This window comes from Manacus candei, unplaced genomic scaffold, assembly GCF_025592945.1.
Source record: "Manacus candei isolate 608988 ecotype Guabito, Panama unplaced genomic scaffold, ASM2559294v1 h1tg000003l, whole genome shotgun sequence".
Taxonomy (NCBI): Eukaryota; Metazoa; Chordata; class Aves; order Passeriformes; family Pipridae; genus Manacus; species Manacus candei.
This window is the reverse complement of record NW_026138051.1, coordinates 16,464,518-16,527,266: the sequence shown is the minus strand read 5'-3', so window position 1 is coordinate 16,527,266 and position 62,749 is coordinate 16,464,518. Positions and strand designations below refer to the sequence as shown.

General features: G+C 42.6%; 1 protein-coding gene and 1 long non-coding RNA gene across 6 annotated transcripts; both read right to left on the bottom strand.

Annotated features, from left to right (window-relative positions):
• Positions 1 to 22,515: 22,515 nt before the first annotated feature.
• Positions 22,516 to 54,313, bottom strand: RPS6KA6 (ribosomal protein S6 kinase A6). 4 transcript variants are annotated; one of them, XM_051786026.1, is made up of 22 exons: positions 54,154 to 54,313; positions 46,404 to 46,463; positions 42,621 to 42,737; positions 40,231 to 40,312; positions 39,380 to 39,460; positions 38,753 to 38,832; positions 35,862 to 35,968; positions 35,553 to 35,590; positions 34,455 to 34,597; positions 33,628 to 33,698; positions 32,282 to 32,370; positions 31,823 to 31,887; positions 30,170 to 30,272; positions 29,016 to 29,140; positions 28,593 to 28,718; positions 28,047 to 28,136; positions 27,274 to 27,432; positions 26,679 to 26,840; positions 26,204 to 26,280; positions 25,395 to 25,512; positions 23,867 to 24,007; positions 22,516 to 22,980 (listed from the first exon to the last, which is right to left on the bottom strand). In XM_051786026.1, the coding sequence occupies exons 1-22, from the start codon at positions 54,226 to 54,228 to the stop codon at positions 22,855 to 22,857; spliced, it is 2,235 nt and encodes a 744-aa protein (XP_051641986.1). In that variant the 5' UTR covers positions 54,229 to 54,313; the 3' UTR covers positions 22,516 to 22,854. The 4 variants fall into 4 exon arrangements, with proteins under 4 accessions (XP_051641986.1, XP_051641993.1, XP_051642000.1 ...); XM_051786033.1 differs by having other exon boundaries at positions 28,593 to 28,715; XM_051786040.1 differs by having other exon boundaries at positions 54,173 to 54,256.
• A 2,905-nt stretch (positions 54,314 to 57,218) lies between these two features.
• On the bottom strand, positions 57,219 to 61,638 carry LOC127470885 (uncharacterized). Of its 2 annotated transcripts, none has more exons than XR_007904445.1 (3): positions 61,563 to 61,638; positions 60,140 to 60,389; positions 57,219 to 58,141 (listed from the first exon to the last, which is right to left on the bottom strand). It is a non-coding gene; the product is annotated as an uncharacterized LOC127470885 (long non-coding RNA). The 2 variants fall into 2 exon arrangements; XR_007904446.1 differs by having other exon boundaries at positions 57,219 to 58,114.
• Positions 61,639 to 62,749: the final 1,111 nt, after the last annotated feature.

Here is a 62,749-nt window from a genome sequence, read left to right as displayed (position 1 = left end):
AGGACAATATTGAATCATAAGGTCTCTGAGGTTGGAAAAGCCCTCTAAGATCATCCAGTCAAATCATTAACCCAGCACTGCCCAGGCTACCACTAACCCATGTCCCCAAGTGCCACATCCACAGGGCTTTTAAATCCCTCCAGGGATGGGACTCCAGCAGTGCCCTGGGCAGCTGTGCCAGGGCTGGACAGCCCTTCCAGGGAAAAATATAGGGACAACATAAGGCAATGTATGGGCACAAGCTCCCTCACCACCAAAGAGCTCACCTGTGCCACTGCAGGGGGGAAGAAGCTTTGGGAAAACACCTGGAGTTGATTGGAATGCACCCATTAATTTCAGTCTGCGTCAGAGCAACTTTCTAATTGCTGCCGTGGATTTCAGATGGGACACACAGATTATTTCTACATGCACCAAAGAACACTTTGTTTTGACAGAACTATCACGGCTGTGAAAACTTAAACAACTGAAAGTCATCCTGCAAAGGACGAGATCAAAGTTTCTTCCCAATATCCCATCTAACCCTGCCCTCTGCCAGCAGGAAGCCATTCCCCCTTGTCCTGTCTCCAGGCCCTTGTCCAAAGTCCCCCTCCACTCTCTTGGAGCCCCTTTAGGTGCTGGAAGGGGCTCTAAGGCCTAATAGAAGGTGTAATTAATTCCCTGGATGAATGCTCCAGCATTCCCAGGGGAAGCTGGGGGGCTCCTGTCCCCTCCTCCCCACCCACCTGTGCCCCAAGAGAGCCCCGACCTCCCGTGCCTTGTCAGGGCAGGAACTGAGAACTCAGTGCCTGAGAGCTTGAAATGCTCCTCTGCAACAGTCCTTTTTGTCATTCCTGCTGAGCTCCTTCATAATCCCCTTTGATCCCATGCCAAGTGCCAAGTCATCCCAAACAAGCTCCTTGTAAACAACAACAACACGAGTGTTCCCTCCTCGCCTCTCCCCTCGTTCCTTTTGGGGCCAGGATCTCCAGGGAAGCTGCAGCTCCTGGATGATTCATTTATCCTGACTCTGACTTTCAAGTTTATCAGCTGCTTTTCAGTCCCTGAACCGCCTCAATCAACACAGATCCCAATTCCCACAGGGAGAAACCTCTGCCCCACCCGTGAGTCCAGGGCCCCTCCTACACCACTGAACCATTTCTGGCAGTGACATCTTCAAGACATGGTGAGCTGGGGATTTTTGGGGCTGGCATCCCCCTCAGAGCAGAGCCAGACAAGAGCCTCCCATACATTCTTCACACACTGCAAGGCACAGGGGAAAAAAATCCCCTGGAAAGCAGCTGTGATAGAACCAGACATTCCCTGACTCCAACACCCCAAGAGATTCCCTATTTCAGAGCTATCAGCCACTTTTAGTAATAAAGGTAAAAGACAAAGGTATTAATAAATGGGAAGAGATCTGGAAATGAATAACCCCTCTGCCACTTATGGAACTAAAATATAGCTCTGAGTGATTAAGCAGCTTTTAAACATTGCCTTAAGCAAAACAGTAAGTCAGAAGGGTTTAGTAATACCATGTTTCTTGATACAGGCTTCCTTCAAAAGCTTTCACCCAGGAAGGGTGGAAAATTGTGTCAAGCATTACCTTTGGGATAATTTTAGATAATTACATGATCATTCAGATGTGGGCCAAAACCAGTTGACACCACTTAGAATCTTGAGATAGTTTGGATCGGAAGGGACCTTAAAGCTCATCTTGTTACACTCCCTGCCATGGGCAGGAACACCTTCCACTAGCCCAGGTTGCTCCAAGCCCCGTCCAACCTGGCCTTGGGTAATTCCAGGGGTTTAAAAGGATGAAAAGCTTTTTCCTCTATAAAAACCCAGCAGAGCCCCTTGACCCCAAAGCAACATCCTCGAGGTGGAGAGAAGGGATGTGGTGAGGTTTTGTTGTGGTCCATCCTCTTCTCCATCCTCAAAGCATTTTTAGAGCAGTTTCTCTCCAACCTCACCTGTGCAACGATTTTGATTCAGCCACCACCAGTACAACCCTGGAAAATCATCAGGACTTAACCAGGGAAAATTAATTACAGGAATAAAACTTCCTCATCAGTATTTAAGTATAATGACTATTTATTAGTCAGTGTAATGGACAACAGAGCTGAAAGGGTGCAGGTTTCTGGTAGTCACTGTACATACACTTAATGAGAATTCAAAAGACATAATGAATTAGGATTCCCCTGTTGGGCACTGAGTATTTCTTCATTAAATTCTAATGAACTGGGAAGAGTATCAGGTTTGCTCATGCAGTGTATTTTTCCCCCTTTTTATGGTTATGTTTACATGCATTTAGTTAATCCTCATCATCCTTATGACAAAGAAGTGCTGAAGAAACATGTTTGTTAGGAATGGAAGGAAGATAAATATGCAAAGACAGAAGAGTCAGCAGCACCAATTATGTGAAATAATAGAATTTGTGCTATACTCCACAGAACCCACAGTGCCCAACCAGTCATTGTTTTTCTCTTCAGAAATCAGAGGCTAAGACACAACCTCATTTAGCAATAAGATTGTGGCACACAGGGATGTGACTTCACTTGATTGCCACCTTTAGGAAAGGACTAAGTCCTGAGAACAGCACATGAGGGGGGTCAGTGCAGATAAATCCAGATTGCTCATCACAACGGATGGCAAGGGTGTAACTGCCAAAAACAGCACAGAAAAAAAACATCTACCTGAATAACTACTGCAAATGTGACCAGGATGCCACTGGAATAGTGCCCTGGAACAGGAGGTGGCTGGGCTGTGTGAGGGCAACAAACCCCAGGAGTTACAGGGAGCCTCTGTGTTTGGGGGCTCTTCTGAAGGGCATCAAGAGGAGCTCCTGTGCCTTTGGAATCTGGGATCTCTCCAGCCTCAGTTACCATAAGTAATTTCCTATAGGTACATGGTTGTTACATGTACTTATAAACAGAAACATAAAAGCATAAAAAGAAACATAAAAATAATAATCTGGGCTGCCATTAAGTCAAAAAATGTTTTCAAAAGGACAGCAAAAGGGTTTGAAAGAGAGTATGGAAGCAGCTGCAGGAATCCCAGGACGTCCTGGTACTTCTCCCCAGAATTATGGCAGAGTGGAAATTAAACTGCAGAGCAGTTGTGGTCACTGTACTCACGTTGTGGGCAGAGCCTCTGCCCCCCTGTGATCCCCTGGCCAGTGCCATGGGGCTGCCCCAGCTCTGCTCCTCCAGGAGGAATGTGCCCAGGAACGGGCCAGGTCCCAGTGTGGTGGCACTGCCTGTGCAGACCCCACAGTGTCCCCTCCATCTCTGCCTCCCACGTGGAAATCGGGGGGATTAGAGCACTTCATCTCCTCACTGGCTCTTGGCAAGACAAGCAAAGCAATTAGGTCGTTATGGCAATTTTATGGTGCTTATAAAATTAATTAGCCGCTTATTAATTAAAATTTGTCATTAATAATATTATTATTATCTTTTCTTCTAATTCCTTCTCTTCTCAAGCTCTGTTTGCTGAGGTTTTTCTGGGTTTTGTTATTTTTTTTCTCCTCCTCTTGCTTTGCATTTCTTATTTGCTTCCCAGGACAGACACATCCCATCTCATACAGAGGCCCTGGATGGGGAGAGCCAGTTTCCCCAGCTCAGCTTTGCTGTCCAGGATGAGCCTGGAGTCCATGGAGCCCCATGGCATCCAAGACAGTGGACACAACCCTGACAGAATTTTTAGATCAGTGTTTTAGATCAAGGGGAAAATTCCCTTTTTTCAGAGACCTGGGATGTCTCCTGTTTTGTTTTTTTTTAAACCAGAGGATGCAGATAAAGCCTGGTGATGTGGAGTCTTCCCAAAGAGGCAACTCCTGGAGGGTAGTGTCATCCAGAGGTTAGGAACCACAGCACTTGTTCTTTGTGGACACCAGCCAGGGATTTTTTTGGGGGGGGGTGGGGTTGTTTGCTTGTTTGTTTTTTATCTCCACGTTGGGAATAATCTCCGAGAGGCAGTTTCATAAAATTTTACATGAATTTAAGACCGAAGTGTATTTTATCTGTACACTTGCCAGGATTTTGAAGTCTCCCTCCCAGGCTCCTGTCCTCTTTTCCAGCGTCTCCGGAGACTCCTTTGATGCTCCTTGCGTGAGAGATCCCACCACCCCACAACGCCAGAGATTGTCTGAGTTGGAAACTTTCCCAGAACAAGTTTGCTGGTTAAAGGGCCCTATTTGCTATGAAATATGGCTCAGTGCACAGGGTCTTACCTTCAGTCCCCTCAGACTGTTGTCTCAGATGATGTTACCCAGCACCACACTCAATGTGCTCCCCTCTCCTGCAAGAGACACCAAAGAACTTTGTTATTGTCCATAAAATCCCTCCTGGGGCTCGGCGTGGCTTTGCCTGCTTTGTCCTGGGTTTTCATGGAGTTTTACAGCCCCAGATTTAAGGCCAGATGGTGCCATAGACGTGCCCTGAGTGACCACAACCTGGTGCTGCACTGTGTGGGGCCTCTGGGGCACCTCCTGCCACCGGGGTGGGTGAGGGCACAGACCTGAGGGGGAGCAGCAGCATCACAGTAAAAACACGTGGGCATGGAGTTACTGCCAACCACGTCCTGGGCTCATCCCCAGCGTGGGCAGCAGGTCAGGGAGGGGATCCTGCTCCTCTGCCCTGCTCAGGTGAGACCCCACCTGCAGAGCTGCCTCCAGCTCTGGGCATCCCAATATAAAGGGTGTGGAGCTGCTGGAGCGAGCCCACCAAGGTGCTCCAAGGGCTGGAATCCCTCTGCTCTGGAGCCAGGCTGGGAGAGCTGGGGGGGTCACCTGGAGAAGAGAAGGCTCCAGGGAGACCTGAGAGCCCCTTGCAGGGCCTAAAGGGGCTCCAGGAGAGCTGGACAGGGACTGGGGACAAGGGATGGAGGGACAGGACAAGGGGGAATGGCTTCCCACTGACACAGGGCTGGATTAGCTTGGACACACCAGAGCCTGGGGTCTGTAACCACCCCCAGCTCTCGGGATAAACCATGGGGAGCAGAGCCCTGTGTGAGCTGCAGCCGCGGCAGGACGGGGGGCACAGCAGTGCCGGGGTGCAGGATCAGTGCCGGGGTGCGGGATCGGTGCCGGGGTGCGGGATCGGTGCCGGGGTGCAGGATCAATGCTGGGGTGCAAGATCGGTGCTGGGGCTCAGTGGTTTTGGGGTGCAGGATCAGTGCTGGGGTGCAGGATCGGTGTTGGGATGCAGGATCGGTGTTGGGATGCAGGATCAATGCTGGGGTGCAGGATCAGTGCTGAGGTGCAGGATCAGTGCTGGGGTGCTAGATCGGTGCTGGGGCTCAGTGGTTTTGGGGTGCAGGATCAGTGCTGGGGTACAGGATCGGTGTTGGGATGCAGAATCGGTGCTGGGGTGCAGGATCGGTGCTGGGGCTCAGTGGTTTTGGGGTGCAGGATCAGTGCTGGGGTGCAGGATCGGTGCTGGGGTGCAGGATCAGTGCTGGGGTGCAGGATCGGTGCCGGGGCCCAGGATCAGTGTTGGGATGCAGGATCAGTGCCGTGCCCCGGCAGCCTCTCCCAGCGCCGGTGGAGCATTGCCATCTACAGCCTTGCAGCAGCACTGCACAGTTTTCCATCCGCTCCCCATCCCTCAGCCCGGAATTCCATGGAATAATACAACCCTTTTTTAGCCCTGTTTGCTGAAGTGCTGCACAGGAACCCGCTGGGATTTTCCCCAGGCTGTGGGAACCTCCAAACCAACTTTCCTGCAATCCATGACCACCAACAACCCCATTATGAATCTGTCCTGGAAGTGTTTTCCTGGGATCTGAGAGGCTCTGTGTTGCCTGTGCTGCAGCCATCGTGGGGCCAAAGCCAATGGACTCAGAGCAGCCTCACACTGTGTCAGGGACAAGGCAGAAATTCAAACATTAGAGCATAAATTCAAACATTAAAGTATAAATTCGAACATTAAAGTATAAATTCAAATATTAAAACATTCTATGTGTCAAAATCAGCTTCAAACCCCAACCAACATTTGGGCCCTGTGATATTATAATTCAATATTATCACTGGTAACATTTAACAAATTACTGTTACATGTCATTTATGGGCGAGTGGAGGGACTGTAAGGCTGTTAAAGCATTAAAACGTTTAACTTGCTGCTTACCAAAGCCATCCTTTTGACTGAAGTCACTCTAATACAGCATTGTTAACTTAAAACTAATTTGCCTTTGCAAAGTTTTCTTTTCTAATTAAGTCTTTAAAGTTTCTAACCTTCTTTCTGCAAGTCCAAAGCTTCATTGTACTTAAATAACAAAGTCTGCCAAATGTTCCTGCCTCCACACTTGGCCCTGTGTTGGGACTTTTCCAGTCTATAGTATTTGATAAATAAAATTTAGAGCCCAAACTGAGATGGGGAGTGACTGAACTGAGATGGTGCAGCCGATCAGCATCCAAAGGCACTGGGAAATCCATGGAAAGGGAGTCCTGGGGACAGCCCTGGTGCCAGGGACCATCTGAGCCAGGCTCATCCAGGGGGAATGCCCTGCCTGCCGTCATTTTCCTCCTTCATTCTGCAACACTGAATTGCACCAAAGGTAGTAATAAAACAAACCTTCACCCTCGTAGCAGAAAAATTAAATTTGCCATTATTATTCCTCCACACAAATCCTCGTGGAAGAGTCGGGTCTATTTGCATGAAGCAACCGTGTTTCATATTGCTCTGGTTCCTCCCAATGTCTTTGGAGGTCATCAGGCTCAACAGTTAAAAAAATTAATCTGAGAATTTACAGCAGTTAAATACAGCTAAATAATTAATGACGAGGAAATTGAACTTCCCGTTGAGATTGGATTAGGAGCCAATGTGGGACACCACTGCTGTAGAGCATGTTTCCCTGGGGAACCCCCCAGCAAAAATCAGCCTCTTTATTGCTTTCCATATCACTAATAAAATATGAAAGGAGAGAATACAATAATATTTTCATATCATATTAATGACCTTCGGAATGCAATCAGAGCAGCAGCTCTCACTGAGCAATTTGCTAACATAATATAAAATTGTTAATGTGATATGAAGGTCACCGAGACGGGAGAAAAATTGAGTGTAATGGCACAGACTGACCTGGGCTTTTTAGCAACAAGAACAATTAACTTCCAACTTCATTTTTGCAGGGTGCTGCTGCAGCCCAGGCTGGCTCTTCACAGGCTTTACCACACCTTTCTCCCTCTGGAAAAATAGCTCTGAGAGGTCCTGTCATCCTAACCAGGTGCCTTGAGCTCCTTGGAGGGACATCACTGAGTCATGGAAAGCAGATTTCTCAAGGAGAGGGAAACCTCTGGAAGATCCAGCAAGAAAAGCTTTGATTCGAGGAGATTTCTTGGAAAGAAAAGAACAATAATATTTTTAGTGGAGCCACGTATTTAAAAATGAAAATATTTCAAAATTACACGAATTATTTTGCTCCTGAATAAAACTGATACGTTTAGGTTTGGTAGTTTAAACATAAGAATGTCCAACAGAAGAGTTCTGAACAACTTTAAAATCAAGGGGTTTTAAATTCTTTAAAAGAAAGCCCTATTCTGAAGCAGGATAACTTGCTTTTCACCATGTAAGCAATGTTCCTGAAGTACTACAGAGCATGGAGAACAGTGAGCACGTTAAAGTCATTTTTCTAAAGTCTCCTAAAGAAACAGATCTAGTTAGAAGAGAAATTAACTCTGCCCTTGATCCCCTGTGCAAATTTTAAGCCTCTTGCTTCAAGTCTCCCCATCTGGCCTCACATTAAAGGGGGCACAAACTCCAGATATCTTTGTGAAATGTCCCACTGAGTTCCAAAATGTTCCCTTGTGGGAAAACAGAAAGGAGGGGGGGGGAATAAAAATCACATGTTGTTTCTCTGCCATTGGAATCCTCTTCCAGACCCTCCAAAACTCCTCCCTGGAGCTCACCTAAATCTCAGCATTAACATTATCCCACAGCAGGGCCCTCTACAGCTTAACAAGTTGTTCCATGAAAAGTCATCTTGTTTTATTAACTTTGGACAGTCTGGTTTCGTTTGATGCCTCTATAAGGGACTTCTCAAAAATGTTTGGAAAAATTCTTTAAAAAAAAAAAGTTATTCTTCCATCAATTAGAGTTTTTTTCTAATTACACCAACATCATCACAACAAAATGAAGATCTGATTGAAACCAATGCAAAAGTGAAATTTCTTCTAAACAGCAGGAATGGGTCAGACCATGGCTTTGTTTCCATAAACACGGGTTTTCTCCAGGGACTTTAATATTCTGAATGGCAAATACAGCAGGGAAAAGCATGTGGGAAGCCATTCTTGAGCTGCAAGAGGGAATCTCCTCCTGGAGACTCATTTTGCTGTCTGAGTGAAAGCCCCTTTATATGTATTTTATACAGGAATTGATTGGTATTTAATTAACCTCCACTTTATGCCATAGTCAATCTTTAATTAAATGCATCCTTAAGCGCAGGATTTAGAGCGTTACCAGAACGAGTGTAAGTGCAGAGAGTGATTTTATGGTTCCCCCATAAACAACAAACAAGGAATGAAGGAAAGAGCTGCCTGGAAGAAAGAAACTCTTCAGCAAACACAAAACTCTGGGCAGGAGCCTTCCACCCAGAGAAGGAGACATCCAAAAATTCCCCATTGGATGTGGGGATTTATGGAGGGTTAACCCAAAGCAGCAGCAAGGCTTGGAAGGAAGGAGACCCTCCAACTTCCATGAGTTCTTTGAAGCTCAAAGCTTTGAAAAACAAGCTCCAGGAAAAAAAAAATAAAAAAAAAAAAAAAAAAGAGAAAAAAAAAGAAAGGAAAAAACTCAAAGGTATTATGGAAAACTTTCTAATGTAAACTGCAGTGATGAATTTTAATATCTTAAGTAGCTAAATATTGTTTAAATAAGTATTTTCACTGAGCAGTGAAAATAACATCATCATTATTTTATAATTTGCAACAAAAGCCTCTTTCCTTGCCAGCCTGTGTCTGCATTCTCTGCAAAATCCTGAGCCTTCTCACACAAGAATGCTGAACACAACAAAGTTTAGAGCCAACTTCTTTTCCATTGCCTTGTAACACTCACCCTCCTCTCATTACCTTGCCTGTACTCCCCAAACACAGACAGGTTCCTCCCTGTGTGGGTTAGAGCTGCCTGACCAACAGCAGCTCTGGTTTATCCTCAGGATGTGGAGAAAAGACACATATCAAGCCTAAGAGGCAAAATAAAGATTTTGAAAGAAGATACCCATGAGAGGAACTTGCCAAGACAAGGCTCACTGGAGTGGGAATCCCCCGAATCCCCCCTCCCAGGGGAGAGCCCCCCCTGACCCCAGGTGGGCTTCCACACACAGGACCCACTTCAAGGTGCTCAGCCTACAAATAACACCAAAATTTTCAAAAAGTGTTACCCCTTTACTCCCTCACCCTCTGATTTGAAGCAGAAGTTGTCCATTTTTCCCACCTGCCATTCATTTCAACCTGCTGGGATTTGCTAAGGGGAAAGTGGCTTTTCCCTCAGAACAGCCAGTTCAGTGTCTCCCGTTTATAAGCACTGGGACAGTGCCCTCTGGAGTCACCTCTCCCATAGACAAGCAAATCTAAATAATTTTCCTCCAAATGCTGTCCTATTTAGAGGCCAAGAGTCCCCCCACAGGTTTGGAGTCGTTATTTACCAACCTACCAATATCAATGGGATGATTTCGGAGGAATTAACATTCTGGTTGATTTACAGGAGTATATGTTCTTACCTACAACCCCAAGCAAGGCAACTTCCAACCACTTCTAAAGAAGAAAAATCACATTGTCCCCCCAGAAAAGCCCCTCCTCTGCAGGGCAGTGTATTTCCTCCATTTTCATACAGATTTCCTTAAGAAGACATTTCTCAGACATCCCATGGGCAACTGTTCAAGGCTTTCCCTGGCTGCAGCCTCGCATACAAATCAAATCAGTCCCAGCAGAGAGTCCTGCTTGGTTTGCCTGAGAGCAGAGGGGGTTTAGCACCGTGCCAGGGTGAGAATGAGGGCAACTTGTGCCCACTTCTCCTTCCTTTCTATCAGTGAACAACAAATTAATGGGTAGAAACTTAACATATGGCATCAGGTCATGGTTAAGTAATATATCTACTTATATCACCTGTTGCCTGTGCTATGTAATATGGATAAGTGAACTTTGTGGGTTAATCCTGCCAGGTTAACAAAATTGGGAAGGGTTGGAAGGGACCTTAAGGATCATTAAGTTCCAATCCCTCTGCTGTGGGCAGGGACACCACGATGTGTGGTTTTGAGATGCTGCCCTTCTTTATTAAAAAAAATAAATGGAAAAAAGGAAGGTAAAAAAACCAGGTTTGGGACAAACCAGGAATTATTGAGTGTTGTAAATGAGAAGGAGGAATATTGTTTAATGGAAACATATCATCCACCCACTGATGCCCACAGTTCAATCTATGGCAACACCTTTTTTTTCCTATACGTGTCAAGAACTGGGGAAGGAAGGGGAGGGAAGCAAAAAAAGGGAAATTCCCAGCTCAGGAAGGAAGAATCACTGGGTTTCAAGCAGTCTGGGATCCTGAACTACCAGAAGTAAACTAAGAGATACTCACATTTAAAGTTCCATCTGGGGTGTCCTGTGCAGGGCCAGGAGCTGGACTCGCTAATCCTGATGAGTCCCTTCCAACTGAGCACATTCTGTGCTTCTGTGGAGTGATGATGCACATCAGGCAAGATTTCATCTCCATGGGTGCAGAAATGCCCTTGGGGCTGGTGGCCACGTGTTTTGGTGGAGTTGGGACCCGGGGATTTCCAGGATTGCTCCCCAGATGGGAGGCCACCAAACCCAGCTCTCACACAGAGGATTTTTCACCCTGTTTTTCTCCCAGTATTAAAAGAATATTTGTTTTACTTTCAAAAAGGCTAATTGTACACAGAGCTCACCTCACCCAAATTAAAAATAAGAAGATGGAATATTTTCCCTCTAATCCCCCAAAAGCTCAGGCACCCCAGCTGACTTCCACACTTGGTTTGAAAGGAAAAAGAAACCCATGTGTCCTGGCAGATCTGGGCTGAAATCTCGCCTCATTGTAGCTCCAGATGGAGGGATTTTTCCAAGGAAAGCATCTCGAGTACAACCATCTCTTTTCAAAGCCTTGACATACATTTCTATGGCTCCTGACTTACAGTGGTGGAAGGTCACGGGCTCCCCTCACACTCTTTGGGTCCCTTTTCCGTCGACGAAAGGTCTCACTGAGCAACTCAGTTTGGAGACAATGATCCATGAAGAGACTCATGGCTTTCCTAGAAAATGAAGTCTGTCTAAATCATTTAAGCAGGATAACGCCTTCTTCCTTCGTGGCAAAAAAGTGTCTTTCACTGCCTGTCTTATCTTTGTTATGAAAAAAAAAAATGCCTTTCATTCAACTTGCAGCACAATGATCTCGTCCCACCAGTACCAGACATTCCCTCTGCCCGAGCCCATGTCTCCTAGCATTGGGTCCCCAGCATGAATAATTGCTCTGCACAGGCCTGGCAGTGGGCACAGCACAGGTTTTCTTGACATCTCTGCACCCAGCCAGCCTCCCCTCAGCCCCCTGGCTCTGCTCCCCCCGGGCGGGCGGGACACAGAGCACCGGGCGGGTGGGATGGGGCGAGCAGAGACGGCTGGTCCAGGGGCATGTGATCCTACAGAAAACACCTCTGGAGCATCCCACAGCAAAGAGGCTCCAAAACACCCCCACAGCTGCCCAAAATCTGGGCGCTGTCCCATCTGTCACACCTGTGGCTGCCTCCATAAACTGGCAAGAACGGGGTGTGCCCGGACCAGGCGCCGGCTGTACCCTCTCCATGGCTGCACACAGCTCCTCCTCCATCCCAAAAGGAACTCATCTGCTCGACTTTATGTCCCTCCTCCAAGATTAGCCTGAAAGAGGAGCCATTTTTTGGGGCAGAGTTACTTAAAAGGAGGATGAAAAGGCTGGTTAAAGGCAAGAAATAATCAAATGAACTTTTGGCCAGTTGTGATGAGCTTGTGCAGTTCCTGGTATCAAACAGCCCAGAGAGAAATGGGAATCTTTCTAAGGCATAAAGAAATGTACCAACAAACAACAAGCAGGATCCTTGGTATTCTGACATTTGAAGTGTTTAACGTGAAGAGAATTGATGTGCAAGTTTAAGCAGAAATCAGCACTTGCCACAGCAGACACAACTGAATTCAGTATCATCTGGACAACTGTTCACCCCTCTGGCCTTGAAGTACATCAAATGCAAGTCTGACATCATCAAGACACTACAAAAAGAGGTTTTTCCCAGTGAACCAACAACCTGCATTCCATCCTGGCAACATTCAGCCCTTTTTCAGGGTGAAATTGCTGCGAAACAAAAACTTTCTGCCTGCCTAAAACAAACCCCCTGGGTGAGTGTCTGCCTCTGCTCCATTCTCCACCTCTGCTATACCCAGTAATTTGCTTTGTTTTCATGATATTTAGGATTAAGTTATTACACTTCCAGATATTTCCCTGTAGACATTTTCTTAAATAGCTCACGTTGCAATAGTAATAATCCTTTGGATGGTCCAGCTGATTGTTCACCTGATTTCTTTTCACCAGGGTAGGGCTGTAAATTAGATCTCTTCTTCTCCAAAATTTTCTTGGATGAATGGTTTCATTAATAAGAAAAGAAACAGAAATCGATTCAAGCCTTCAAAAGGCTCTGAAGAAAAATAATTTCAAAGTAAAGAGAATTTAGGAAATTTCAAAGCCCAGAGAAGAAATAAAAACAAAGGACTTTATCTCACTTCTATAAATCCTACCTTAAAAAGTAAAGTGAAAATACAGCAGGTTAAAGAAACTTGCCAAGAAATGCAAAACATCACAGGTAGAGATTTTTTAGTGTTTCTTTCCTGGTGATGCCTTTTACAATAACTTTAAAATAAAGCATCAAGAAAATTTCTTAATGGCTTAGAGGATAAATTTCCCTTTTTGCTTTCATCCAAGCACTAAATTGCACAAGGCAATCCCTGCATCCCAAAAATTACTTCTCCTGATCTCACCCCTTTGTCCAACAGCAGGGACACCTGGGCCACACCTCACCCTGCTGAGCATCGACCTCACATTTGCCCACACTCAGAAAAAGGAAAATTTGGAGGGAATTGGGGTTTTATTGATGAGCAGGAGCTTCCTCCAGCAAGAGCTGCAAGCAAACACTTCTGCTGAACAGTCCACCAAGTGTCACAGGCAGCAAATCATCCTGTTCTGAGCCCTGGAGGATTTGTAAGGACATTTGAAGGCATGTGCTGGGGCATAAATCAGCGGCGGCGCACAATTGATTCATGTGGAACTTCAGTTGGTTCACTCTGAACTCCAAACAATTACCACCGGGGGGAATCTCAGAAAATGTCTCTTCCCCTGGGATGAAAGCACCTAAATCAAGCTCAGTTTCAAGGCACAAAAAATTAATGGTGGGTTTTCTCATCTCAACGTGCAGGAAGCTCTGCTCATAAATCCCCACAGAGCTCAGGCTCAGATAATTCTGAGCATCACACAAGCCCCAATGTAAAATTTATATTAAAAGCTCACCTAACCTGTGAAAACCTCTTCATCCTCACTATTTTGTTTTCACTTGAGAAAACCCCTAAAAATATTAAATATATTATACTAATATATTTTAATATATTATTATAATATATAAAGATACATATTAAAATATTCAGAAAACCATGAGCTTGTAGAATCAAGAATCCTTGATGTTGTTTGATCCCAGGAAAAGTTTAGATACACTAATTTTTAAACAAGGTAAAGTGCTGTTCATCCAGATAGCTGGGGTTCAGAGCAAGGTGGTCTCCACGTGTCACCACCCTGACTAAAGGACATAAAAAATGGATTGGGGTTACATGGAAGAAAATATTGCCACAGCAAAGGAAAAACAATTTCTGATTTAGTAAATTAATCAAAACTTCAGTTCATCCACTTTGTATTTTCTTCATCTTTACTTTCCAACAATTTAGGGCATTTTTTTTTAAATTAAATACAAAGGCCTCCCCGCGTTTCAGAAAATTAATTACTCTTGGCATTTATTAGCTATTCATTTCTGTTTAAAACATGCTTTATAATTCATTAAAGTACCTCAAAAATTAAATTCTTAACAGCCCTAGGCCCAAATTATATTTAAGTAAGAAAATTAAGCACAGTAATAAATAGTGAAGAATTCTGAAATATTAATTTGGCCTGTAGCATTTCAAATGTTTATTTGCAATAATTACTTTGAGACCAAGTTTACATTGCCTTTGTCAGGAGTTTGCTGGGATCTTTTGAGTTACTAATTTCCTCAAATCTGCCCTTATTCCCTCCCTGACAACCATTGCCAGAGCATTTAAATCAACTCTTTCAGCTGTTTTTGAGTTTGATCATTTTCCATGGGGCACAGGGAATGAGCAATCCCACTAATTCCTGGGCTGGAGCTCTTAAGTAACATGAGGTTCATTTTCTGCTCCCCTGTCTCCACCAGGAGCCTGAACAGCACAAGGAAATCCCTTATTTTGGGGTTTTTTTTTAAAGCCCATCTCATCCAGCCCCTTGCCCTGGGCAGGGACACCCTTAACTGGATCATAAGGTGCTTTTCTAACTTAGCAAGGCAAGCCCTTAAATAACTTTTATTCCTAAATTCTTGTCATATCATCAGAATTTATGGAGAGTTTTTTTTATCATAGAGTTTACTCCAGCTGCTGAACCCTGGAGTATCAGAGCATATTAAATTGCAATGAATTTCCTCAGCAAAACAGTAAACATGTACAAAGCTGTATTCAAAGCATACAGGTGTTTATGTCACCTTTGCTTCAGTTCCATAGCTTTGAAAAGTCACCAAAAATACACACCTGGTCTCTATTTGGATCCAAAATGTTTCTATTTACCTTGTAAATCTGCATTTTGAGGGTTTTGCTCCAGATCAGAAGTATCCAAATCCTCCTCTTGCTGTTGTTTCCAAATCAGGAGCTTTTGTGCTTGGCTGCACAAATTCTGTGTGCTGAGGAGGAGCAGATGAATTATTGCAAGAGGGGAGTTCCACACCCAGGCACTGCCCAGACATTCCCATGCCAGGTGCCCAGGTGGATCCGTTTGCCATCCTGCCCACTCCACAATTCATCCTCCTGGAGGGCACAGGCTCCCCAGGGCAGTGGGCACAGCCCCAAGGCTGCCAGAGCTCCAGGAGGGTTTGGACAACACTCCCAGAGATGGGGGGGAGTGTTGGGGTGTCCTGGGCAGGGCCAGCAGTTGGATGGATGATCCCTGTGGGTCCCTCCCAACTCGGGATTGTCCGTGATTTTATGATTCCTACTCTACTTTTTCCCCAGTGTTGCTGTTATTAGAAAATCCTTGCCAGGGTTTAAACTCTGGGTTCTGGGAGATGCTTCAAGGTTGGTCCTGAACAGTGAGCAGGAGCCGCTGGGGCTGCTTCTCTGCTCTTCAGCCAGAACAGATCATCGACCGGCAGACCTGAAGCTGTTCCAGAAAATTTTCTGGGATATGAACACGAAGGGGATCCCACAGGACCCCACCACCACACCCCACAGGCAGGAAAACGAGAGAACGAGCAGAACAAGGTGTTCTCGACAAGGAAAAATAAAAGCCAACTCCAGCATCCTCCAGCCGGGGAGGTTTCCCCGCGGGATAACTGGGTGGGAATGCCGGGGAGCGGCGGGTCGCTGCCTCCATCTCCCGGGAGCTGCGGGGAGCGCAGGGCGGCGGCGGCTCCCGGCGTTCCCGGGGATCCGCGGGACCAGCCCGGCCTCGGGCATGGAAAAGGGAAGGCTGCGACCCCCGGACCGCCCGCAGGTCCCCCGGGACGGGCTCGGCCAGCGGGAAGCGCCGCAAAGGGCCCCGCGATGGGACCGACCCGGCCCGGCACTGCTCGGCACCGACCCCCCGAGCCTGGCGCTGGTACCCCGAGCCTGGCACCCACATTTGCCGTGGTTTTGGGCTCGCTGTGACTCTGTACTCACCTGGAGGTTCCTTCCATGTCCCTTCTCCTTGCCTGCACCCCAAGCATCAGGATTTCCCTTCCGATCCCCAAGGAGAAACCCTCCCCGAGGGGTCACCCGGTTCCCCCGGCAGGACCCACCGAGGCTGTGCTGAAGGTACATTTTCTCGCTCCGGTGTCTGACAGCCCAGCTGAAGTGATAACAACTTCCAAGGCTCGATGTCCCCAGGATCCGCTACTCCATCCCACCCTCGGCAACACTGAGATCCAAACAGTTTTGGGTTTAGGCTCTCAAGAGAAAGGCAGTGAAGAATTGCATCCCCTCTGTGCAGCAGCCCCCGGGGCTGTGCTTCACCCCTGCTACTCGCTGCTTCCTCCCCCCTGACACGACTGAATTCACCCCAAAACAAGTGGAAGATGACAAAATACCTGTTCTTGGGGGAAACTGCTAAACAAAAATTAAAATAAATACAGTTAAATCCTTATTTTGGCCACACTTCCAGCAGACATCTGCTCCCTCTTCCTGCTACGTGCCAGTGCTGGGGCAAAGGTAGGAGCATTTTCTTTACCTTAAAACATTGTACCCCCCTGCAAAAGCACAAAAGAGATGTGGGAAGGTGCCTCTTAACAATCATAAAGCTTCAGAGATGAATCATGGGGAAAACAGCTCCTGAGAACCAAGGAGAGCAGGATGTGATTAAGGCACATTCTGGAGTCCCTTTTTTAACACTTGGCTTGTCCCTGGTGCTTGGTTTCTGAAAACCTTCAGTAAGGTTGGTTTTTTTATCCATGCCTTGTCTCTTCTCCCACCAGCAACATCTTCACCAAGCCTACAGGAACCCACTTAGACTTTGGGGTTTTCAGGGCTATTAAAAGTATTTTAGAGTAACATTTTTGGCCAATGTGGTTAGTTTTTTCCTGCCTACCTTCAATGAAATCAAGAAAATCATCACCATCTTGGAATCTTTTTTACCTGTTGCCTCCTATATGGTTCCAGTCACTCACCAGACAGGCTCTAAAGTGCTTTTCTGTGAGCAAACATCACTCAAGAGATGGACTTGAGGCAACTGTGGGAAAACCCTTCTGTGCCTTGGGAATGATGGGAAAAAAAATATCCACAAGTCATTTTGAATACAAACAGCACCAGGAGTTACCAAATACCCCTCAGGAGTGATTTAAAACCCAGATATTGCAATTTAACCCCAATGCCATTATATTGCAATCTCATTTTCCTGTGCCATGACGGGGATTATCCTGAGCTGTTCCATTCTCTGGCAGTGAGAACATCATCAACATTTGGCTTTGCTGCAACAGTTCATGTTTAGGACAGAAGAGTCCAATAATCTGCAATGATTTACCATCATAACCCTGCTCAGGTGTCTATGGAGGGCAGTTATTAATGTGATTCCTGGCACTTGTAATCCAAGTTTCTATTTTCAAAGGACCAGATCTTTGCAGGAAAATTATTTCCTCTTAATGCATTAACTCAAATTTAATAGATACCTGAAAAACACACAGAAGGTAGATCATCCCACCCTAACACATCAATCCTACCAGTGAATGTCTGTTTTATTACAAGTGTGGCATGAAACACTTGACTGAGGATAAATTCATAAATAGCTCTTGATGTATGTGAGATTTTTGGCAAGGTTTACCAAGTAATACAGTTTATATTTAATTTAGGAATGCTTGCTCACCCATTAAAAGGAAAAAAAAAAAAAAGAGTTGGTGAACTGCCAAATCATAAGTGATGGATTTCTGTCAATTATAAAACGTTATGATTTTGCAACTTTTCTATTCTAGTGCTCAAGGAACTGCCAGCTATTTAAAACTGTACCTTTAGGATTATTCACAAAGTTTAACAGAAATAAATACCATTTTGAGGTTGTTTTGGCATGTTGTAATTTGGCAGCAGCGCCAAGAAAACCACCACAGCACACCCTGCACTGCCAGACTCAGCCTTGCAAGAAGAGGAGAACGTAGTACAATGCAAACTTTAATGTCAATATATACAGAGCTTTAAAGAAAACATTTCTTTTAAAATTAAATGAAATAAATACAGTATGATACAAAATCCACAATATGCTTTAAGAGAGAGAGAAAATGACAGTTACAATATCTGAGAACGGGGACCTTTTGGATAGTTCCACCTTTGAAGTACCTCAGAGAGCACGGAATTCATTGCCCTGCTCGCAGTTAATGCCCTTTCTGGAGATTTGTCACTGCTCCCGGGCCAGGGGAGCTTCAGCTCTGCCCAGGGGATCAGGGCAAGATGCCACAGTGCCTGGGACATGGTGACAGTGCAACTCATGGACAACACTGCTCCAAAGCCCAAGGCAAAACACCCAAACCTGAACCCCTGGTCCTGCAAAGGAGACTCACCCCCAGCATCTTCAGCTGTCACAGAAAAACCCCCAAAGAGGATTCAGTGTTATTCAAACTCGCTATTGGTAATGAGCTGTTGCCCAAATATCGAGATATAATCAAACCAATGTCTTCTAAAGCTTTCAGAGAAAGTTTGCTTTCATTACACAGGAAAAAGCTCGAGAAAAACCAGCTGCTGATGATTTTATGGGGGCTTCTAACTGTATGAATTATTATAATGCTCAAGTCAGCTTTAGCTACACACTCAGGGTGGGGTTTTGCCAGATTTGTATTTTCTTCTATTCCCAAAGGAACAACATAAACTGGGGGAGCAAACATTTAAGACCTACACTGAAGCAGAGACAACCAGTATTCAGAATGTGCTGAAGCAGAGGATGTCAATGCAGAAGGATGGTACAGTGTGAACGTGGAGGGTGTTACCAACAGGTACCAGCACACACCCAACAAGGTTTCTGAATTAACTTCCAAGGAGAACTGTATGTTTTTTAACCTCACAGGATTATATAAGGGCTCTATTATCATCACAGCTTCAGGAGCCTTCTGAAAACTTGTGAGAAAGAAAAATTTGCTCCTCTCTTCCCCTCCCACAAATATTTGCAAACTTTTAATTCTGGACAGGACTGAAAAAGCTTAAGTGCTACAGAAGTCCATAAACCCCCAAGTCTGCACTGATGTTTTAGCCTAATTTCACTGATACAAATCAGGAAAATTATTATAGCCTTGTGTAATTCATTTAACTCAGTCCTACAGACCAGTTTGTAACCATTGCAAGGAACTTCCAACTGCTGAAGTTTGCTTGAGGTTATTTTAACCACTGGACAAATGAAGATCAGCTCTGAAAAATGAACTGAAACAGGGAAGACAGAATTCAAGCTCGACATGACTGACTTGGGAGAGGTTTTGGATTCCCTCTCTGGACACAGGGACATTTAAACCACACTACAGTGAACAGCACACTTGGAGCACCTGCACCTCAGCTCTTGGTGTGGTCAAGAATTCACTGGTTTTAAGGAAAACAGGAAAAAGAGCCAAACCCACACAACAGTGAGACTACAGCAGCCACAGAACAGTGGCCTGACTGAACCCCCCCAGGCAAAGCTGTCAGTGTGGGCACTCTGTGTCACCCACCACTGGCTCATACCAATGCCACTGCAGAGTTTGGATATGTAACAGGAATACAACAGTCCCTCACTTTTTATCAAAAGCATAACTGAAGATGGAAATGGTGATATCTGAGGGGTGACAGAACAGCAGAGCATATCCTGAGCCTGCTCCAGCTGATGTCTGTGGGATCTGCTCTCTGTGCACCACAGACCTGGAGCTTATTGATAATTATCACCAAACATCAGAGCAGGAGCTTTGCTGGCAGTAACAGAAGCCACTGCCAAAACATTGTATCATTTAAGTTTTAGTCCTGTGGGAACTCCTCTAGCCTGAATGCCTGTTTCTGTGTAATTATGAGCCTTTGTAAAAATCTGACTTACTTTTTCCCCAAACTCAGTAAAGCAATTTGTAAACTTCAGCTATGCCCAGATGATACAAAAGTGAAACCCTTTGCACTGACCTTTCACTCCAGGAAGAACACGTTCCAGTTACCTGTTCTTCCCTTCCAAACATTTAACTGACAGCCCATGAGCAGCCCATGCTACTTTTATACCACAAAACCTAAGCTGGGAAAAGAAGGGATGAGAAATATGGAAGAAATTCCAAAAGGAGCATCTCAAGGATGATCATTACATACAGAAAGAGCAAACTGCACGTGAACTCTTCTGTATTCCTGCACATCCAAAAACATTTCAGAGATTGATATGCTGAAATAGTCATAGCAAGGGAACTTTGCCCCTCAAATTAAGGATTACAATTGGCATACCAGGGTACACTGGCCTGTCAGATATAATATATCCATATGTTTTCCTCATGATAAGACAACTTTGTCATGTTGCAGTCACTGAAACTTTGCTTTTACCCCAGGAGTACCATTTTTCCTAAAGGCCAGGAGTGATATGAAACCAGCAGGGATAACTTTAGAGATGTTTTACTCTGCTAAGAATCAGAACATCCACCCTGTTTGTGTTCTTTGCCTTGTCTGTGTACTTCTCCTCTCATCACCTTTGTGCTGCACATCAAGAACAACTTCAGTACCTTCAGCTGCTTCCAACTGCTCTTGTGCAAAATGCTTTTAAGGTGCTTATAATGTGGTGCTTCTACAAGCTAAAAGAAAATACCAATAGAAACACTGTTAAATGATTCATGGGTAAAGCCATTAAAGACCAGCTGCTGCCTTACAGGAAAGCTGAAGACAATGCAAGTTTGACATTTCCATTGTGTTCCAGGCCTTGCATTTACCTCTCATCCCCACCACAGCTTTTACTGCTACATTTCAACCCACATCACAGCTTGACCTTGGCTCAGGGAGCTTCGTTTCCACCACTTTGCTTTTTTTTTTCTTGAGTGAATTCAAATTCTTCTGTGAATTAACATCAGAATTATCCTGACAGAGTGTGGACAAGAGGTTTACAGGCATTCTTGCTGGCAAAGGTCTCCAGAGTAAGGAAAAGGAAGATGAACCAGCTGCAAAAGGGGCAGATTTTGTCCTAAACAAGAAGCTTTTCCAGGAAGCAGTTGTGTTCTTTGAGAAGCTTTCAAGCATTTCAAACAGGCACCTCTCAAGCATTTCAAACAGGCACCTCTCAAGCATTTCAAACAGGCACCTCTAAACTAGGCACATATGGCCCCTAAAGCTTCCAACACCTATCAACATTCCAGAAATTCCACATGGGGTATGTTCTGCATGATACAAAGAGCACACCTATGTTTGCTATACTCAGGAAGTCTCAAACCTAGATATATTCAGACCTAACTATTTGGTCAGGTAATTCCCATCTTCCCCCACCACAACAGAAGAAAGCAGCTTATCTAACAGAACTTCCAACACCCCCAAGTACTTCACAGGTACAGACAAAACCCAGCCAACACCCTCTTGTAAGATCTGAGTTACTACCACCACTGCTGGTAGTCAGGCCAGAATTCTCTTGGAAAGTTTTTTTCCCTGCCTCAAAATGCCAAGTTCTGCCATCACTGGCATCCTGTAATTTGAAATTCAATGATGACAAATCAGATTTGATTTTTGGTCACTTGGATTTTCTACCTCTTCACAGTCTAATACCACTAATTTACTTAATATTTAAAATGTGTGTCATCCTGCTACAAAACTACAACTCCTCAGAGTCTACAACTTTGGAAAACACTTTTATCTCTGCATGCATTAGTTCCCAGTCTACCAGCAGTTAGCAAAGGTTCTGAGGCAGAAAACTCCAAGATAATTCTGGTCCTGCAATTAATTTCCTCTTCATCACAGCATTTAGGAACAGCTCAAGTCCTAAAATCAGACAGAGAGGGCAAGGGAGTGTTGGCAATAGGAATTTGTCCAAAACTGTGACATTCCTTGGTCAGAATTCCCTTATCTGGGCACACTGCAAGGCTTATTTATTTCCCCAAGCTACCCCTACAGTTAGGCAAAGAGAATTTTGCATTTCTGTTCTGTAATATTTGTACATGCAGCAAGAGGTTCAGAGAGAAGCAACAACGTTCTATTAAAAAAAAATAAATCAAATAAATAAAAATCCACGTGCCAAGTTTGTTATAATAAAGTGTCAGTTTGTGTCATATGCCAAACAAACCTCATATTCAATGGAAAGACTGCTGAGGGAAATAACACAGTAGTTTTACTAATGGATGGCAAACAGAAACAACAAAGGATTGAGCTGCATGATGTTGTCTCAAATGTTTTGAGATCTTACTCAATTTTGACAGTTTATGCATATTTTAACTTTTTCCAGCTCAGTGCAGGACACAATTTACGGTAAAAACTAGAAATGTTCATTTTCCTGTAAGAGGCCACAACCAGCACTTCTTTTGGGTCACAAGTGATCAAATTAAGTTGATGGGTCAAGTGCAGAATCTTCCACATCCCTTTGTTTGTATTTTCACATGAATTTATCAGTTACTGGCACCATGCAAACACACACCTCCCAAATCAACACTAATGAACTGAACACTGGCACAAGACATGAGTCAACTCTGCATAATAGTCAAGGACAAGTGAAATGAATCAAGTTGAATGAAATAAGTGCCCAATTACAAAATTAATTTGTCCTTCACAACGGGGTCTAAAGGTGTGAAGAAAAGAAAACTCCCACTGACACTTTATGTACAACTTGGTCATTGGCAACGGTCCCCTAAACCACTTTTTTCTTTTTTTAACTGAACCCAGCAAAACTATACAGAATGTGAAAGAATATTTGCAACAGATCTCAAAGGACAGTGTAGAGAAGTTCATTATGGTGTACCTGATGTTTAAATTAATTTAACAGATACAGCCTGTAAAACAAACACAGTATGAACCTGTGGATTTTTTTTTTTTTCTTTTTAAAAAAAGGACTTTTACAGAATTCAAGTAGTGTAGCAGGAAACCATAGATGCCTTTTGATCACAGGTCAGGCAAAACAGAGCCACTTGTTGAGTTTCCCCCTTGCTTCTGTGTGCTCAGGTGTCCCAGTGGATCTATAAGTCTGTGGATGTGAGCTTTTTCATGCTCCGTCGCTGAGCTAAACTGGAGGCTGCAACAGGCTCTAACACTGGCTGAAATGTCTTGTGATTCAGTGCAGAATATGTAGCAGCCATGGCTCCCTAGGGGAAAAAAATATAAAATAATAATACATACACATATATAAATATTTTTATCAGAAAATAAAGCAATTCAAAATGAAGTTCTCGATTAACTCAGTTAAACCTAAATTACTTATGGCAGGTCATGGGCACCTCTGAAGTTTGCTTGGAAAAATACATTTATTGCTGAATCCTTCCAATTTCTAAGCATGGGTGACATCTGACATGTCCTTTTCTTTCCTGTGTATTCCTTTTGTATACCTTAGATGTAGGAGTCACCTTCTAATGTAGGGCAGAATTAGTACCTTCCAAGCAAGATCAGCACCAATTTACCAAATACAGCAGGTTCAGTGGCTCTTCAGATCCTGACTCATGAGACAACTCAATATTAACTACCTTCATCTTTGAAAACACCCAGAAAAACCTCTTCCTTTGAACATAAGCTAAAAAAAATATTATTTATCAATAATTTCGAGAGGGACTTTATACAAGGGTGTGTAGTTATGGAACAAGGGGGAATGGTTTCCCACTGCCAGAGGGCAGGCTTAGATGGGATACTGGGAAGGAATCCTTCCCTGTGAGGGCAGTGAGGCCCTGGCACAGGTTGCCCAGGGAAGCTGTGGTTGCCTCTGGATCCCTGGAAGTGTCCAAGGCCAGGTTGGATGGGACCTGGGACAGTGGGAGGTGTCCCTGCCCATGGCAGGGGGTGGCACTGGATGAACCTTAAGGGCCCTTCCAACCTAAAGCATTCTATGAATATCTCCTGTAGTTAAATCTGCAGGTTCTAGGGAAAACAAAAGAAAGTGAATTCCTGTTCTAAAGAACAGAAGAGAGTTCTGTCTGTAGCTCTGAACCAACCCAACCCACTGCACACCCACCACCCTGAGCACAATGCAGGGTGTTTTACCTTTACTAGATGAGGGGCATCTTGCCTGTTGAGCTGATAATGGGGCAGCTGGTCCCTGCAGGCAATCCAGGAATGCTTCAGCACCTGCTCTGCCGTGTACCTCTGGTGGGGATCCACGTGCAGCATGTGGGAGAGCAAGTCCTGCAGGAAAATCAAACACATTGGTCACTTCAAATCATCTTTAAAGCAGCACTGATGGCAGCAACGAGCAAAGTACCCACTGTGGCAAGGGATTAACACAATGCACACACACACACACACACACACACACACACCCCCCCAGATCAGGAGACAAATTGGATCTTTCTGTGCCTTGACACTGCAGAAGGCTCAAAACAATGTGTTGTACTATTGCAGCAGTTCAACAGAGCAAGCCTTTATTGCAAAGGAACTTACTGTGGTGCCTTTCATGTTTATTACTAACAGAATCTTTAAAAGACTAGAAATCCTATTAAAATTTAGCAGACAGAACTTATGAAGGAAAGCTGTTATTTGCAAACATCTCTCCTTGTTCATTCTACATGTTTGGGGTCTGATTACACATTACAGTTGAATTAATTGATAGTGAAACACCAGCAATGAACTTTTCCTTCAAGGAACCACATAAAGAATAAATCCAAGAGCAATGGACACTTGGTTTTGCCTGTTAGAAGCATCAGCAATAAGCTACTAATTACAATGTTGGTCAAAAGCAGAGTTGGCTGGGAAGGGCACAGAACAGAGACAGGAATAGTTTGAATTAAAAACAAAATATGGACAAGCTGACAGAATGTTCCCTTTGTTGGAGGTACAAAATGTTAAGCATTCTTAAATAGACAGAAGTGAGTTTCTTGTGCTAAGACAGCAGCATTCTGAATCACTCCTACTGAACTGAACAAACAGTGCAGTTCCAAAGGATCAGGAAAAGATATTTTAATACTAGTAATTATTATTAATATTAATGTCAGTCTTTAGAAAAGGTAACACTGGTGATTAAGATACCTACACACCAGGTCAACACCAACCCCAGAGAATTGAGCAAGAGATGGAGTATTTTTAAATAAAAAGGGACAGCTGCATAATGAAGATTTTTGGCAAGATATGCAGATCTAACTGGTTGTTAAAGTACTAACAAAGACAAGACACTTGATGACTTCAACAAAGAAATGGCACTATAAAAAAATTCAACTTCATGGCAGACTGAGTAGTTACTAGAACTGACAGATAACTGTAAAAATCATCCTTCCACTGAAGGAACCCCACAAACACCTGATTTGGATTCGATTATAGCAGCCAAGCACTGGTAAAAAACTGCCCAGGCAAACTGTTCAGTGCCCAACCCTTCTAAAGGCAGACTGAATAAAGCCCTGAGCCTGGTGAGACCTCACAGTTGGCCCTGCCTTGAGTAGGAGGCTGCACCACGTGTCCTCCTCTGCAATAAAATTTATAGGTAATAATAACAAACTGCCCTGACAGATCTGTCTAGTTAAAAAGTTGAGTAACATTCATTTGAATTCTACAAAATTATAAAAACAGAACACATTTCCACCTTTGCTGCATCTGAAACAGTGTCCCAGTTGCCTCCACTTAGGGAGAATTTTCCACTGCCTATCCGTACCAGGATCTCCTCAGGAGTATCATTGGGACCATTGGCAAAGGGAGTGTAGCTGTTGAGAGACAAAAAACAAAACACCTTGTTAAGGGTAAAAAGCTGCAAGGAATTGGGAAAAATCTCATGAATCAGTCAGTATTCCACTGCCAACAGAAACCTATCACAGAATATATAGATATTATTAAATACTATTAATACTTCTCATATTACATCAGAAGTACCAATTTATGAAGAGAATAATTTCCAATTATTTAGCCATAAGACAAGAAAGCCTGCTAGTTTTCTGTTGGAGCAAAACTCATAAAACCTTTTCTCATTTGGCCACTAGATGCTTCCTAGAGCTGCCATCAGTCTGGATGAGTTAGAAAACTGCAGAGATTTTAAAAAACAGTGTGTTCTACAACAGGGTCAGGAGATACAAGAAGGTGACTCCAAGGGTGTAGGGTGGGGAGGACAAGAGGCTGGAGGGTAAAAAGAAAACCACCAGGTACTTTCACAGGCTAAATTCTCTGAGGAAACTGGAGAAAGTCCTTGGCATCCCCCAGTCATGTCCTATGGAAAAGAGAAGCCTTAAACCTCCTTGTAAGATGAGGTTGGTTTATGTGTTTGCTTATCTACTTACAGCTCCCTGTTCTACCTGAGTGTGTCATTCCATGAGGTAATACCTCACCATTGGAAGGGAAGCAGGAATTCATGCAGCATGCTGGAATTTTAGGTAAACAAAACAGCTCAGAAATCTTTCTCACCCTGCCAACATGGTGTAAAGAAGAACACCCAAGCTCCATATGTCACAAGCAGCATCATATCCCTGTCTCATGAGCACCTGTGAAACAAAGAGAGTGTTAAAGACTTTTCATGGATCACAAACCACCCCAAACCAACACCACTACCCAGCCCAAAGAAAGGGTAAGTCAATCCCTGGATCATGTCACAGGTTTGACTATTGATTTTTCAATATTGTAGTAAATACCAACAATATTTCTTGTTCCCAGAACATCATCTCTTAAGATTTTCAACAGGCTTACATCTTATTTTTGAGGGTGGACTCTGCTATTTTAAAGCAGGTTTATAATAAACACATGCACCAGTGTTTGTAAAGGATGTGTGACTATATTTAAGGAAAACTAGCAGAATTTTTCTTTTTTTCAAGCATTGCTAAAAAGTTTAAGTATCTGATGCATCAAAAACAGCATAAAGAAAACACAGAGCAGTTTAAAATACCTCTGGTGCCACAAAGTTTGCAGTGTAGCATGGGGTTAGGAGGAGTCCATTTTCTCCTCGAAGCTGTTTTGCAAATCCAAAATCACAAATCCTGATGGAATCAGCATTATTGGAGTCATCTGTATATAAAATATTACTGGGTTTGAGGTCTCGATGCACCACCTTTAAACCAAGAAATTTGAAAAGGCACCATTTAGAAGGAGCATGTACATTTGTTTGTATGTTAGTTGCAATTTATAAAAACTGTTCTCTAGATGAATATAATTATTAACAGTTCTAAGTAATTATATTAATTTATAGTAATGGAAAATTCTAGTTCAAGTAAGGTAATAAAAAGCTCATAATGTAACTGGAACTGACACCACCATTTGCCAACAAGCACAAGAGAATAAACATCTGCTGTTTCATAAACTGTAGAGTCAAAAGGCTTTGCCAGAATAACAGGACGAGTTGTTGATACTATTCACCTTTGTAATAAAATACAAAACCTTTCTCCCTTCTGCCATAAGAACAAGCCAAGCAAGAAGGCACATAGCACAAGGGATTAGTAACTCTAAGAGGTGTGGGAGAGGCTGTGCCTGGCAGGAACCCTCACCCCCTGGCAGTGCAGGTAGTCCACAGTCTTGGCGATGGTGAAGAGCACAGCGCTGGCCTCGCGCTCCGAGAAGAACTTCTGCCTCAGGATCCGGTCCAGCAGCTCCCCCCCCTTCATCAGCTCAGTCACCAGGTAGATGAACCTGCCGTCATCATACACCTGAGGAGATGTTTAACAAGTGTATTTGTGTAAATGTATCTATTAAAAGCAAATCTCTCCCATTACACACCCCAATAAACTGAAGTTGCCCACTGGACTATTCCCCGGCTCCCACAGGAACGTGGAGCACAAACAGCAGGCCCTGGCACAGCACGGAGTGTGAGGCAGCTCATGTGTCAATCAGGAGTTGATTCACGACTCTGAAATTGTATTTTTCAGTCCCAGAACTTCTGTTCCAAGAGGAAAGCAGCCCTACCACTCCCTAGTGCTCTTTCCTTCTGCAGGTAACTTTTAGCTGCTGGCAGTTGGCATACACAGGACAACGTGAGCAGCCTTCTCAGATCACCAACACATTAGTACTCATTTAATATAAGAAATATGGCATTTCTAACCTTTACAGCATTTCTCACTTCAGCTTCATTAAACAGCCTTTAGAAAAAAATTACTCTCAGGACAACATTGTATTTTGAAGTACTCCCTTTACTGTTAGCTACTGCTCTCACAATACATTTTACCATGTAAAAGAAATTTAATGAATCCCAATAAACTCCCTGCATCTGTACTTGTTTTTTGATTACTGTGTAGTAAGAGGTAGCAGAGAAAGAGGTACATACATCCTTTAGAGTGATAATATTTGGATGCTGTCCATAACGCATGAGAATCTCGATTTCTTCTGAGGGATCCCTCTTGCTTTTATCAATTATCTGCCAAATATAACAGCAAAAACAACTTGGATAAACAAAGTCTGCTTAATAAAGACATTTTTTTTCTATTTACATCCTTGCTTCAACAACAGAACAAAAAAATTCCAGAGTTAATTACTTCTTATTAATCATGATTAATTCATGTTCCAGCTTCACATCCCACAGTTTATTCATTTCTTGCTCTATCCTTGTTAAGATTCTATCATTAATGCAGCCTATCCTGCTCCAGTGGGCAAGGAAATGCAATGGACTGTCTGAAGCATCACTAATTCCCTCTGCAGCCCAGTTCCACCCTTGTGAATCTCACTTTATTTCTGGCATTCTCATAATTGCACAGTATTTTCAGGCTTCAGACTTACAAAACCAGCTACAGTGGTTGGAAAATTCATAAATTTAAATTTATAAATCTGCTACACAATAATTTCTGAACTGTAACAATGAAATTTATTCCAATACCTTCACAGCAAACTCCATGTTTGTGGCTATGTGTATACACCTCTTGCAAACAGAGTAGGAACCAACACCAATATCTTCCTTCAGTTCATAGACATCAGTGAACTGGGCACTGTTTCCATGAAGCTGCTTCAAAAAAAAAAAAATACAAATTCAAATTGTCATCTAAACCAACAAGATGCTCTTTGCCATGACAGTTTCCAACAGCAGAAGTTTCTCCTGCTTGCCCATGATTTCTCTTTTGAATTCTGCCTCCAGAAAACCTGCAGCTGACTTTTTAGAATTCAAAAATATCCCAGGGAAGTATTTTAATAAGGTACATTTTATAATGGTCTCCCCCCCCAAAAAAAAAGAACAGGCTGTGAATACTAAATATTGCTCAGTCTCTGACATGTTAAAAAAGTTTCCCAAAAACCCAAGTGTTACCTGTACTATGGGCAGGATGTTGGTGAGAGGGGATATTTTATGGTCTTCTGCAGTAGTAGTTGCAACAAAACTAAATCCTTTGAAGAGCTGATGGGCATTTGCACTCGGTGGGACTCCTGGAGAATCTGGTGGCAGACACATGTGATTAGTGTGGACAAATCCCAGCAAAATAAGGCTATTTTTATACATTTAAGAGAGTTACCCTACAAGAAACATTCTGAGGAAAGGAAGGGAAGCAAACAAGAATAACACCAGATAAGACTTCTAGTTTTTTATCTGTCTGCTCTTACTTCTGTAACAAACACAAAGCAAGTGTTCCTGGGTCTTGTCTGAACTGGAAAACACTCCAGGAATTAGTGTGTGAACATATGTTTTTAGGGAGAAATTTACTGCAACACAACTTTACTTATGAAAAAGAAATAAAGATCGTGGTCTTGTGTTCAACAACTTCATAACACAGAAGAGCAACCAGATTGTGCTGCTTCAGTGGTGCATGTGCTGCTGGCAAGGCACAAGTGAGGCAGTGCAAGAATATTTAATTAGTGATATTACTGAATAATTAGAACCCAGTTTTCCCCAGATTATATTATGTGCACCTCTAAATTCACTGTGAAGCCTCACACAGAGCACAGCTTGATAATATTGTGTGGCCTGTTAAAACCACAGACCTTCCCAAACAACAGCAAGTGGTTTTAAAAGCTGGATGCACCAGGAAAGGAAATAAAAAAATCACAAAAGAAAACCTGAAGTGAAACTTGAAGCAGACTAAGCAACAGTAATTACAATCATTACTTAAAGCAAGTCCTTCTAAGTGAAGTGACCCTAAAAATAATCACTGCTGCTATCAAATTTGGTTTACTTTTAGTATTAATTCCCCCCAAACAGTGCGTGTCTGACTTTAAATCATAACTAGAAACCACAATTCAGCTGTTAACATTTCATTTGATTTTTTTTTCTGTAGGAATCAAAGTTTAGCAGAATATTTCAAAGACCAGGAACCCTGTGAGGAGAAAACACTCCTTCAAAGCACTGGAACCCTGTTGCATCATCTCCTTTTAACTCTGTCACTGGCTTTTTTGCTTGTTGTTTTAATGTGAATTTGACCCTCTTTTCCCACAAACCTCACCAATTTACAGTCATGCACAATTAATTACCCTTTGGTGTTTTTGCTGTGAATTCTGGATCAAAACAAAAGGTGTCTTCTGGCTTTCCAGAAGCAGGTTTAAATGGAGGCTGGATTTCTCTTCTGAACAGTTTCTGAGAAGAAGGAAAAATTCAGTTAATCAAGAGTCATTGAGCCTTCCATGGGTGCTGTGATTTTGCCAAGGTAAAGGCACGTCCTCCCAGGCTGGAACTGCCCATTCTCAAACCTCTAGTCCAGGTTTTCCCTAATCCACCAAACTAAATCAGGGAAAGCAGAACAATGGCTCTGCTTTTTCCCCCCCTCTTTTACTCAACATGCTTTAGAGAAATGCAGTGCCCAAGTGATCTCAAAGCTGCAATAAGTCCCATTTACTGTTAAGGAAGAGAAAATTTCATGTTAAATGATGTCAAAGCCCCATGCAAAGGTCAGGAAGTTCTGAGAGCATTTTCTTGCTATTCCTCTTCTCCTTTCAGACCTATTTTTTGCAGGGTTTGTTTTTTTTTTTCTCATTTAATCTTCCTGCACATGAACACAGAATATAACTCAATTTAAAAAAGAAAAAGCAAACCAAACATCACAAAAGTCACCAAGGAAGAGGGACCTAAATTAATCCCAAGGAGATAATGAAATAAATGAAATAAAACACAGAAGTGGTCATCAACATCACCAGAATGAAATAAATACAAGTTACTTTCAACTTTTAAAAAAAATTATGAAGAAAAAAGAAAGCTAGAACTGCAGATCTTTCAAACTTCATTGCTGGTATTTATTTCAACATCAGTCCCTTAAGATAAAAGTAAGTAGATATTCAAGCCAAAACAAGACAACAATTTATAAAGTGTATTCACAGAAACCAGTGAAGTTTTGCTGTTACTGAAAATTCTTGTTGGTGGATTCTGCATAAACACAGTTCTTCAGAAATAAAACCACCTTTTCAGAAATAAATCCAAGAGAAAAAGAGATGGATAAGAAATAGGTGAGCACAGCATTGGCCTGATAGTCCTGCCAGCACAGCAACATCTTATTTATTCCATCTACCCTTCTGCAGGAATTACAGCAAAGAAGGGTTTTCAGAGGGGATTTATTTGATATGGAGCATCTTGCTTTTGAGAATGTTTCTGGGAAACACATCTCAAAAGATGGGAGAACCAAGGAGGAAAATCATAAGGTGTTTGTTAAAAATTTAAGCAAGAGTTGTGATCTCGCACAGACTTTGGGTCATCTCAGAGCACCAGAGTCAATATTCCAGCTGGGAATGGGATCTGACTGATAAAACAGGGATGTGCTGTGGCAACTGGAGAGAAATCCAAGAGAATTACAGGGAGCTGTGCCCTACAGGGAAGCACCAGGCAGACACTGCAGAGGAAGATTCCTGCCCAGAGGGAACACCAGCATCCTCTCCCAGCTACAAATGCTCTAACTTCAGCTTTAGAAAGCTGCAACTCTTAATTATTTAAAAATTAAATGCCCAATTCATAATTAATAGTCTCTGTACCGTAAATACACCAGCTCCAGATGCCAAGGAAGATGAGAGCAGCAGCCAGGATGTGACAGTCAGCACTGCTGCACTTTGTTGGGCCCTATTCACATGCAAATACTGACAATGCTACAACACACAGGAAAATTAACAAGGGCTTTAGCATTCAGATCATTTTGTACTTACATTCCAGTCAACAGTAGAAAAAAAAGGATGTCTCTTGATTTCTTCCACTCCATCTGAACCAGCTCCTGAACAGAGAAAATACTGTATTTAACACACTTTCGGGTAAATCTTTGAAGATTGCACTAAAAATTGGTTCATTTCTAAAAAATCTGCACAGATGTGGTTATCTGAATGAATTGTAAATACAGAAATATCCCAAGGAGGGGATTTAGTAGAGTACACCTCATCAGGGAGGCACAACACAAGAACCTCACAAACACTGAGTAAATATTCTTTGCTCTGACACTGCCAAAGCTCACCAAGAGTCACTGATCCAAGCTCTGATCATTCATTACCAAACCCAGAAGTCACGATCCAAGCTAAGAAATGGGATCTAAACCCAAATATTACTGATCACCCAGAGCCTGAAATGAAAGTAGTTGGGTTGAGTTAGTTAAAGATCCAAATAAATGAACCAACCTAATCTATTTGATGGGTTCCTTTTAAACAACATCCTCAGAAGACTCTGTGCTTCGGGGCTGAGGAACTGAGGCATCCCAAGCTTTGCTCTAAAAAGAACCAGAGAACAAGTAAGAGAAAGAAATATATTTTACTAAAACCTGTCTACACAGATTTTAACTGAACAGTTTGATGTATCAAGGATCTACTCTTAAGTCTTGTAGAGTGCATCTATTTAACTCATCAACTTTTAAGTTTCACATTATATGTGTGGTTTAAAAGAAACAATAAAGAGAGAACATATCAGACCAAAACCACTGAGCCCCCCAAGCAAGCTTTAAGCTAAAGCAGAGTCAAAGAATTATTTCAGGAATACCTAAATATTTTCAAAGATACTTTCATATCACCAGAATCAACACCAGAAGAGTGTCACCAAATCCCAGTTACTTCCCCCGAAGTGAGTGTTACTATTCCTCTTAAAGCAAAGGGCCTCAAGTAGCTCATTGAGTCATCATATAAAAGCTCCCTGACTTTACCATTTATTTTATTTCATGAAAACTATTATGCTAAGGCAAGAAATTCCTCTGCACAACTGCAGCACCACTTGGGAGCTGCAAGTGGGGCAGCTCGTGCTCTAATCCCTCCCTTCACACATGCAACATGTAAACCCACACTCAGGGCAAGCTCCAACTGAGGGAATGAAGTTTCTCCCTCCTGCCCTTCCCCATCACCCCCTCAAAGGCCCAAGGCTCTCATGTGCTCTGGGGAAAACTCTGTGAGCGAGCACAAACACAGACAAGAACATATTTGCCCAACAGCTCTGCTCACTAAGCACCAGTTCACCCAGTCTGTCTGGCTCAACAGCCTCTGTTGTAACTGAGGCAATTTAAGATGAGAATTTTGAGCCTCTAAGTGCCTTCCATCCATCCACACACAAAGCAACACCTCATCACCTGCTGCTTACAAAACAAGGTGTGCTGTAACAGTGGCAAGGGAGTACAACAACAGGGGTGCAAATAATGCTGTTCTAACTCACTGTACCCTTCTTATCTTTATTACACACCTACAATGGAAACTAATTCATCTCTAAGACTTTAATTGCTGTAGATACTTAATGGTATTTATGATCTGGGATCTACACCTTATCAGGGGGTTTTGATTTTTTTTGTTCCTGTTTTAACTGTAGGCTCTCAGAATCATAAAATGGCTTGGGCTGGGAGAGACCTCAAAGACCATCTTGTTCCAACCCTGCCATGAGAAGGGATGCCTTCCACTAGACCAGGCTGCCCAATGAGTTATAACAAGCTGTTAAAACATGTCTAAAATTACATTTTGTGACTTCCCAAAGAGTAAGGAGAGGTACTTACTTCAGTATCATGTTCATGGTTTCGTTTCGATCTTTACCTTGGAACGGCAGGGTCCCAGTGAGCATCTCGAACTGGAAAGAACAAATGTTCATCTCAATCAACACTTCTTCCCCCAGCTGCTGAAACAAAGTGTTAAGCACTGTACTCTTCCCTACATCATCTCTACATTAGATTATCAAAATGCCACAAATCTAAAATCCTCCCAGGTAGTTACACGATGGTAACAGTGGCAAGGTGACCTAATGACGATGGAGGAACATTTTACACCTATTTATAAAGCCACTTGAAGGCAATAAAACCTCCTCCATAACCAAGTTTCAGACGTTGCCATGTTTTCAAAACTGCAAGAATAATAAATACTAGAACAGTACTTTACTTTTAATGCCAATCTGCACCTGTCAGCCTGGTGCTCTGAGGCATCCCAGCAAGGGCAGAAGTGGGAGCAGTTACTTATCCCACTGCTCCACTCCAGCTCACTCTTCAAAATGCCATTCAGACTCCTTCAAACCAAGGCTTCAAGTATGGGTTTTTTCCCTTAACTATCAAGTAACATGCAAAATAAATATATAAAGTGGCATTTCACTGTCTGGAAGGCACATATGAGCTTTATGGTGCCTCGTAAGGATTCCATACAGAGCTAAGCAGGTGAAAAGTCAATTTTATTCAAACGAGTTGCCATTATAGTGGCAATTCAGTTATTGAATTCACCCCCTTACCCAAGCATTGATAATTAAAACTGGACAAGCTTATTCTAAGTGCATTAAACCACATTCTCTCAGAGCAATGCAGTGTTTGTGACCTTAGGAAGGGAAGCAAAAGCACAGTACCATGAGGACCCCAAAGGACCACCAGTCAGCACTCTGGTTGTGCCCTCTCCTGTTTACCACTTCAGGTGCCATGTACTCTACAGTACCACAGAAAGAATAGGCCTTCTTCTCTTGATCTACTGATTCTTTGCTGAGTCCAAAGTCTACAACAACAGCATCACAAGAACACAGCCAGTAAAGAATTTCAGGGAAAAAACCAGCACATATCTAGAGATACCACAGACATTAGTTCACTACATATCACCAAAACTGTTCTCTAAGTCATTAAATGGACAAGTAGCCACCGATATTATTACTGAAATAACTTGATATTTGAAATATTACACATTTAGAGCCTTAAGATAACCAAAAGTTCCCTTTTTCTGTGTCTACTGCCTCCTTTATTCACACAAAAAAATTGGACAGAAATAAAAAGGAGTTTCAGAAGGAACACAGCCTGCATGGTCTGGTATTACTGAATGACGAATAAGTAAAATCTGACTAAAAATATTGTTGTTACATAAGCCAACATGGTTCTGCAACCTGACTCAAGTTCAGTAAAGAACAGTGTTGCATATCTGCTCCTTAATTCCCAGAATCCTTTTTTTCCTGCCAGTGAACACAGAAGTCCTTGACACTGGCTCAGCTCTCACGCTGAGGTTCTTAAATATCCCTTTTTTCATAGGGGAAATATTGCTAATCAATAATCCATTGATTATCCAGTTGCAGAAGGAAGAGAGAACTTTAAGACTGAATTAAATTTAAACAGATCCATGCAGAATTTCATAAACATCACCATTATTCCATTAAATCTTTGAGAGTTTAAAAAACTTCCTTTTCTCTTGGAATCTAACAGCAATATTTTAGATCCAAAAATACAATGAAATCTACAGGACACATGCATCACCTTAAAAGTAATTTAAAGCTTTCAGAAATTCACAGCAATTTGGTTTCCACATCATCTTTTGTTTACATCACTTCCTACAATAGATCTATTTTCATTTTCCTCACAGAACTCTTTTCCTGCATTTTTATATGTATTTAAAAGTGATAGTCCAAAAACACACAACAAAGCTTATGCAGAAAGTTGTTCAGAAAGTTCTAATGAGTGTTGCCTACCTGTTAACTTGATATGTCCTGCTTCATCAAGCAAAATGCTGAAAATTAAAATTCACATTCACCAAAACACATAAAGAGCAATGTTTACATAGAGTTATTTTAAATAGAGATTAAAAAAACATTACATCCAACTTCTGTTATTACTTCAATAAGTGAATATTATTTAATTTAAATAATATATTTTTTATATTTTATATTTGTTTACATAGTCTAGCAAAAATGTATTTAATTTTTTGACATCACTACAGTGGAAAACGTTAAGCAACAAGCAAAATACACATAAGAGTGGTAAAATACATTTTACTTTACTTTTCTGGCTTCAGGTCCCTGTACACAATTCCCAAGCTGTGAAGGTGATCCAAAGCAAGGGCCAGTTCTGCGAGGTAGAATTTCACATCTTCCTCTGTAAACATAACCTAATAAGAACTGTATAGATTTACCTTCTGATCTTGTCTTCAGTTTTTAAAACTGCAATCTAAAAAAATATAGTCCTGTCTGCCTAAATTTCAAAATCAGTCTCCCAGTTCATGAATTCACCCAAGAGAAATTATTTACTAATACAGGTTAATTATAAACTACACAAAGAACTACCTGCAATATTTAAATAATAACATCAGCAGTTACTGCAGAGCTTTAGTTAACTTTTAGGTAATAAATTTAATTGTTATATTTGGTGTAATTAACCACCAGCACTCCTTCTGGCACAATCCTAAAAAGAGAGTTTTCCACTGCATCATAAAATTTAATGATTTAGTTGCTGTATTGGGTGACTGAATTCACATCAACAATATTTAGGAAAGAAAAAATAGAAATAATTGAGAAAAAAGCATGCAAAAACAAAACACTGCTAAAAATAACAATGACAATTTACAGTGGGAGTTGAAGAACCTGCTCTGCTCTTAGGAAAAAAAATAAAATTCAAGAACCCTGGTGAGACACTGAAAAACTGATGTTGCTTATAAAGCACGAGAGAGATGCCCTTCCAAATACTCCACAGGTTGCTTCTAATTTAATACACAGAAATTGTAGCTGCTTTGGCTCTTGTCATGTTCTACAAATTACTGGAGAACCTTGAAATCTTTAAATTACTGGATTGAATGTGAGGTTTAAGTGAAATATTCCCTTATTTGTTGAAAGCAGCAGGAGTAAGAGGTGCAGCCACTCTGCTGCACAGGAGCTGCCTAACAAGGCTTAAATTAAAGTCCCTGAGCTCCCTGATTTAGAGCTGCCCTGATCTGTACTTTGAATTTTACATATGTAATCTGGTCCAGGGGCACAGAAATATTCCCTCATTTCCATAATGACAGGGGTTAACCTTGTGGGAACAATAAAGCTGTTACACCACACAGTGGCACCTGGATTTCTCTGAAGAGCACTCTGGATACTGGTTTGCATCTGCATCAGAAAAGCAAGAGTAATGTCCTTACTCCTTGGATGGCATCACTCCTTGGAGCAGCCAAAATGCAAATCTCAGAATACAATGATGCTAAAGGGCAATCTCCCATCTCCCCATAATAATGACATTTAAAGCTGTTCCCTGTGTCAAATTAAACATGATGCAAGTCAACTTCATTAAACATCACCAATAAAAACTCCCTTACACACTCACTTCCACAGCTGAAGCTCTTGTACCCACGTTGGAGTTGAAAGACCAAAGTCTTTCAATAACATCCCAGTAAATCAAATTCCTTTAAAATAATCCTTGTGGAATGCCCTGGGGAATTTCCCCTCATGTGCACTGCCCACTGGACTCTGGAAATCACCTTGTCTTCCCACCACAATGCAAAACCCTGATTTTTTTATATCTAGACACACAGTAAATATTTAAAAGTCATCACAGAAGGTAACTGAAGTCTTCCAAAAAAACACTCAGCAGTGAGAAAACTTGACAATTAGGATTTTTTTATTCCCAAAGGGAACTTCTTTCAACCCCCAGCAAGTGTTATGATGGACAGACTTACATCCCTTAGGTAACTCTTAATCTCAGTTGCATTCTGGATAATCCCAGCTGTGTTGGTGCAAGAGAATTCTTCTTCCTGCTCTACCAGAATTTCCTCTATAATTACTCAACAGAGCTTGACCTCTTTCCTACCTACTGCTCCAATAACCTTTGACAAGTTGGCCACTTGAAGCTTTTAACAGCCATTTTAGCCTCAAGATTAATTAATTTTGAGCTCAGTTCTTAGACATTATCACTGTTTACCAAGCTCAGCTTTCTTACAAAACTTAAAACCAAAAATTCCTTTAAATTCTTCCCTCTCTTTTGCCTGTTCCTAAAGTAAAATCTTTATTTTTACAGAAAGTATATGGGAAAAAAACCCCAAATTATCTCATGACCTCACATTGTGTGGATAAACAACCTCCTTCGTGCCATGAAAAAAAAAAATCAGTCAGATAACATTGTTTTCTCATCTAAGAAAGTGGCTTTTCCTGTGCTTTAGCAATATAAGTGGATTTACACTGAAAAGCTCAGTGAAAACACTGAAAAGCTCTCTTACTGTGTAGCTGTTGAGCCATTAAAAATTTAGATCTCTATAAAAGGTTTGCAAAAAGAAAATAAAAGTCCTCTCAACATGTTCATAACACTTATGGTAACATGTGATAAATATTTGATGGGAAATGTTTAAAAAAAATAACAACAGGCTGCATCACATTCCATCCTCTGAGGATTCTCTCTCCAGAAAACAGAAAGAGAAATGAAAAATTCAAGGTCTAGTTGTGTGTGAGAGTTTGGGGGAGAAGAGAGGGCTCCAAACCACTCCATGTTCCCATTCTGTGGGATTAAGGATTAGGATTTGTATTCCAGCCCCACGAAATTTTACAATGCAGCAGAAATCTCCCAGGGCTGCAGGATTCCAGGAGCACCTCAGCTGACTAAGAGCAGGAGAACTATAATATCCCCTTTCTTCAGTGCTAAATATTCATTTACTTCAGTTACGTTTCCAAGCAACAAAACATTTTTAGACAAAAGAACTGTACTTTGCAGATACCAAATTAAAACTTAGGCTACTAATCAATACACACCCAGGTTTCTTAAGGACAGAATATATTCTAGAATATGTAAGGAAAGCCCAACTAAGTTATAAAAACTTGAGTGTGACAAGAAATATGGGGGGAAACGGCTTTAAAAGGTAATCCCACACCAAGAAAAAACAACCTCTGTCTAAGAGTAGAGTGGAGATAAAATTTTAGGTACTTACCTCTTTGGATAATCGTGTGAATACATCTCCTCCCCTGAGAAAATCCAATATTAAATAGAGCTTCCCTTCAGTCTGAAAGGCTTAAAAAAAAAAAAGAGAAGAGAATAAAAATCAATAGTTGTGTGACAAAGCTGATCTACAAAATAGATCTGAGTGATTTACAACCAGGAAATCTCAGTCACAGGCAACACTTTTGTTATGGAGCTGAAATAATTCAGCGGCACATGAGGTAATTTATTGAATGATTCCTCACTTCTTCACAGAAGAAAATCTTAGTCATGAGAGATGATTAAAATACTGCTCTTTCATTTCTCCTCTGTCAAACAGGGAAACAGCAAGGATGTTAATTACTCTGGTTTCGTTTTACTCAATGAAAAGCAAAAAAAAAAAAAAAATCTCTGCTGAATTTGTAAGAATTTGCCAAATCTTTAATTTCAGGAGAACTTCACCTAAAACTTTCATGCAGGTGTGTATTTACATTCTTTTTTTTTGTTTTTTAAGCTCTGTGATTTAAAGTTACAAGAACTTAACTTGGACCCTACGAAAAAATGAGGAAGAACAAGAGCAGCTGTGCCTTCAAGTAATGAAAGGAAGTGTAGCACCAGAAAAATAAATATATATACCCACCATAGTGCAGTTTGACGATAAAGGGATGATTTACTTCTACTAAAATGTCCCTCTCCATTTTCGTACGAACTCGATCCCGAACTGGGGGCGAGAAGAAAAGAAGAGACCAGAATGAAACAAATGTATTTGGTACAAGACAAACAGAGCAGAAATGGGCACATGGAAAGGCTTTGCTCTCTGAAGGAGTATCTTTCCTTGCACCTTATTTCTTTTTAATGTTTAAGTCTCCTTCAAAGCACACTCAAAACTCTATTTCCTTCCCTGCTGCAGCTTCCTCATTGTCATCATTTTGCCAATACAGCCCAGTATTTGGTGATAATCCACATTACTTCCCAGGAAAAAAGCTCCCATCTAGATTTCAACATCAACTTCTGAATTAACTATCTGTACTGAATATATATTTTCTTATACTTTTTCCTCTTCAACTATAACAGTCCCTATTCACACACAGTGGACCTGCAACCATTAAAGTGTCTCCTGAAAGCCAAAACACTCCTGGCTCTGGCTCCCAGAACGAGAGGGAATGACTGAATTTTAACCACAGCAAAGTTTGAACATAACAAAACAACAAAAGGAGAACTGTTTATGAAATTAATTTGTTTTCATATAATGAAAAAAACCTAACCAGAATTAAATAATACAATTTAATACTTTGAAAGAGTATTTTTGACCACATAATTAAAGCTACCTGGCCAGGTTTAAAATAATTCTTAAACATGAACTCACAAGTCAGCCTGGAAAAAAGCTACTGGTGTGAACTCACTGACAAACATTTCAGATTAAAGAAACCTTTTAAAATACAGGTGCACCCAAAGCCATGTTTTCAAGTTTCAATTCAGACACACACATACCTTTTAAAGAAGCTTTTTTCAATACTTTCATTGCATAAAGCTGCCCAGCATCAGGACCAATTATCTTCCTCACAAGGAAGACCTGGCAAGATAAAGCCCATTTTTAAAATTACTGCAAGCTGAGTAATCAAATATCAACTTTCACAAAGCATTTGCAAAGCTCCTATTAATTCCAGGCAGTTTTCAGTGTTCTTTCCTGAGCACACACCTTCAAGGAAGAGCAAAATTGCATTTCCTTAATCAGATTAGAGCTGCAGCAGCACCAAGCTCTTTGAATTATCACAGTGGTCAGAAACTACAGATTCTCTCCTTATTTATCAAATAATCATTTAGAGAAATTTGTTTCTTTCTATCATTTTCTTGGACAAGGACAATTCTGGCTCCTCTGCCACGTCCCAAGAGATTTTTTTTGTGGTTTAAGACCCAAAGTCTCAAACATGGAACGGGTTTGATTAATGAATTCTGTACAAGTGGTGAGATGAAAGCAAGGAAACCTCATCATTTAAGATCAAAGCACCCTTTCCCTCTGGAATAGCAACTCCAACAGGTTTTTCCACTCTGTTCTTTCCAGGAGAGTTTTAAAGATAGATGGAACATAACTTGACACTAAGAAAAGCCTAATATGAGATAAAATAACACATTCCAAATACAGGAATCTCTACTAATATTCAAACTCCTGGGTTTTTCAATTGACAAATGGCTTGGTAGGTGCTTCTGTTCTTAAACTGCTATTCTTTTAAGAGCAATTATTAGTTAAGAGGAATGTTTCTGCTGTAAAAAACAATGTACAAGTCACAAGAGAGAGCCAAGAGCTCCCCAAAATTGCCTCTCTGATCTCACCTTATTCAGACTTTCATTAACAGTGGATTATTTACACATATACTTTGTTAGAAATTATTAACTATCTAGAAATTGTATGTATTTTTAACATAATCTTGTCAAATTTTCCATTCTACAATCAGAAATTCAAACACTGTCACTGACTAAATTGGACAGGGTTGGGAGAGGGTTGTTTTTATTTTAAGCTCTGGTTAGAAGAAAAATGTCATCATATTTCAAGGTTATCAGGTCTTTTGTTCTATGAAGTTTTGCCCAATGACTGACCTACAGCACTGCTCCCCTCTTAGGTCATGATGCTCAAATAAAGGGAATAATTTGAACACCAGCAACTAAGAAAACATCTGTAGATGAACACAATCACAATTATAAAAGCAAATATTAATAATAAGCACATACAAATATTTTAGTGCTTAATAACTAGCAGCTTGTGAGGATGTAAGGACTTCATGTACAAGTTACAAATTTTAGCTGAGAAGGCCCAAAACAGCTGCCACTGAAAACAACTGAAACACCACTGATTTATTTAATTTGCAGACCAAGTCTCCATAACCCCACATCTGCCTTGGAAAGTTATCAAAGGATGAAGAGAGAAATTCAGTGATGGACAAGTTTAACCCTTTATTTCTGTGCAAGTGTTAAATCCTGCCCTGATGTCAAAAGCAGGCTGCAGCAAACCAACCTGGTGTTTGCCAAACCCAAAGGAAGGGCCCTGGGAAGTAGGAACTGGAAAGGGAAAACAAAACACCATGAAGGCAACAGCCACTGATCTTCCCTGTTTGTTTTCTCTTTCCAATGGAAAGCAACAGAGATAAAAAGATCTCTGTGCAGTCACCACCCAGCTCCTAAAGCTGGTTCCTGAGCCAAGCACTGCCAGGTTTCAAAAGCCTGAACTCTGGGAAGTAAAATGTGTCTGAGTCAGGGCTAAGATGTGCTAAACCCTAACAAATCTTAGGACATCTCAACTCAGGAGTAATAAATATAGGAGGCCTTTTAGGTTCTGACAATGAGAAGTGTATGAGGGAGTTGGCAACCAACATTACCAGATAAAGAAATGTTTTCTTAAGCTGTAAAACATTAAGAAATATTTAAAAGTCTACACTATCACTTATTCACAGAATGCCTTCCTAATGTCTGGTTTTTTTCCTCTTTCATTCAATTCCACGCAGAGGTTTGTTCCTGCTTAAACACACAGAACCAGCAGAAGAAAAGGAATATGGAAACATATGTAAAGCTGACTGACTACTTTGTATGTGCTGCAAAAGATCTAGTTTGAGTCTGGTTTTAAAAAATAAATTACCTTCTTATACACTTGGATTAATATTTCAACTACTATTGTTTCAAACTAGTGACTGAGATATTAGATTTCATTTCTGCAATGTGACACCAAGTGGCACATTACAAAAAGAAATTATTGTAACAAAGCTGCCATATTTCTTCTCTTTGCTATTTGAATAATTGTTCACTTAGTGTCTTTAAGCTGCAGATCACTTGACAGATACAGCAAAATGAAAAACCTGAAATATGTTTCCCAGGTTATTTTATCATCTTACCTTTCCAAATGATCCCTGTCCAAGAACTTTAAGTAGTTCAAACTGTGCTGGATCTGCTTTCTCACATCCTTCTTTCACGTGGTGTGTAATAGGAATTTCTTTCACGCTTCCTTCATCCTGTTGTTTCAAAGCAAACAAAATACAACAGTGAACAGGCCTGGATTAAACAACTCTTGCTAGAAGAGCATGTAAATACTTGGGGTTTTATTAAGATAAAACCAAACCAAGAGAAAAGATTTGAAATTCTAACAAGGCATAAAAGAAAGCTGTTCAAATGAAGAGTTTTCCCATCCATCCTTTCTTAAATAGATGGATCTAAATTTTCTAAACTGAAACAAAATTCTCAAAGAATGCCCATTTCCTTTTGCCAGAAATATTTCAGCTACGGCAAAAATTTTATTTTTTTTTCCATGACAGGGATAAATGTACAGATTTTTCAACCAAGACTTCTGTGCTTCACTTCTCTTCAGCAGCCCTTAGTTTTCCCAGTGATTACTCTTCTCATCTTTCCCTTTCCTGAAATAAGTCTTAATGAAAGCCAAATTGAATTTCATCATTTAGGGTAATTATTGCTTTTCACGGCAGCAAATAATAACTCTGGCCATCCATTTGTAGCTTGAGGAACACGCATCGTTTGGAGACCATAAATAAAATGTGAGTCATCTTAAAGACTCTGAGAATTCTTGCACCCAAGAGAAGAACAGCTCTGGGTGCAGAGCTCCTGGGAAGATTATCCTGTGTGGAGACCTCCTTCAGGAGGGTAATTCTGAGGTAGGTGAGTGATTTAATGTTCTGTTGACTTTTCCATGTCCCTCTCATCTTGAGCAAAGCAGCTCCAGTTGTGCAAAGACAAACATTCATGATGAAAACAAATCTGATGATGTACTGCAGCTTTTATGGTGTAAGAGAAGCTGCTGGGAGCCAAAACGAGTGAGATGGCAAAATAAGCACCCTTGAAATTCAAAATTACATGCTAAGACCTACAACAGCTTGCACAGAGAAGGAACAGCACCTCTCAGCCCTACACAGAATATCAACAAACTTCTTCTACACAACCCAATCACAAAAAAACTCCCACCTGATTTGCAGTACTTCACCTTTGGGGCATCCAAATTATTATCAGCTGTCTCCTAACCTCTCTTTAAGGTCTTCATCTTGACAGATTCTCTTAGCAGAGACCCAGAGATAAACCCAGCCAACCTGCTGTGTGTTACTGTCCCTGGATGACAAGTGCAAACAGCACCAGAAAAAGGCCTGACCACTCGATGAAACGCTTGCTTTTCAGAAAGAACATCATTCTATATTCATTCTATATAACATTTCTATAGTCAGGTTGACTATAGAAAGTCTTGCTGCCCAAGACTGTGAATTAAAACTCATCATCAGCTTTTTCAGGCTTGATACAGAAGCACCTGGATGAAATTCTCTAAGTGGGTTTACACAGAAATTCAGTCTAGAAATCAGATCACCTAAATTCATCCATACTTACTGCAATAATTAAAGGTAAAAAAAGAGGCAATCATCACACTGCATTAACTGCCTCTGCCTTAATTGCTTTGTTTGTCCAGAGGGAAAAAGAGAGTTCAAACACATATCTTAGTGTATTCACAGAGTGTAGTCCAGCACACGAGTCCTTCCCCTCCCCTCTATCTCTTATTTCACTCTCTTTCTGGGAAAGGCCTGTTTGTTCCCCCTGCTTCCCACACAAAGGTAGGTTTGAACACAAGGCACTGCTGGAAACAGCGTTAATTCTCTAAGTCACACTCCAAACTACTTTATTTCCCTCTCTGGTCACAAAACCCAGCTGACAAACACTGAAGATCCAGGGCAAATGTCCCACCTTCATCTCCTCCATCCATCTTGGTGACTATGCAAATATGTAGTCAGAGCAAAGATGCACCTATCTTTTCATTTTCATCTATTTTTTTAAACACTGCCTAATTTAAGGCAGGTAAGAACAGCAGCAATTCAAGTCACCTGATGAAAGCAGCAAGTTGTCTAATTATACACCAAGTTGTACAACAGACTTAATGGCTGGTTCTTCCTAAGAAATATGTAAATACTCTATTTAGAAGCCTTTTTTCTTCACCATCCTAATTTGTATTCCTAAACACTGGGAACCTTTGCATGAGAAAAGATCTTTAAGAGTTCACCCTCTCCGGTGTTTATCACCCACCTCGAGTCATTAGCCTGTGACATCACACGTGGTTGCTGCGGAGACTGAGAGTATTTCTGAATGTGAACTCGGGAGAAAAATGTTTTCCATGCAAATAAAGACTAACTTGAGATGGATGAAATGAGTTATTTTTTCTTATAAAAAGTGTTTTACCTTCACAAAAGATGTCTATGTAATTTCACCTACTTAACCAGCATTAAGGTACTAAAAACTGGCCTGACTGAAGCATAAAGAGACCTCCACAAGAACGGAGCAGATAAAGAGCTGAACAGCCACCAGCCAGTTTCATTTTCATTTCTAGTCTGGCCTCCACAAATTGCAAGATTTGGTTATCTGATTCTGTGCTCTGCTGCTCGAGCAGCAGATTATTTCTGAGCTGAGGTACCAGCTCCCACCGAGCCTTGCACCAGAGGGAACTATTCCCAGCAGGTTCTCCAGGAGCCAAAGTGCTCCAAGGAACACCGGGTGGCTTTGTGCCACCTGACTTGTTACAGCCTCTCTGGGATGTGGCTCCAGCACCCGACAAACAAGCTCAGCAACATCCTGCTCCTGGTTGAAGAACAGTGAAAGACAGAAGAGACAGACAAGCCAGTGCTCAGCTCTCCCTGCTGCATGTGAGGCAGCTCTGACACTGTTTATTTGCTGCTCCACACCAGGAAATGTCCAGGCACCACATGGTTCTATCCCCAAGAGTTTATTCTCCAAATCCCTTACTTACAAAAGTTGTTGCAACACAAAGCAGTGGTTACACAAAGCTGGCAATATTTACTTATAGAATCCCAGACTGGTTTGGGTTGGAAGGGACCTGAAAGCTCATCCAGTGCCACCCCTGCCATGGGCAGGGACACCTTCCACTAGCCCAGGTTGCTCCAAGCCCCGTCCAACCTGGCCTTGGACACTCCCAGGGATGGGGAGTCCACCACCTCTCTGGGCAAGAGATACCTGACACCCTCTTTATGATTTTGATCAAAAACATAAGGATGGCTGTGTTGAAAAACAATGTCCAATTTCTCCTGGCAAAGTCGGGTGTTTCACCACACACGGGATTAGGGTGGAGTTTAGCCCCAGGTTTAGCCAGCACACAGAACACTCACCTTCAGCATCTCCCAAATACACACATCACCGAGGCACTGGACAAAAATTATGCTCAATAGGGCTTATCTGGGGTATTTCTACATAAAAGCAAAAATTAACATACTGGTGTAAAAATTAATTCTGTTCTAAACCAGCAGGAATTAAGGACCTTTGAGGTCTGAATGTATTAAAAACACAAAGAAAGAGCAGATGACAGTGTAGCAAGAGCAACATGAAGCATCTGTATAAACGGTTCAAGGGTGGCCTGAGCATTTTCTGAGGCTCTTGAGCACACAGAATCTCTCCATAAAGCTCTGCCTCACGCAGCAGATTTTCCCAAACAAGTCACTTAAAGCCTCTACCCAAGTACTAATTTCCAAAATCATCTTTGAGACTGAAGAGTCTCTTCAGATCTTGGTCAAAGAAAATGATGGGTTCAAAAGTTATTAGAGAGCAGGGAACGCAGAAATTTTATTTCCAAAGCAAGTTATGCTACTGAGTGTCTGAAGTGAACAGATACCAAACACACTTACGTGGTAGGAATATGGTTCACCTTCCTCCATGGGCTCATCTGCCATTTTAAGGCCATTTAGCTGGAGAGGGGAAGGAAAAAAAGAAAAAAACCAACATTAAAACACAACAATTTCAAATTAACAGAGTTCCTCATTTGACCAATTTACATTTCAGAGCACACAAGTGAAAACTCATGTTCTTGTTGCTCTAATTTAAAACCGTAGTTTCAAACAAACACTACTACTCAGTAGTTATATTTAGCATCTCCCTTATGTATCATTTAGCATAGCCCTTTGTAAATGCCATCATTATTATTATGTCAGTGTTATTTAATTGGAATTAGTTTAAAATTCCTTCTTTAAAAGCTATAGACACCATCCATACAAGATGACACTCATATAAAATCCCTGTTATGCACAAAGTTTGTGTACAGATGTTTTTCAGAGACCTAAAACCCTAAAATCTCATGATGAAAATTAATTTGCAGTTTGAAAAGATTCACAAGTGATTTCAAGTCTTTTTGAAAACAGCAAGTCCAGAGCTGCAACAAAAAAAAGTTTAAAAGTTAAAGCTCTCCCTAAGAAACAAACAATTCAATGCTGAAACTGTAAAAAAATACCAAACCTCAGAAATATGAAGGATGTGCTCTGCTCAGACATGCAAAGCATTAATTAAAAACTGGAAATACCTGACAAAAATGGGTGAATCCCATTATGGATTTTGCTAGTAAAACCTGCTACTTTATATGTGTATTGTTCAGCATCACTACCTTTATGTGGCACAGATCTCACCCCAAAATATCAGAAATAACAGAAGGAAATTCAAACAATATTTTTTTACTGAAATAAGAAGTTAAACCATTAAGTTCTTAGACTGGGTAATGACTTTTTTCTTGCTGTTGTACTTCTGAATTTATCTAAAATCCCTGCCTAAGATACCAAAATATGGGAATTGGTAAAACACAGGACCACAGAGACTCTGGAAATGCCACCCAGACCATGCCCCTATTTAAACCAACCCCCAAATGTGGATGAACAGGAAGGGCTGGAGAGGCAGGTTGGTACCACCCCAGCAAACCTCAACCACTTCCACTGCTGCTACACACTCCTGATTTTAACTGGAGCTTTTAACAGCTAATTCATAAACTAATGACTTTGATAAAATTAAATCTCTAATTTTTGCGTCAAGACACCAGCACTTATTTTTGGATTAAACCCTCACCCAGTTTAACCAAGCCCTGGTATGTTCAACCCATGTTCATCATCCATCTCTCCTGTCTTACCCCCCTTATTTCTAAAAGCCTAAAATCACTCACCCATTACCCTGAATTGAGAACCCAGTGCTAGAAACTGACATCATTTATTTCCTTTTTTTGTCCAAATATTTATTTTTCCAAACTAGATGCTGGGAGAGGTGAGACACCCACTATGCCTTGTTACTGTGTGAATTAACTCAATACCTCACGAAAACCCACCAAATTTCAGCCCAGCTCTGACCTCCAACCTCACTTCAGATGATGGCATGTAATTTCTTTTCACGATTACACTCAAGTGTGAATTCATGTGAGACCCACCAAAATTGACCAAAAAACTTAATTGGACCTAGTAATAAAAGGGGGTTCCACTCAAGATCCTCCTTTGTCATTCACGGACTTTACTTTGAAGCACATTTAGTGCACATTTCACCTTTTCTTTCTTTCTTTATGGTTAATATTTTCCAAATTTTGTTACACTTTATCTCAGGAACCAACACTTCCAGCCAGAAGAACTATATATACACTGAAAACAGCAAAACAGGCAATCAGCCACAAAAAAATGGGGTTTTGAACCCAGAAATCAGTGTGTTATTTGATCTATTTTGTCCCTGAGCACACCATATAACCATACTTTCAACCTGCTGGCAAATCAAATACAGCAAGTTATTGGATTTTTTATGGCAGGCAATCATCTTAATTAACAATTTCCTATTGTACACTTTTCCCCTTCATTGTTGCTCCTTGGATTGTGTTTGTTTTTTCCTGCCCAGTCTCTCTCTTCCGATACAGACTGGGACACCTGCCAGCTTTTACTCCAAAGAATTTCATGTTCAAGGGCATGAATCCACTTTTATTACTTAATATAACAACTACACTTCTGCCTTATTTCTTTGTGAACCCTGGTCACTGTCCATTAAGAAAGAAGAAAAAAAAAACAAAACAAGTAACAAAACACAACAAACCTGTCGGAACTCAAGTAGTTTTAGTCATTCAATTAAAAAAGCCAATGGCAAAAATTAAATCTTTACTGTTCAATTACTTATATTGTACAAGTTGCAGTGACTAGAAGTTTCCACTGTCCCCCTTATTAGGCAAAAAAGAAAAGTGACAATTAATACTTATTTCCCACCTCTGTGGAAAGCAGAGGTGGGAAAATTCAGCTTCCTCAATCAAAGTGCAACTCCTTTTACTGATTTAATCATGAATATTTATGCACAAACATACGTAGAACACAACTATTTTGACCTCTAAGTAATTACTTATATTACTAAATATCTATGAAAGCAAAAACTTAAATTCTTATCAACCAATAGAAACACAGATGTCTGTAAAGAGAACAGTTAAAGAAGCCAGGCTGTGATTCTAAAGAGGTTCCTTCATCCTCGAATCATTTTACGGTTCAGTGCTGCCAAAGTCCTACAACCAACTGAACATTTTAAATATTAACTTCCATGAAAACACAACTTGAAACTCAGACATTCAACAAACAGTGACAATCTTTCCAAATGCAACTTTAGGAATACAGAAAGTGCTTCACATTGTTGATTAATACAAAATAACAAAAGAAACTATGCCAATAGATGAGCTCCAAGCTTAGGTTGGACCACCTGGCAGGGAAGAACTTACTTTTCCAGAGGTGCAGGTTCAGGGAGCCAATGCTCTGAGTCCCAACTGCTCCTGATTTAAATAGTTGCCCTGGATCCCATGACCAGCCAGGACCAGACCCCATTCCCTTGGGAGAATATCCAAAGGGCATTGTGGGCTGCTAAAAGGCTTACCTACTATTGCACATGTTTTCCTTCTGATAATTACAGAGGAATCCCAGTGTTACCAAAGATTTGAACCCTCTTCCCCCCCATATTAAGGATGTTTTGGCCACTTAGGTGGTAAATGTGTGATGGTTTGGCTGAAAGAAGCCAAAGGTCAGCAAAAATGCCAAACCACAAGGAAAAGCAGGAGAAGGTGTAAAGCTGGTTCATCCTGCCCTGTTCCTACAGGTCTTCATTTAGGTATTCAAACAGAACTAAAAATGTTCTAGAAAAAGCAGAACTGGGAATTTTATCATCACACAATTATTAGAAGTGGAAAGCATATTCCACTCCCATAAAATCTTGGTGGCTTCAAACGGGTAAAATTCTACCTAAGGATCCCCAAAAGCTCCTGATTCCTCCACAGTTCCTCCTTCCATTTGGGAAGTCACTGCAGCAACAGCAGACCTGCACCTTAATTCTCCCAAATGAACACAGGACTAACCAGTTCCCTTCCCCACAGACAGAAGTACCACCTCAAACACTTATTTCAAAATATTCCAGTGGAAGCTTACATTGGAAACCCCAATTATTTCAAAAAGACTTTGAAAACAAATCCTTTGAACAAAAATCCTGTTAGGACGATTACATTTGTTCCTCATTTATTCTTAATTACATTTATAGAGAGTTTGAATCATTAACTTAATTAGCAACACACTGGCCTACTGAGTAATTCCTGGGATAGCTCTGAGGAATTTGAGGGTTCTGTGCACAGCCAAAAAGGTGAGGAGTTCTATTATTTTTTTTTAAAATATCTAAAAGTCAGTGTGAACAAAACTGAAGCTTAAAGACACATGATCTTCCTATGAAACATCCCCAACTCTTCTCCACTATTCTCATGCACTCTTTAACACACCAACTGACAGAGGAAGATAAAACAATCTGCCTTATAACAAAATAAATTAAAAAAACTGAAACCCATAATCATTACAAGGGAAAGTTATAAAGCTCTTTTCCTATGGCAAATAAATCATACATTCAGCCAAGACACCAAACCTTCAGCCACATATAATTACTGGTTTGAAGGGAACATTTTGATCCTTCCCATTATGAGATATCAGAATTACGTGTGCCTCAAACTAGTTACAGCTCTGACAAGACACAAACCTGACCCCAAGCACAGGGATCACTGAATTACCAAAGCACTTGAGATCTTTATGATTGTAACTCCAGAATCAAAGGGCATAAACCAGCCAGCCTCAAAATCACGTTTAATGGCAGGTAATTCTGGAAAAGGGTAAGATTTAAACTTGATGAAAACAACATACTTCGAATTTTATTCTTAATGTAGTAAAGAAGTACATCTACATAAAGACCAAAATTCTATATATTATGAATTAACAAATCACATAATTCCTTGGATTTAGGGTTATTGAGAAGTCTCTCCAAAAGTATCCTGCAGGAAGCAAGGTGAGCCACCTGCAACAGCCCACTGGCTCCTCTTAGAGCCCAGAATACCACAGCACATTTCCAAAATTACCTTTAAAAGTGGTATTCCAAACCAGAAAATCATTATTATTGCATTGCAGCACTTCTCAATGCATAAAGACACTCATTGTTTTCCCTTTAAGAGCATTAATGCGCATACTTTCTTTTTTTCTTTTAAAGGCATCTTGTTCTGAAAAGTCTTTCTAAAATTGTTGCAGTGGTTGAGGGTACTTCATTCAAATTAGGGGCAGTACTTTTACTTTCTTTCCTTAAGGTAACACCACGGGGTTGTGGAGATTTTCAGAGATGCACAACTAGGTAGCTGAGTCATCCACGTCACTGCCAGTAATTACTCACAAAGGAGTTATGCAACCCCCAACACTGACAAAATTCAGTGGCCTCTGACAGACCAGGCTCCCAACATGCTCTGGAGGATGCACTGAAAGCACTGCCCGAAATCAAAGATGTATTTCTTTCAACTGGCAGGGGCAGCAGCTCCTGCACAACAGCAGCAGAGCTCAGCTCCTGAGCGTGCCTTTGGGAGGGCACCAACTTTCAGTACAGCCCAGTTTTCCAGCAGAATATTGGAGTTTTCAGGCACTTTGCTGTTTCAGCTTTGTCTTCCTTGTCACAACCGGGCAATTAAGCAACTGGTTTCTGAGGTATTTCTTGCAAAAAGAAGTATTTGAGTGCGAGGTTGCATTTATGCAATTCCCAGTATTCCTGGATTGCACACAGCATGTGCTTACGTCAACCACACAGTCCTGTGAAATGCAATCCTCCCTGTCCAGTGGGCAGAAAATACCCAAATTACCATATTCTGCCCAATTCCAAGTACTTCTGCACTTCATGCAGCTTGATCAATACAATGTGAACAATTATTTTCCTGTTTCTTTGTAGACTGTAATCACATTTTAATAATCTACAACAGCTGATTATAATCAACACCCTCACGCCTGTTTTTACTACCATGAAAATGCTTATTAATCCAATATTCAGGAGGAAAGCAAGTTCACTGGATGTTTGAAGCTTAAACAGCACGACACCAACTCTTCCTACCCGGGCTTAGGGAATTCCCAGAGTCACAAAACTCCACAAGTGACAGTCACAGGAACACAAGGACAGACAGGAACAGCACAGTGCTCAGCCCCAAACCCTCAGCACTTCGAGGACCCTCCCAAAAAAGGGCAGAATAATCCAATCCTAAATTTCAATAATTTCTTCCAAAAGTGTGACTTGAAGGCAGGAAACAAATTTTGGTGCTTCAAGATCACATCCTTCCCTCGCCAACTGTATTTACTCAAGTCAACACAAGTGCTACTGCAAATGCACTTATTGCTAATAATCCTCAATTTAGTCAACAAGTAGACTCCTCAGGTTTTTCCTATTCCACAACAGATGAACATCAGGAAGCACAAGTTAATCTTCAAAATAAAAACCTGTTTCACAGTAACTCTGTTGACTGCAGTTCCAGCACGGCCCAGGTCCCCAAGATCTCTCTGCCAATTCAAGGACTATGGGCTACAGTTAACTCCATAAAATTAAAAGTGAAACTCCAAACCAAAATTCATTTTAACGTAAAATACGCCTTGCTAAATCCCCAAACCACGTGAATGTGAAAATCCAACAAGTGCAAAATACAGCACATCCCTGAGATGCACTTATGGAAAGGGTTATGACAGCAAGTATTGTTGAGAACAACAACTATATTCCTGAAGAACAGATCAGCAGGACCAAGAGAGTTCTCAGACTTTCACTAAGTTTCATACCTCAGCTACAACACACCACTTTTACAAACTGTAAGACAAATAAATAAGCCTTAATACTTCTGCTGACTTTCTAATCCTGTAGCTTCACTAACATAATTAGGATTTCTCTAATATTAAGGTACAGGGACTGCATCAAAGTATTATTAGATCATTAGAATATTTTAAAATATTAAAGCGTAGCAGCCACAGTGTAAAAATGCATGTCCAGTAATTATTGTACTTGGAAGTGATACTAAAAAAAACCAAATATTAAAAACTCTAAGAGATTTGGGGTTTTTCCCTTTATATGTATGAATTTTTATCAGAGCATAAAAATTCAAGTGGACATCCTTTCACTCTTCCCAAAACTCTACTTTATGCCTGTTTTGCACACTTTGTACTTAGACGTGATTTTGCCACAGACCTTTTTACTTCCAATAAGGTCTGCTGCATCCCAGAAAGCAAGTCTGACCAGTTTGAAGCAGCTTTATTTAGATAACATCTTTTGTGTGTCTAACAGACCTCGGTGCAATCTTTTATTTGTCATACCTGACGATACTCGATACGCAATCCCACGCTTCTGATTTCAAAGTGCAAGAGTTTGAATACCCGAGCACCACGTTCTGCTGAGGCACAGAGATCGTTGCAACACAACCAGCTTTACCTTTTTATTTCCTTTTAAACAGCGTCTGGTGCTTGCTGACGGAAGCACTTCGAGTGCTAAGCAATACCGAGGAGATGTTCCCCGGTTTTTAAACACGTTTAAGCATCCAGAGCTCAGTCAGGCACTCCTGGCTCTCTGCTCGTTGTGTGTGTGATAACTAAAGAATGGTTAGTTATTCAGCGTTTAAGCATTCAAAGCTCACTCAGGCACTCCTGTACCTCAGTCAGGCACTCCCGGTTCTCTCCGCTCGCTGTGCGTGTGATAATTAATGTACAGTTAGTTATTCAGCGTTTAAGCATCCAAAGCTCACTCAAGCACTCCTCGTTCTCTCCGCTGAGAGAACGTGTGTGTGATAATTAACGTGTAGTTATCCAAGGAGGAGGCAAAGGGACCTCTCCGGTGACAACCTACCTGGACGCGCAGCCACGATAACACGCGCAAATATTGAGCAGAACTTAAAGTAACTTTCCACGGCCACCAAAGCGAGTTGGCGCGGAGCGGGGCCGGACACCTGTGACACGGGGGGGGCGACACAAAGCCCCGGCCTGCCCGGCCGAGTCCCGCTACCCCCGCACGTGTCCCCGCCCGCCCGGGGCAGCGCCAGGCCCGCGGCCGCCGCGGGGCTCGGAGGCGGCTCAGCCCGGCACGGGGGCGGGCGGCGCGGGAGGGCCGAGCGGGGCCGGGCCGGGGGAGCGCGGAGGGCCGGAGGGGGATCCCGGAAGAGGGCGGGCGGTCGGCGGGGGCAGCGAGGCTCGGCCGCGGAGCCCCGCTCGGCCGGGGCAGGCCGGGCCGGCCGCAGGTGCGGGCGGGGCGCGGGGCCGGCCCGGCGCGTCGTCCCCCCCCCCCCCCCCCCCGCCCCGCACTGACCTCGGCGCCGCTCACGTACAGCTCCATTTTGCGGCAGGGCTGCGGCTCGTCGTCCAGCGGCGCGCACGGCACCATGTCCCGGCTGTGCGGGCGCGGCGGCTCAGCCGCTCCGGGGGCCGGCGGCGCTGGCGGCGGGGCTCGGGCGCTGCCGGCCGGCGGGGGCGGCGCCGCGCTGCGCTGCCCCGCGCACGCCCCCAACATGGCGGCCCGCGGGGGCGGGGCCTGCGCGGCCCCGCGATGACGTCAGGGCGGGACGGAGAGAATCCCCTGCATGGGCGCGGGGGGGGGCGGGCGGTGACGTCACCGGTGCGGCGGGAGGGAGGGGCTGGGGGGAGCGGGGATGGGGGGATTGGGGGGATTGAGAGGAGGAGAGTGGGGATGAGGGGAATGAGAGTGAGGGCGTTGGGGTAGGCACAGGAGGTGAGGGGAGTGGGGTGAGGGACGGGGTGAAAGGACTGGGGTGAGGGGACAGGGGTGAGGGACAAGGGATGAAGGGACAGGGGTTGAGGGAATTGGGGGTGAGGGACGGGCTGAGGGGGACAGGGATGGGGGAACAGGGGGCGAGGGGGACGGGTGAAGGACAGGAATCAGGGAATCGGGGTGACGAGACGGGCTGAGGGGGTTGGGGTGGGGGGACAGGGAGTGGGGGAGATCGGGGCTGACGGACAGGCACTGAGGGCACAGTGCTGAGGGCACAGGGACTGAGGGGACAGGGGGTGACGGGGACCGGCCCCGAAGCACGGGGAAGGACCCTGGTGAGGAGGGAGGGAACGCTCTCCCGGAGAACTGACAGAGGGGAAGAAAAAAAAATAAATAAAATAAAATCATAAAAAAAAAACCACGAAAGTTTACTTTAATATTTTTTTTTTCGAAATTTCGAGGTGTCGGGACGGGAAGCGCAGGCGGCTGAAGGCGGGGAGCCCCAGCCCCGTCCCTGCCAGTCCTGCGGGAGGTGGGAAGCGGAGGGAGCTGCCTGGAGCAGCTTCCCCGTGGTTACGGACACCGCGGGCACGGGCTCCTTTGTCTCCGAGCGTGTGTTCAGAGAGAAAACAACAGCATTTCCAAAACCCGAGGGAGCAGGAAAAACACCACCGATGAAAAAAATAACATTTCCCTTTCCCCGTTTGGTCTTAGGAGCCGGAAAACACGAGATGAGACTGTCAGAAAATATGTTTTCAAGGATAGAAAACTGCCTCAATGACACTGAGTTTTTATTTAAACACTCTGCACGACTTATTAATAAGCCCTGCCCTTTAGATAAAGCTGGAAAAGGAAGACTCAAACCGTTCTTAATTGCCAGATAATTTTGATGAAATGAGCAGGAGTGAGGGAACAAGCTGGTGCACCCCAGAGTCCAGAAGGCTTTCCCATGCTGATTATTTTTGGACTCAGAAGTCAGCCACTGTACAGACAAGTGTAAGATGCTGTGCTGCTCTAGTCCGTGATTAAATCCCAGCGACCAGTCCCACAAAGCCCCCCGAGCCCAGTTCCTCGTCGCTGAGCCTGCTGAAGAGTTGCCTATTGTGAATGTGTCACTGCAGCAGCAGCCAGCTGGCATGTCAGCGTTTCCATTGCAAGCCTATTTTTAAAGGTCTGTAACTCAACCATGGAAGGCAAATGTTTTGGAGTGTGTACTGGGAATGTTCATCCGTCAGAAATTCAAAAGTGGGCGAGAAAATGGAGGAGCGGAGTTACCGGTCCTTAATATCGACAGAGGATTCGTGGTTTAAATTAGAAGGGTTTAGGCTGGGTCACTTTATTTTGGTTACAGTAGGAGTGTGTGAACATGGAGCTTTTAGAGCAATTAAGTGACAGGAGATGAGGGGACAAACCCCAACTTTGTGGCTGTTGGTGCACACGCAGCCATATCCCAGTGCCTCTACTGGTGCCACTGGTGTGCATCCACAACGAGCCAAATGGCCAGGTCTGTTCTGTGAGATTAAATCTGTACATACTGAAGCAGTGCCATGAGGCAGATCCTAATTTAAATATAAAGGAAATCAAGTGAGAAGTGACTTTGAAAGTTCTTGGAGTGTTCAGCAAGAGCTTGTGTCTAAAAGTCGTGTGGCTGATGCCGTTTCCCAGCACCTGACTTGTATTGCTCCAGATAATAACAGACTGCAGACAAGTGTTCTGCATCCCCAGGGATTTGGGAAGTTCAGGGAAAAGCAATAATCAAAGGAACCAGGATTGTTATTTATGTCAAAGGCTGGAAAAGGAAAATTGTTATGTATGTAGATATAGTAATGAATAAGTAAAATCAGAATTTGTTTTACTCTGGTCTCACAACCAAAGAAGCCAAAGGTATTCAATAAAAGAGGCAACAATGTGTCACTGAAATGTAAAAATTAGCAAGATCTCCACACGTGCTCTTTTATAGAGAAATAAACCACCAAAAATACATTAACAAGTCCTTGCTGGGAGGAGCAATGCATTGATTTAGGAGGACCAGAGCCTCACATCTCAGGTTTCAAATGAATATTTAAATATTATATAGTCGGATATTATTTGTCCCTATTTCTAGAGCACCCAATCTGCCTGTAGGGGTATCACATCTCCTGTGGTACTCAGGGCTCAGCTGAGGGTGTCACATCTCACGTGGTGAGCAGTTTGCAGATGAATATTTTTGACATTCCTGTACCTTCATCTGTTCAGCAGGTTCTGCCCCTCAGCAGGCCAGTGTATGACCAGTGTGACAACCACTCTTTCCTCTGAGGCACTTTTATTTGATGGGGGTTTCAAATTAATTAGTTTCTTAATATATATCCACTTCAAAATTAATTCTACAATGTGGTGAAGTTGCTGAGAATTGTCTGAACCTAACAGGGAAAGAGTAATAATAACAACACCAATAATAACAACAACAACAACTACTACTACTATTATTATTATTATTATTGTTATTATTATAAAATGGATTCTGCAGCCAAAATTCAGCTTGTTCAGTATCAGCAACATGAACTCCAAGCACTCAGTTGTCCCTTTTATGCACCCCAGGGCTGCAGCTGCCTGACAACATCCACTCTTAGTTTACTTATCCAATTTCCCTGAAAGTAGCAGTCACACCCTTGAAAATATGAACAACAGATTATTTATGAATTAAAGAATCCCAGCAAATTTCCTGCATGTCATTCCTAGCAGGATATTTCTCAAGAGAGGCACATTACAAAGGTGTGTTCCCTCTCCATTTTTCTGTCAATCTGGAACAACCCTAAACAAGATTATTTCAGAAGAATCCTTCAAACTTTGTGCTCATTCACCCAGAAAGTTTTTCAAGAAAGGAGAAATAATAATAATATCATCATCAGACCACTGTCTTTTGTTCCCCTTTTTCCTCCAGTTAGTGATACTGAATGCAAACCCCAGCAAGCTCAGCTCCACCCTGGAAAGCCAAGCAGAAAAACAGTGGGAATAGAGGAATATGTGAATAGTGTCTCATTTAGCAAGACCTCAGGAAGGAAATTATACAAAAAGCAAAGTGTGGGGAAGCTGCCCCTGGTGTTTTTATTCTGGTTTTGCGATGCTGGTACCGCCCTGGGAAGGAACAGGTGCAAATTCAGCTTTTGGAAATCCATCTCAGAGCAGGCTGTGAACTCTGGTGTTGACTGGGAGGGTGGTTTGGGGGGGATGCAGTTCATTTCTCAGGCTGAGTTTATCCAAGTTCATCATCATTTCACCTTTAATGCTTTGTACAATACGATTTAACAGCCCAGAGCAGCACAGCTCTTCCCAACTGTGCGAGGAACGTCTGTGGGGACAAAGCACGCTCTGTTAGCAGGACTTGCTCTCCTAGGAGGAGGAAAAACAACTGTCCTGGTGCAACAAAAACGTACAGTTGTACCCTTGTGTCTATGCCAGAATTGTTCCAGAGGAGGAACTGCTTCATGCAGAGGGTGAGGAGCTCTCCCAGGGGTGTAGGATAAGTTCAGTGGGTCATTCATGGCCATTGAGTGTGAAGATCCTACACACAGAGTAAATTGCTCAGGTCCTGAGAAAGTAAATACCACAGCAAGATTTTCACAATTTAGAAAGCAGTATCACAATACCAAACATCTGTGTGTATTTGGATTAAGTTATGCAACAGTATCATGACCAAATCTGTGTTAGTCTAAACATGAAATAGAAATGTGAGAGTCCACATCCCATCCTGTATATCCTGATATTTAACATATCCAGCTAGAGCCAGGCTCATGTGTGTGTGTTCATAGAAATGTGGTATCAAATATGAACACTTTGACGTTGTTGAACAGTTTGTTGTGCACTTTGTCCCACCCTACAAAGGCAAGAAGAGTCACTTGTGTGAGGAAAGAGCAAGAATCACTTTTATCCTCGATTGCAGTTCTGTGAAGGTACAAAGCACGAGTGAAGAGGCCTGCACTGAATCCCTGCCTCAGCTTTGTTATACTTTTGCATCTCCATCTTTCATACTTTTGTAGCAAGGTTTTGAAAGCTCCCTTATGGATAAGAAAGGAAGGGAATTGGAGATGATGCTCCAAGATCAACACCTTGAGAAAGATCCACTATTTCATTCTCACTGTCAAAGCAAACACTCTTCTTTTGGGCTATTTTAGAACCACAGGACAGACTTAGCAGCAAATTTTGCCACATTTGTCCAAAATGAGCTTGAGAAATATCTCAGCCATATGGAAAATAAAATGAATTTATCTCTGCTGATCACATTGCTTTGACAGTAGGGGATGAAAACTGCAGATAGGCACAGTGAATGAAGAGCCTACTACACTTATTGATTTTTTTTTTTACTTAAAACCTTTCAGTTCTTCTTCATTTCAAAATGCTTTTTGAAATTAAATGTCCTATAATTTGTATTTTTCCTCTCAAATTGAGTGAATGCTACAAAACAGCCCAGTGGCACATCTCCAAGTTCTATACCATCAAAGGAAAAGCTCGAATTAAAGCTGCAGTGTCCTGTCTCCAGTGCTGGCCAGGAAAGCAGATGCTAGACAGAAGGTACAAACAGGGTAAGCAATAGCTAAGAATACTTCTCCAGATTTGTTTTCAGCCTCCAGCAATTCAGGTTTCATGAGCCAACAGTGGTATCTTGCACAGAGATTAATCTTGTTGGATGTTTCTTCCATCAAACCTTCTTGGATATCTAAATTTTCAGCAACCATAACATCTCACATATTCCACAACTAAACCCCATTGCCAAACTATCTCACTCTGAGCCTACTGCTCAGTTCCATGTAGTGTTCCCTGGCCTTATATTGCAAGGGAGAGGGATTAATCCCCCTCTCCACACCATTTGTGATTTTACAAATGATGGGTGGATATCCCACCTCCACTGTCCCACCCTGTGCTGTGCCATTCCCCAGGATGAGGATTCCTGGGCTGCTTAGTCACTTGTAAATGAAGGGTGGGGAAATTCCTGTTTCTCTGTGCACATTTTCAGTAGTGATTTGGAAATAAACATAAAATAGCCCTCAATATGTGCACAAATTACGAAGAGAAAGGAAAGTAACAAGCAGTAATTAGCTACCAAAGTCCTGCGGGAAAGACAAGGGACTCAAAGTAGATTCCAGGCCCCCCAGAAGGGCTGGAGAACAGCAGTGACTGAGCGAGGAGGGAGCTGGTTCTCCATCCATGAGTGACACTGGGGGGATGGACACTCAGGCTTTATGTGCAGTTTTGGAGTCTGAGCTTAGAAAAGCCCAGCAGAGAGCACAGAACTCCTCCAGCCTCTCCACAATGACTGTCAGGGAAAACCCCAAGGCCCAGCCTTGTCCAACCTCCTTCTAAGGACTCCTTGATAAGGATTTCTTCAGTAATTCAGCTCTCTCCAAAAGCTACCGAAGCAAACACAACCAACTCTATTCCTCATAGACACTCCCAAGGTTGGCTGAGCCAAATGCAGTCAGAAAACGTAATTAAATCCTGCAATCAGCCCCTGCTGCAGTGTGCACACACCAACAGATGGCCAAGCCACCACGAGCAATTGAGCCTTTTTTTAAAACTCAATCTCTCATACTTTTGTCTTTTTCCAGAACTCGCTTCATTATATTTCTTCAGACCTGTTTCATCCTTGGAGCTGAAACCAAGCCTGAAAAATCCAAGGGGAATTCCCAGCGAATTTTGCCTCCGAGCACAGAGTAACCCACCATGGGGTTCCAGTATGCAAATGTCTCAACAATGCTGAATACTTCAGGGATTGATTGCATCCAGAATCATCGTGATCTCCATCTTCAGGGAAGTTTTTGTGACAGCAGAAGGTGTTACTTCTGAAATGAGAGAGAGCCAAAGATGTTGCCAGTTCCTAACTTTAGCTAGGAGCCCACATACCATGCCTCAAACCAGTATCCTAATCATCTCAGGTGAAAATTCTTCCCATTTTGGAAGATTATAATTAACTTCCTACTGAGCCATGCTTAGAAAAATGCCTCAACCTGGAAGATTAAATAGGGACTTGGGATCTGTCAGAAATAATTCAGCAGTAGCTGTTTGTGTCTTGCAGGATAAAGATACTGATTTAAAATTGCATCTTTAGAAATTGTTTTCTCCATATTGTGTAACAAAGAGATCGACTGCATGAGTAATAGCTACGTTACTGGAACACAGAGCAGGTCACTGAATGTCAGGAATATCAGTTTAGGTCTTCAGGTAATTGCTGCAGCACTGGTGAGTTCTTAAAAAGTCCCCACTCCTGGAGGGAGAGAAATCCGTGTCCTTCCCAGCCCACTGCTGCTCTCCTGGCTCCTGGGGGTCACCATAACTCCACTGCTTGTTCTGCTGCACTACAATCAAGGTTATTCTCAAGCTGTCTTGACTTTGCTCCTGTTCCAATTGGGGCACAACTTGACTCATCAGTTCTTTATTTGGAACACACATCACATTTCTTCACTTCATCAGTTCTCCTCCCAGTGAGGTCACTTGTTTGTGGCCATTCAATACTTCCTGAAGTGCCCATCTCTCAGGTTCTCCTTTTCCCACTGCCCTGTGCAAGGAGCCCTGCTTGGAGCCACCCTTCAGCCAAGGATGCCCCTTATAGCCCTGTGACTTTGGGTTCAGCAGGACACAAGCTGAGGACACTCTGAAACATTTCAGAAGCAGTATCTGAAGCCCAACTTCTTTTCCTATTAAAAATGGTGACAATATTCATAATAATTTCAATGGGAGCATGGTAATTCTGTAAGTAATTGCTATCAGGAATTTAATTTAAACCTCATTTGACTGACATTTCTTGTTTGCAAGATCTCTATTTTAGGAACAATGTCTTGCTAGTATATCTTTCTTCATCTTAGTCATGACTGATAACAGAATAATCATCTCAACCACTTTTCTTTTCCTGCATAATGGCTTTACTGCATTTTTACATAGCAAACATACAAGAATAGAAACAATTAGACAAATAACAGTATTAAATGGAAATGAGCAGGTAAGTGACTGGAACTTACTTGAAACTCTCTACTAGGCTGGATGCCAGGCTGAGGAGCCTCCAGAGCCACACACTGGGCCGGTGAAAAGACTGAGAAAAGATGGGAGTTGCCTCCAACTCACATTTCTCTCAGTTGAGGTTACACATGTGTGTTAAATATAGAATATCAACGCACCACAACTCCAACCTGCTCCTTATTTCACTGCAAGAAGGACATTGAGGGGCTGGGGCATGTCCAGGGAAGGGAACGGAGCTGGGGAAGGGGCTGGAGCAGCAGGAGGGGCTGAGGGAGCTGGGGGGGCTCAACCTGGAGAAAAGGAGGCTCGGGGGGGACCTTCTGGCTCTGCAACTCCCTGACAGGAGGGGGGAGCCGGGGGGGTCGGGCTCTGCTCCCAGGGAACAAGGGACAGGAGGAGAGGGAACGGCCTCAAACTGTGCCAGGGGAGGGTCAGGTTGGACATCAGGAGGAATTTCTCCATGGAAAGGGTGGTCAGGCCTTGGAAGGGGCTGCCCGGGGAGGTGGTGGAGTTCCCACCCCTGGAGGTGTCCAAGGAATGCCTGGACATGGCACTCAGTGCTCTGGGCTGGGGGACAAGGTGGGCATTGGGAACAGGGTGGACTCTGATCCCAGAGCTCTTTTCCCCCTTACTGACTGTCCCTCTCTGTGCCCTGCGGGGGTCACTGCCCGGCCCCCAGCACTCCAGGACAGCACAGCACTGCCAGCCAGCACAGCCCCCACTGCCTGTCCCATCACACTGTGCTCCCAGCACAGCCCCCACTGCCTGTCCCATCACACTGTGCTCCCAGCACAGCCCCCACTGCCTGTCCCATCACACTGTGCTCCCAGCACAGCCCCCACTGCCTGTCCCATCACACTGTGCTCCCAGCACATCTCCCACTGCCTGTCCCATCACAGAGTGCTCCCAGGACAGCCCCCACTGCCTGTCCCATCACAGAGTGCTCCCAGCACAGCTCCCACTGCCTGTCCCATCACAGAGTGCTCCCAGGACAGCCCCCACTGCCTGTCCCATCACAGAGTGCTCCCAGCACAGCTCCCACTGCCTGTCCCATCACACTGTGCTCCCAGGACAGCCCCCACTGCCTGTCCCATCACAGAGTGCTCCCAGGACAGCCCTCACTGCCTGTCCCATCACAGAGTGCTCCCAGCACAGCCCCCATGCCTGTCCCATCACACTGTGCTCCCAG

Coding starts and splice junctions, on each gene's coding strand:
- RPS6KA6 (XM_051786026.1), bottom strand. CDS start 54,228: ATGGTGCCGTGCGCGCCGCTGGACGACGAGCCGCAGCCCTGCCGCAAA. Junction 42,738..46,403: donor GTGAACCATATTCCTACCAC/GTAAGTGTGTTT, acceptor TTGAAACAACAG/GATGAAGGAAGCGTGAAAGA. Junction 28,137..28,592: donor ACATGGAGTTTGCTGTGAAG/GTATTGGAATAA, acceptor TATATTTGGCAG/ATAATTGATAAAAGCAAGAG.